Source organism: Ciconia boyciana, chromosome 7, assembly GCF_034638445.1.
Source record: "Ciconia boyciana chromosome 7, ASM3463844v1, whole genome shotgun sequence".
NCBI classification, from domain to species: domain Eukaryota; kingdom Metazoa; phylum Chordata; class Aves; order Ciconiiformes; family Ciconiidae; genus Ciconia; species Ciconia boyciana.
The window spans coordinates 51,700,201-51,771,096 of NC_132940.1; the positions used below are offsets into that span (position 1 = coordinate 51,700,201).

The window sequence follows — 70,896 nt, forward strand, 5'->3', positions numbered from 1 at the left end:
GCTGGGGGAGCCCCGGTCTTTGTTCCCGGGAAGATGGCGCCAGGGTCTGGCCGGCGGGATTCGGCGTGCGCCTCTCCAGGCAAAGGTGGAGGGGGACGAGCGCCGACCTTTCCGGGGGCAACTTGATTTCCGCAGCCTAATCGCGCTGGGGAGGCACGTACCATCCACCAGAGCGAGCTCCCCGCACGGCGCCGAGCGGGGACGGGCGTCGCCGCGCCCGGCCCAGCGCTGCGGAGCACCAGACCCGCTGGGTCAAAAAGAGCACAAGAACGAACCGTGTAACAAAAGCTCCCGCGTGTCCTTGCCACGCTCAGGCGTGGCTCAGGAGCGCGCCCGGGGGCGCCTCGAGCGCCCGGGGCCGCCGGGGAGGGTGGGTCCGCCCGCCTGCCCGGGCTCGGGCCCCGGCGTAGTGGAGGGCACATGGCTGGCTTGGCCGGGGAGGCCTTCGACGAGCCCCAGCCGCAGGGGCTGGCTGGGAGCGGGCTGCCAGCCCCGGCCGGGCGGCGACAGCCTGCGGGCGCCGGGCGAGGCCAGCTCCGCGCGGCCTGCGCGGCCCCCGGCGCCCCGCTCCGCGCCCCTCCGCGCCTCTCCGCGCCAGCCCCGCGCCCCTCCGCGCCCGCCCCGCGCCCAGGCGTGGTGGCGCTGCCGCTTCGGAGCCTTCCTGGAAGAAGGCTACGCGTTCTTGTACCTGAAGCAGGTGATGTTTATGCAGAGACATCTGAATGACAGCAGGAGTGAAGGACAAATCTAATAAAGCCTAATAAACCGTGAGAGTCTAAATGTCATTAAACTTACAAAGATGAGACTCCAAATCACCAAAAAGGTAAATGTCTTCATTAGTCTGATCTCTGAAGACTGTCGAACATTTCATTAATTTATAATTTATGATTGTTTGACAAATATTGAAAAGTATGTAAATATGAGGGGGATAATGTCTTTTCTGCGGGAGATAAGGAAATGACCCAAACTGTACGTGCCTGCTAGATTACACACGAGGTTCCATCTATCTGTTATCAAACTGTGCTTTCCCTTTATACAACATATTGTGCAACTGACAAGTGAAATAGTGCAGATAAACCAATGGTTTAAAACGTAATAAAGACAACAGCCATTTGCATTTTTTACATTTTATTACAAAGGTAATTTACTATGACACATTTCTGAATGTAATTTATGAAAACATTTTAAAGCAATTATATAATGTATACAGCACTCGGAGACACAGAAAGTCAGATAAATAATAATCTTATGGATCTTCAGAGACTTTCTATAACGCTGAAAATACAGACTTTCGCAGGAACAGCAGTAAAACATAAAATCATAGAAATAAAATGCAGAATGATGTAATAAAGAGGAAATGGGTATACTTCGAACTGCAATTGCAACATTAGATATTCAAGGAAACAATCTCATCTATTCCAAAGAACTAGATCATCTCAGAATGTTGGGGGTTTTTTTTCCTTCCTCTGCGATGTGAAAAGGGCTTCTTAAAGAAAAGAGGATTTCTGAGGAAAACCTCTTGCACCCCAGTCCTCTTTGGCGGACCAAGAAGCGGACCTTCCGGTGGGGATCCCGGGGAGGCAAGGAGCAGCGTCACCCTCCCTTCGCTCTCCTGTGACAAAGGGCAATTAGGAGTTTATTGCCACTCTTCCTCTCGGGGGCAGAGGGGGCAGGAGGCGCTGCTTTGCGCGTCCCCTGCAGAAGTGGCTGCGCGGGGCCGGGGCCCGGGGGTGCGGGCAGGCCCGGGCAGCTGCCAGCCCGCCTGCCTGCCCTCCCCGCACCCCACCCGGCAGCACCTGGCGAAGGTTTCCACAGCCTCCCCGCTTCTCAGCACAGCGCGCACTTGCTCAGGCCCCAGTGGGGTCCACGGCCAGGTTGCCACTGGTTTGGTGGGCGAGGGGAGCGGTGCGGCCCCCGGCGTGGGGTCCTGCGCCCTCTCCGCCCGCCCCCTCCGCTCGCCGCTCCGCGGCTCTCCGCGGCTTTCCGCGGCTGGCGCAGGAGCGCTTCGCTGCTTACCGTGGAGAGCAGGGAGACGCCCAGAAACCGAGAGGGGACAGCATCGCCTGATAAATGTCTCCAGGTGCCTCCAACAAGGTATTTGCACCCGGAGGGTCAGCAAACGCATCGCGTGCAACTGCCTGGCTTCCCCCCCCCGCCCCCCCAAGCCACCCAGTAGACAATAAGCCACGGAGCAGAGTTTTGTAAAAGCCCCGCATTCCCCAGAACGGGCTCTGTGTCTTTGTCTTTACATAAAACAGTGCCCTTTGGCCAAATGTGCTTGTAACGAGCTTGTAAAACAAACCAGAAATCTCAGCTCTTCCTCGAGTCTACAAGCAAGTCGCTTTATTCCCAAATCTTGCAAATATGTTAGGAGTGTTAGAAGTGGGACTAAAAAGCCCCCTAGCAAAGCTGGTTACCTGCTGTGAGCCTCACTGCCACAGACCCTTTCACCAGACATATTAAATCTCTTACCCTAAGAAAACAGGCACTTGTCACAATTGAAACCCGACGTATCGGGGCAGCGGGATGTAACAGTTTAGGGAACTTTATATGTTCCCCGGAGGCCCTTCCGAGCGGAGGTCCCTAGCACGCCTCCCCCGAGAGGCCTGGAGGGTCTGCCTTGGCTTCAACGTCTCTGCGGGCCACGTCCAGCGAGGTGCCCCTCACCGGTCCTCCCCGCCCGCCGCCAGCCCCTTGCCTCTGGCCTGGCGCTCAGTCACTTATGGGGCGAAAGAGATTTCCACGAGATAGCAGGTGATTGCCCCCCAGAACCCGGGTTTTATGTGTGTGCCCCCCCTCGTCGGTTGTCCCGGCTGTCTCCCCCGACGGAAGGTCCCCGGTGCCAGTCCCAAGCCCGGGGCCGGCAGGGCGGGTGCGGCGGCAGCGCTGCCCGGCGCTGGGAATGGCCACCCCGGCCCCCAGCAGCCGGGGACGGGTGCCGCCGGCGATCTGCCCCCCGCCCTTCGACAACACGCTGTCATTCTTTCCCAGCTCTGAAGTATGTGTTTTATTATAGATTATTTAATTTGATGAGCAACATTCCCACCGCCCTGAGCACAGTCTAAGTGGAAAAAGGTTTACTTGGCGTTGCGAAGCAATTTCAATAGTAATAATTAAAAATAAAAAGAAGCCAACGACGCGCACACAAGCAAAAAAGCTCTCCAAACATCGCCAGAGGGGCTGAGCCGGCTTCCACCGACCTGAGTTCCAAGGTTTTCCACCCAAACGAGCCCTCAGCTCTTTTCTCTAATGGAGACAAGAAACAAGAGGTGTCCTGTCCTACCATCCCACAACTGCTGCCAGGGCAGGTCGTCCCCGTCCAGTCCTTACACGGCTGTTTGTGAGCATCTTGGCTCACAACTGGCAGTTGTCGAAAACTGGCAAAATGTCCCCTGTAATTTAAGTTCAATATACGTCAGGCGACGGAAAGACACTGGCAACTCATTGCTAGGGCGTAAACGATTTCTTACACACTCGCCGGTCTCTAACTTGCCACGAAAGATGGAAAACAGGCAGAAGCGGCCGGAGGCTGGGCTGGGAGAAGCCCACCGATCCCTTAGTCATAAAAGTGTACAATGGAGGGGTTTTATTGTCTCTCGTTAAGCAGTTCATAAGTGACCCCGTTTATTTCTGAATAGCCATGTTTTGATGACTTATAGTATATGCAAAAACAAACTTTCCCGCGGTGTTTTTTTCCTCCGTCATGCTTTTCTTTTCAAACAGCCAGATGATTTTAAAAAGAAAAACACCCAGAAATGATAAATCGCGTCGCATAGCTAATGGCTGGAGGGCGCGTTTACCAATTCATAATCATTTATTCTTGGTGATGTATGACCCTTACTCTTAAATCTCAAAAGCTTCTATTTGAAGGTGTAAATAGCTTTTTCCCCCCTTGCAGTAAACCTTACTGCATTAGCAGTGATTGATCTCCTGTACAATTCGTCCCAGAGTGCTATTTTAGAGGGGGAACACTGGCTTTTGGAGATTAACTGGGGAGTCTGTTACATATTAATGAACCTAGGAGATATACTAACGTTTTGGTAATTTAGTTATTTGTGTCTATAGCTTTCGCCGTTATTTTCTCTTAGACCCCCGCGGTTGTTATACATCGAATTAAAAAGTGGTCCTTCAGCATCATTTTTTCAGTGGCAACTAAACGCCATTTAATGTGAAAAACAAATGTTGACTTGTCTCTTGAAGGAAGTGTGTTTCTTGGCAAGACATCAAAGTGGTTTAAACTGTATCAGAAGGGTTTGTTAGTTTTCTTACCCGGAGCCTACGGTAACGTAAGAAAATAGCCCCCGGGCGGAGGCAGCCCGTCGGGGGAGCGGGCGCTGCGGGAGCCGCACATAGGTGCAGGCTCGGAGGCGGCTGTGGCTGCAGCGGGAACGCACGGGCACCTCGTCGCTGGGATTACAGCCTTGATTAACGTGCTAATGAATAGGGGTGTTAAAGAGCCGTCCGGAAAGCCGCCTGTGAGAAGGAGGAGTGAGAAACTCCTAGGTCGGGCTCAGCCTGCAGAGCGACCAACTTCACTAGAATGCCATTAACCTACTGCTCCTTCGCAGACACTCGGGCAAAACACCTCGGAAATGTCTGAGACGGGGCCGAGGCGGAGGCAGGAGGAGGAATCCCTGCTGGGCTCTAGCCTCGGCCCCTGCAGCTGATGCGGGGCTGAGGAGCGGGCAGGGCAGCCCGCAGCAGCCGGGCCGGGCACCGCGCTCTCGGCGGCGGGGCAGCCGCGGTCCGGCGCCTCGGCGGGAAAACAGGGTCGGGGGGCTGGGGCAGGGAAAGGACCCAAGGAGCCCGGCGTTTTTTTGCAGCGGTCCCGCTCCCTGTTGACTTCGACCTCTTGCGCGGATTTATAAATTAGAGTTAATTACCCTCGAAGGTCGTTAAAGCAGGCAGCTCAGCTAAGAATCAATGCCTGCAAACCCCCTTCGCCCTGACCTGTCTGGTGGGCTCAGAAAGCAGGCGGAGGCTGCAGTCACTCCAGTGGGCAAGGGGAGATACCGGCCCCTCCTGCCCTCCTCCACGCCACTTATCGCCGGTACCCAAAAGGTCGAAGCGCAGCTGGCCACCAGCCTGGAGGGAGCAGCGAGCGGGTCCCCAAGTCAAATGGATCTGCCCTCATTTTTGAAGGAAGCAAACATGTTTCTCCCCCCGCGTCCCGTCCCAAAGTTAAACGTTTGTTTAGGACCAACTCGAGAAGCAACAGTCTTTGCGAGAACCTTGTTTTCCCCTTCTTCTCCTTGTGAATAACAAAGTGATCATAGGCTACTCGGCCAGTTGGCGAGGAGAGAACTTTTGTTTTCTGGGGCGATTTATGTTCTTTATAAATATGTGGTTTGGAAAATAAAAAGAGACTTGAAAACGTTGTTACAATGAAAAAGGACAAATTAGAAGACATTTTCTGTGATCAAAGGAGGAAGAGAAAGCGAGTAGGGGTATTCAAAAAGCTTGACTTATTCACACAACTCCTTTGGAGCCCAGGGGCAACAAGCGTGTCTTACATTGAAAAGGCGGCTCTATTCAGAGTGCAGGTGCGAAGTGGTGTGGCACATTCTGCCACATTATGTAAAGGTTGTTGGAGATTAGTGTTCAGACTTAATAACTAAAGCGCTTGATTTACATTGGAAAAAAGCCCCCTCATCCGTGAAAGCAAAATAATTTAACGCGTGATCATTTCGAGTGCTGCTGATATCCTAATACTTGCATTGTTCTCGGCCAAGTACTAGAGGAGCGCGGATTGCGGCTTTTGGGAACCTATCATTTACAGCCACTGAACTCCGCTCGGAACTGGAGGTCTGGAGGGGAGATAAAAGAGGGGCAGAAGAGAAAATTTCGCATTAGGGGGAAGAAAAAAAAGAAAAAAGAAAACAATATAAACGTGACAGTTCCTCTCCTCCCCGCAGACGGCTCCGCTCCCCCTGGCCGGTGCCAGGGCGAAGCAGCGCCCGGGTCCGGGGAGCCGAAAATTGGGCGCAGGTCTCAGCACTTCTCTGCGCCGCCTTCCCCCGCCGGAGCAGAATTACTTACCTTACTAATTATTCACGTTTATGTAAATGTCATTAGTTAATGTAACTTTCTATAAAAAGACAATCAGGCGAGAAGGGAGCATAGGTATTACCTTAAGTGCATTGGCTCTGGTCGTTTCATTCATATGTTAATACACGTGGTGCAGTAGTGCCAGGCGTGGGGAGGGGGGAGAGGAGGGGAGAGGAGGAAGGCAAGGGAAAGAAATTAAATAATAATAACAAAGCCCCACAAAGGCTTTAAGTTTGCATCGCGGGATCGAGGAGTACGATGCCTTCTGATGCGCTGAACAAAGGGGACTCGGCGCCGTCCCAGCCGCTCCGGCGGCCCGGGCATTCCGGCAACTTTGGGTGGCTTTTTTGTTTGTTTGGGTCCCCTCCTCTCCTGGAGGAGAATTTTATGCTTCAAACCCTTTCGATCGACCCAAATCCTCCTGCCGGGCTGAGACCCTCCATTCCCGAACGACCCGAATGAAAGTATCTTTGTACGGGACACGCACCAATTAAAATTGCAATACCTTTTTGCATCCCTCTTTAGTGTAAGCATTTTAGGGCCATTTCCATAAATTCTCCGCGAGAATAAAGGCTATAATGGGAACAAGGTGAGAAAGCTGTTAACCATTGTTTCAGCAAGAAAAGGTCGTAAGTCAGGCAATTGGTGTCTGACCTGTCAGGATAAGGTATAAAGGCTTTATTCATGCAGTCGCTCACGATTTTCTCAGCTCTCACAAAAGTGTTTTTATGATTCTGTTTTCTTACCTCGTTCCTTAATTAAAAAGCTGAATGATTAGAATAGCACCTGCATAATGTCTGGACGACGCCTGCATACTAATTCGCGAGTCTTTACATCTAGTAATTATAACATAAAATCAGAGATTGAATAAAACAGAAGGATTTTGCCCCTAAAGCCCTGCTAATCCCCTTTTAAAAGACCCTGCTGAAATAATTCAGAACAGTTTCCGGAAGTTGGATTACCGACTCTTTTTTTACTATTTACAATGAAATGATATTTCACACTTAAAGGAGTCTCTGTATTTCTACAACAGGTTTTTAAAGGTGGCCTGTTTTCTAGACAATAACAATCCAGTGACTCCTTCTTTCTTTTCCTACCCGTTTCCCGCCCCCCCCCCCCTTTCCTCCCAGCAAGATCTTCATCTTTATCAAGTATATGCCAGGATTAATCTGTCCTCAGGTAGGGGGAACAAAACCTCCCCCCCTCGAAGCCTCCCTTTGACTCCCCTCTCCGGACTCCCAGCCTGGCCGCCCCCGGCCCCGAGGGAACGAGGGGAGAGGGCTGCCCTCACTTTTGCCCAAGTTCAGATGCACCCTGTTTCCCAGCCGCTGGCGGGAGCAGGCGGTGGAGCCAGGAGCTCCCATTGCTTCACTATTGCCCCCCCAGGGCAGAAGATAATTTAAGCCAGCAGCGGCTAGTCAAAAGTTGGAGAATAAATTTCTTCGTGTGTCTTCCCAAAACAGCTGGCTGGGGGGGGGAAGGGAAGGGGATCCGCGCTTTTGTCTGGCTTTCAGGGCGGGCTGGAGCAGGTATCCTCAGAGGCAGGAGCGAGGCAGGGCGAGGGCAGGAAGGAGCCGCTGGCCGCGGGCAGCGCCGGCCCGGGGGGTCCCCCGGCCCGGGCGGGCGGCGCAGCCCCGCACGGCTCAGCCCCGCTCCCGCTCCCCGGGTGCTCAGCCCGGCACCCCGGGGTGGCTTCCCCAGCCCGCGCACTCCAGCACCGGGACCCGGAGACAGGTTTTGCAGCAGTAATGAGCCGATCCTCTGGGCAACATTGACTTGGGGGAAAAGAAAAAAATAAAACCAGCCGGTTTGTTAGGGCGTCCTGTTTATTTTAGGAAAAAGGTTTCCTCGTAGCCCGGCGTGCTCCAGCCCGGCCATGGGTTGCCTGCCGCGGTTGAAGAAGAGGAAACGAAGGTGATGCGCGGATTTCCAAGCGCGGGAGCTGGTGCCCGAAGCCGCGGGGTCTCGTTGCCTGGTCCAGGCGAGCTAGCGCGGTCCTCGCCTGGGAGCGGGGTAGCTCCAAATGCAGAAGTTGAGAACAAATTCAGCTTCGCGGGAAAGCTGCAGAGGTTTCTCTGAGCTGTTGCCATCATTAGGAACACCTTAATCTGTTGTGCCTTTTTTTTTTTTTTCTTTACTGTTTAAAGAGTTGTTTTTGCGGTGACTTTTGTCTTCCCCCCTCCTTCTCCTCCCCTAGTGCAATCCTGCAAAAACTCTAAATCATCAACGGGAAAATGGAGTCAATGTGTCATTCAGCATTAAAAATCTGGGGGTTTTAACTAAAAGCTTTAATTGCTGTTCTGGCCCCATTATAACCATGGGAACAACGTGCTCTGTTGGGATCTCAGAAACGTTACATATCCCTTAAGCAGGCGCTTGTTTGTTTACTCTAGCTTACTTTCATTTCTAGCCCAGGAATATTCTTTCACCAGACGACACACGAAAACACAAAGGGTGTAAATAAACTAACATATGGCCCGGAGGTTTTAGAGAAGCTGGAGCCGCTTAGCGAGTCATGTGGGTGATACTGGGAATCCGACTTCTCTCCTTCCCCCACTCCCGCATAACCTCCGTTTCCCCGCGCTCTCCTTCTACCTTTTCACGATAAGTCACGCTCGTGTCGCGACCGGCTTTGGGGGACCAGCTGTTTTTTCCTTCGGACTGGAAAAATCTAGGCAGCGAAGGGATGGGGAGGGCTGGGCGTACGTCTGTGTGTCTGTGCCTCTACGTGCGGCTGGAAAACCCCCCTTGACATAACAAACGTGCGTGGGGATGTGTGTACACATGCACACCAGCCTTGGACGCGGTCGCTCCCCCGGCGGGGGGGCCCGCCCCGGGAGCGCTGCGGGCCGGGCCATGCCGGGCCGGGCCGGCCCCTCGGAGCGGGCGGGCTGGCGGGGGCGCAGGGGAGGGCTGAGCCATCCCGAGCACCCAGAGACACTTGACAACAACCTTTTTTTTTTTTCCAATCCCCAGTTGCAATCTGTTTCAGGGTTTCTGTCCCAAAGAGCCTAAATGGTGGCTTAGCCCCCGCTCAGGCCGGGAGGCGCAGCGTGTTGAACCGCACGCCGCACCTCCTTCCCCTCCGCTTCTGCCGGTAAGGCGGCGGAAACGGGTCTCGGTTACTGATTCATATTTCTAATCTTCCTTTCCTGAACATACAATGTTCTTTTGTTAAATGAATGGTCTTTAATTAATGCACTTGCACAATGCAGGGGCTTGCATGGGGATCGATGATAGGAAGCAACAGGGGATGGTTCCCTCCAAAATGGTTTGTCAGCATTGAGAAAGAAAAGGCAATGTCTATAAAAGGACCACTAATAATGCCCACACGTCTCTCACCATGTTGTCTGAGGGGACATTCCTTCCCTTGTTGACAGTCAAGTGTAATAAGTACATGTCTTCGCTCAATCATTATAGACCATAGAATTGTATTCTTTAATTAGCATGTACTGTTAGCCCTCCTTTCCTTTATGGGCCGTTTTTTTGTCTTTTACAGACCAGCAAAAATGTTTTCCTTCGGTTCTTTTTCTTGCATTCTTTTCTTTCTTTAATTATTTTCTTTCTTTCTCTCTCTCTCTCTTTCTGTAGTCAAATGGATTCTTTATTGACAATATTCCTACCAGCCAAAGCCAACTTTTTGTCATCTCTCTGTGTTAGGCAACTTCTTTCAAGTTGTCCTTTTTTAAAGGGAGTCATGGCAGCGCGCATGCGCACGACGCCTGCCGGGCTTAGGGCCGCTCTGTGCCCAAGGCTGCTGCATCCCTCTAAATTGCAAAGCTGAGGTTTAAAAGTCATGCGAAGAGAAGTCTGAGCATGTTGGGGAGCCGCGAAACCCTGCAACGTATTAAAATCGGTTAGGGGAATATTCACGGCGAAGAAGGCTTACCTTCAGGTGGCTTTAGCTGGCGAATGAGTTTCCTCTCTTAAAAAGAAATAAAACGCTCTAAATCCTCCTAGGAACCTCATAAAAAAGTGTCACTGTGACCGGGACTCATTGGGGGGAATGCTTCAGACAAACAGCTTCGTCCTCACCCGCCCTGCCAAAACAACAGCCTCGGGGGCGGGGGGGAGCAGCAGCCCCTCGGGGCGGCTGCGGCTGGAAGCCCTCGCCCACACCGAGTGTCGGTGACCCCGAGCCGCAGTCAGGGTGCCACTGCAGAGGTAACCGCGGGGGACAACAAAGGGACAGGGCTCCGCGGGGTGACACCGGGCTCTGCTGTCGCTCTCTGCACCTCGGTCACTGTTTAAAGACCTGATTCACTTGAAGTCTTCGCTCTGAAAAATGTTATCTCAGAAATGAAGCCAAAGAAGTGTGTCGGTTTGTTTTGTTCTTTTAATGCAAATGCCAACCTAAAACGATTAACATTAAGAGAGGTTAAAGACCAACAGAAAACACGCATCAGTACTTGATTGTACACCACGTTAATAGTACACCGGTCTGAGGAATTTTTTTTTCAGCTGATGTAAAAACCAACAGAAAGACAAGGCTGACTACACGGTGTTTTAGGAATGGCTCGGTATAATCAGGACAAACACATATTTTAAAAGTGCACATTTGTAAAAATAACCATAGAATTGAAACGTTTATAAATATTTATTGTAAAAAAATCCAAATATTAAAAATAAATAGTATGTTCAAACACACAACAGAACATTCCTTCGTTACCAAACATGTGCTGAAGGAAAATACGGAATATAAGAAAGTCTGGAAAGAGATACAGCATATCAACATTACAAATGTTTTTTTGCGAGCTACATTTTCCAGAGGCGTTTCTTCTCTGCACAGTTCACAAGGAATGGGGTAGGTTTTCCCATAAATATGACAAGATCCAGGATTAATAATAATAACAACAATAATAATAATAATACCCACCCCACTGTAGTTTGACTCGGTCTTTACTGAGGAAAAGTCCCATTAAATTAATGGGGTTGCTTAGAATGGCAGGATTGGGCTCAGATAATTCGGTAGCAACTAAAACAGAAGTACACTGATGAGTTACAACTTCAAGGAACTCGTGTTACAAACAGAGCGTTTCATGACCTCCAATGAGAAACTACTAAATAAACCTTGACCAGGGAATCATTTCAGTATACACCGTGATGTTTATAAAACGAAGATACAAAAGGGATGCAGTTTGACTATCGTTACACTTACGGACAATAAAACATGAGAGCATATGGAAGCCATCGTTTTGAATGCGTTAACAACTTCGATACATTGCAGTATATACATGCTTAATAGGTATTCGGACTGTTAAAATGATCAAAGCCTTTACTCTTATGTCTACGCTCTTGCTTTCACTCTACTGGAAAGAAAACCTTTGTTGGTTGCATACTGGTGTTAATGAAACCCAACATTTCTGCCTTCTCCCAAGAATGGCATTCTGTGCAGCATATGTGTAGGAATAATTTATTAGACGGAAAAGTTCAGAGGATAAAATGCAAAAAAATGGACATCATTTCAACTTTCGAACAGCAAGGTCATACAGACATCTATGGAGATCTGTACACAGACAGAGTTTCACACAGGCACAGCCACACATATCCAGATGTGTGTCTATACACAGGATTCGATAGTTTGGTATTTTCTGCACCCTCTGGGCCCCTAAAGTTATCTTTAAAAGTTTGATTTTATCTCTTTAGAAACGGTTTAAAGCTAACGGGCAGGGTGAGTTTGACAGAGAGGAGAACAAATCGCTGACAAAGAACCTTTTACGTTTCATCAGCGTTGTTAGGACGACGAGCAGGAATTTCTCAGATAATAACTCCCACTTCAAAGATTTCTCAGCTCAATAGAAATTGGACCATCCTTTTTATTCAACCACAAGGGCTGGCACTAAAGACGACTCAACTGTTTGAATTTTTTTTCATCGTGTTTATTTTTCCCCTATTCACTAGGGTACTTGGATAAAATAAACAACAAGACAATTACTGGAACATGGACTTCTAACTTTCCCGGGCCCGCGGACCAGCGCCCATGGCCCCGGCCGTGCGGGTGTCAAGGTCCCCGCACCGCGGAGCCTCCGCTGCCGCCGCGCAGCGCCGGGCGGGCCGGGCGGGCTGGCGGGGGGCACGGGCGGCTCCCCGGCCCTCGCCCCGCTTTCCCGGGTGCTGGGGGACTGCCATCGGCACACCTACTCCCTGGGGCCCAGGCAGCCCGGGGGGGTCTTTCGGTCCCCGTCCTACCTTCCCCTGAGGGCGTGGGGGGGGGGGGAAGCACGCCTCGGGCTTTGCGGCCGGGTTTTGCTGCGAGAAGCTGGCCAGAAATGCTGGGGAGAGGGGACGAGAGCTCGCCCCGAGCCCGGCTGGCAGCCCCTGACTTTGGGGAGAAGGAGCGCGGGGCTGCAAGGCCGGAGCGGAGCCCGGCGCGGGGGGAGGGCGAAGCCCAGCAAACCCCAACTCCGCCGAAGTGCATTAGGTGGAGGAAGTATATCTATAGCGGGGAGCAGATTGAGTGTATTAAGCTAGCATGAAACGAAAGGTCAGTGCAAATGTATCTTAATAGACTGTCTCAAATGGAGTGTGCCTCCTTTGAAGGCCGCTTGCTATTGCTCTCCTCATTACCATAGCGATCCTAACGTGGCATGCTGATGCACCATAAAACTCACACTTTCAACCCCAAAATCAGGCCCTTTGAACAACCCGAGCTTGATTAGACCTTTCTCCTTTTCTTTTCCCCCTTAAAAACCATTTCCTTGCCTTTAGAAACTCTCCCTCAAATCCCAAACGCATTCTCTGATCCCGGCAGAAAGCAGAAACAAAAGTGAGCTGAGGCGACGGTTCAAGCGGGCCTTTTCTTCCTGACAGTCTTAGCCATTTTTATTATGGTCTGGAACAAGTGCCCTGTTCGCGTGGGTTTTGTTTACCGGAAATTAAATGAAAATGATTTAGTTCGCGTCAAACAAAAATATATACTTGTATACACAAGAAAAAGGGCCTGTTAGACGTAAATATTATGTCCTTAATGAAAAGACTGGACGGGCTCCAGACTTCGCCTTTCACTATTTAAGTATGACTTGCCTATTGCCATAGAAATCCTAACTTACCATGAAGATTCACCGTTGTGAAGAAATACTTCTTTGTGCGAGCTTGCTTTGATGTCTAAGGCATAAGATTCAGGCTTTCAGCTGCGTCTGTCTAGATTACCTTGAGAGCAACGGGGTAGACATCTGTAACAAGCAAATGAAAAATTAAAGGTGATTAGCCTGCACATCCAAACAGTTCTGTAAATAGAGAAATAAAGAAATAAACAGATCTCAGGACAGGATGGAAGCATCTTCCCTGCCCGCAGCTGGCTTCTGTGCCTCCCGATTTCCACGACACAAGTTTCAGGGGCTGCAGAGGAACACAATTCTCCCCTAGTTTAGGCTCCTCTCACACATTTCTCTCGCCTAGGTAATTCCCTACGTGTATCTCCCGGTAGCGACACTCTGTTGTCACTATTCGAGGCGTTTAAATGCAAAAGTTGTCGAGTTTGGGCGAGCGAAGAAGGGAACCCCGACTTGGTGCCTTGGGAGGAAAATAGAGCTGCATCAGAGCTGCGTGGGGGTCTTTTTAGCCACCGACCAGCTGTTTATTTTCCCGCAGCTTTTATACTTGTACGTACATACACGTGTGTACAGTTGCACACACACACTAACCCCAGGCGCCTGGGTGCAGAGGTGAGGCATCAGACAGGAGAAGATGGGGTCACCACAGCCCTCTGTCTGCACTCAGCAAGCCATGGAAACCTCTTCCGGCAGCCCATGCTATTTATTTGCCTACACTATCTGGTATTCTTAAACATCATTAAAGTAATTAAAACGGCACCATTCGGCAGTTTCAAGCTACCCCAGTGGAGGGGTTTGTTTATTTATTTTGGTTTTCTTCCCCTTCTTTCTTTCCCTGAGCCAGAGGAGTGAACCCTGGGGGTTGCGCAGGGTTTGAAGCTCTGGGGCAGGATGAAGAGGCTAAAGCCGCCTTGCCGGGCCGGCACAAGAATTTCCCACCGGGACCCTTGGCAGGGCAGACGCCGTGGCCCAGCGGCCGCGGGTCCCGCGCTGCCGGGGGCTGCCCGGCCCCGGCCCTTGCCGTGACGTCACCGAGCGGGCTCTGCTCCCCCCCCCCCCCCGGGAGCCCCGGCGCCCGCGGTTCGACAGGAGCCGCACTCTGCGTGGGGACGGGCATGTTTGGGTATCAGAAGTCATTACCGGTGGGAGCTAAACTGGACAGTCAATCATCGCACCCCCCGGGCCTTTCTTTATTAGCGACTGCTGGGGGCGGAAATATATATATATATGTGTGTATTTATATGCAGCAACAGGGAAAAGTAAGGAGATTCTTTACAGAAACGTCCATCGAACGGGTTAATTAATCAAAGAATTTAATGGATCCATGTTTTACAATTCGGTAACAAATAATAGTTTATATATATATATTTCTTAAAAAAACACACTCTCACAGAAAATAGTGGGCGAACAGAACGCTGCAGCACACGGCACTGTTGACAAGAGAGAATCTGTACAGCCAAAATCTGTATGAAACCACTTTGGTCCTTCTCGAGGAGGGAAGGGAAGGGAAGGGAAGGGAAGGGAAGGGAAGGGAAGGGAAGGGAAGGGAAGGGAAGGGAAGGGAAGGAAGGGAGGGAGGGAAGGAAGGGAAGGGAAGGGAAGGGAAGGGAAGGGAAGGGAAGGGAAGCGAAGGGAAGGGAAGGGAAGGGAAGGGAAGGGAAGGGAAGGCAAGGGAAGGGAAGGGAAGGAGGAAGGGAAGGGAAGGGAAGGGAAGGGAGGGAAGGGAGGGAGGGAAGGGAGGAAGGGAAGGAAGGGAAGGAAGGAAGGGAAGGGAAGGGAAGGGAAGGGAAGGGAAGGGAAGGGAAGGGAAGGAAGGGAAGGAAGGGAAGGGAAGGGAAGGGAAGGGAAGGGAAGGGAAGGGAAGGGAAGGAAGGAAGGAGGAAGGAAGGAAGGGAAGGGAAGGAAGGGAAGGGAAGGGAAGGAAGGGAAGGGAGGGAGGGAGGGGAGGGGAAGGCAAAGGGAAGGGAAAGGGAAAGGGAAAGGGAAGGGAAGGGAAGGGAAGGGAAGGGAAGGGAAGGGAAGGGAAGGGAAGGGAAGGGAAGGGAAGGGAAGGGAAGGAAGGGAGGGAGGGGAGGAAAGGGAAAGGAAAGGGAAAGGAAAGGAAAGGGAAAGGGAAAAGGAAAGGAAAATGGGAAGGGGAAGGGGAAAGGAAGGGAAAGGAAAGGAAGGGAAAGGAAAGGAAAGGAAAGGAAAGGAAAGGAAAGGAAAGGAAAGGAAAGGAAAGGAAAGGAAAGGAAAGGAAAGGAAAGGAAAGGAAAGGAAAGGAAAGGAAAGGAAAGGAAAGGAAAGGAAAGGAAAAGGAAAGGAAAGGAAAGGAAAGGAAAGGAAAGGAAAGGAAAGGAAAGGAAAGGAAAGGAAAGGAAAGGAAAGGAAAGGAAAGGAAAGGAAAGGAAAGGAAAGGAAAGGAAAGGAAAGGAAAGGAAAGGAAAGGAAAGGAAAGGAAAGGAAAGGAAAGGAAAGGAAAGGAACGGAACGGAACGGGGGTGCAGATCAGTGGGCTTGTAAACAGGCTGGGGCGAGACGGTCGGAGGCGGCGTGTGTGTGGCGGGAAGGGAGGAGGCGGCAGCGCCCCGGCCGAGGCGGGAGCAGCCCTCCGGTGTGCGGGGTGCCGGGAGCGCAGGCCGGGGCCCGCCGCCGGCCCCCCCGGGCACTCCGCAGCGCGTCGCCTCTCCCTCTGCCGAGCGCCTCTCGCCGCCTCTCCCGCTCGGCCTCCCCGTGCCCCGCCGCCGCGCTCCCCGTCCCCGGCGGGGCGAGGGCCGCCCGCCGCCGCTCCGCCGCCCGCCGCGGCCCTAGCAGCGGGGCCGGGGCTCGCCGCGGGGGTGCGGCGGCGGGGGGGCGGCAGGGGGCGCGGGGGGGCCGCGGAGCCCCGCGCCCTGACACACGTACCATTCGCTCAGGTTGGCGGCGGGCTGCGCGGGCGCGGAGGGCTCGGCGTGGGAACAGGAGGCGGGGGGCTCCCGGCCGGAGTCCGAGGAGGGGGACACCAGGGAGGGCGTGGAGGACTCGTAGCCGGAGCTGGGAGGAGGGGACTTGCAGTGCACTTTCATGTGTTTTCTCAGGGAGCTGGGGTGGGTGTAGGACTTGTCGCAGCCTCTCACTTTGCAGTTGTAGGGCTTGTCGCTGGTGTGGACGTGCGAGTGCTTCTTCCTGTCGCTGCTGTTGGCGAAGCGTCTGTCACAGCCCTCGAATTCACATTTGAACGGCTTCTCCCCTGCAGGAGGCAACGGGCGAGCACAGCCGTTAGCGACGGCGGCCGCGGTGCAGAGAGCGGCGCACCCCGGAACCCCCAAGCCCGCAGCCTCCCCGGGCCCCGCTCTCCGGCCCTGGCAGTGTTCTCCGCGGGGCAGCTCCCCTCCGGCTCCGCCTGCCCCCTCGCCACCGGCCCTGCCCTTCCCCGCCCGCCCCGCCGAGCGCCCCCGCCGCCGCCGCCCCGTGCCCGCCCGGCTGCGCAGCCGGCTCCGCACCGGGAGCGCCCTGCCCGGCCAGCTTCTCCTCCCCCTTCCCTGCCCTATGTGTCAGCATGGGGTTTTGTGCAGAAGACAAAGCCCCGAGATAAGGAAAACTTAGAGGCCAAGTGCTCGTTCCGAGCAAACAACGTGTGTTGTCCCCGCAGACTCCGACGTCCTGCAGAAAGAGCGGTCAGTGATTTATCCCTGGGAAGGTTCTTACGTTAAATACATTTCTCACACTCCCCCAGGTGCACGTGGAAATATTATTCATAACCTGGCTAGATCACATCTCATCCGCTCCATTCTTGCCCTGATTACAATCCCGTGGAAGAGCCTCATCCCCCCTCCTTTCCCCTCTCCCCGGCTTGCTGATACCGCGTATTAAGGCATAGAATCTTTCAAAAAGACATTGATTGTGGGAGGCAAAACGACAGAGATTCAGCAGGAGGATGACTAGGCCCGTGCACGGCACTGTCGTGAGGGTAGGATTCCCTTTCCATTTGAACCTACTCAGTCATGGAAGGAATTGCAATCGGGATTAATTTGTCTGGTAATATGATAAGTGACGTTAAGCATAATAGAAATATAATCGTGTTGCTGGAGTCGTGTGAAAGTTTAACCTCGGATCGCGTGGACCGGGCATGGTGTACGATATATAGGAAGCTTTCAAGGAAACATGCCACAGACAGCTTCGGGACGAAATGATGACTACGTTATTGTCACTGATAATAGCAAACTGCAAAGCCCTGCTCGCCAAGCAGTACTCAGGTCTCGCACCCACCGAGTATGAAAATAACCTCCTCAACCGTCAAAAGCCAAAAAGTATCAGGGCGCAGAGGACACCACAAAAATATACGTCCGAACCTTAAACGTGAAGTGCAAACAAAGCCACTGTGTTCACCATCATGGCGTATGTGATCGAAAGGACTTCCAATATTTGTAAAAGCTTCCAGGTTTTGGTTTTTTTTCGAATTTGTTGGGGGTTTTTTTCCCCCTCTCAGTTCATCACGATTAAATTTCGGAGGGACGCAGCCCACCTCGTGCTCGGCGGCGAGCAGAGGCACATAAAGGAAGGCATTCCAAATATTTCACATGAATGCACTTTATGCAAGGTGGGTGGGAAAAAGCTCATGGCTCCGCGTTTAAAGCATGTCCTTTCTGCACTGTAATAATCAGTGCGGAGCGCTCACATCCTGCACCGCTAACATTTGCACAGAGGATGGGTAAAGACCTGGCGTTAGAAGGAAGGGAGGAAGAGGTTAAAAATGAGGTCTCGTAGAAAACGATACGGGCCCTGTAACCAAATACTGTCGACATACAGCGGTGCATATGCATAGACACACGCACGCATATAATCTAATTACAGTTTCACGTAAGGAAACAATTTGACCTTCAGCATCCAAGTTGAGACAACAAATCAAGGATATTAGTGTAGTACAAGCAAGCAGTAAGTTAGGAGACCCCAGGGAAAGCCATCTTCATAAGCACTCTGCTTGTGCAAAGTGAGTTACATTCAGGTAAAAACGGGCTGTGGCGCATTCCGCTTCCCCGAGAGCTGAAAAATGTTCAACTTCGCTTAACCCCCTGAAAGAGCCGCTGAAAAGTCCCTCCGCACAGTCAGGTTTCAAGTGGGAAGAGGGCAGCATTTTCTCAGCTGCCCGGTTTGCATTCTCTGAACGCCTCAATACAGAGGAGCCATCCGAGCCACTTGCAAGTAGTCCTTTCGCGAAAGCAGGTTTTCTTACGTGGAAATCCCTACCCGGCAGGGAGAGGACATTTTACAGGTCCTGGCTGCCGCAGCCCGGGCACGGAGGTGCAGCCACGCAGAAAGTTCCCGGGGCGATGGAGAAGCGCAGGATCTCAACCGCCATTTTACCCCCACACTTGTAGCTGGGCAAAAGTGTTCAGTGAAATTCAGCTTGGAAATTGTGGCATAATCCCCCGTCTCCGGGAGTGGATTAAGGTATTTACCAATTTCTCCGGGGGGGGGGCGGGGGGGCGGAGGTGGCGGCGGTGGCGGCCCCCGGGGCTGCGGGCGAGGCGCGGGGGCGGCGGGGGCCGCCCGGGAGGGAGCGGGGCTCCGTCCCACGCCTCGCACTATTGTTCCTGGCCCGCTGGGAAGGCGGCGAAGTGATCCCTGCCCGTCCTGCTCGTCCCGCCGCCGCCGCCTTGACGGCCTTACCCTCCAACCTGGAAAAACCGCACATGGCCAGAAATCTCTCTGCCTGCTCCCCAGCCTCGGAGAAATCAGAAGTCATTAATATTTGAGGAGACAATAATTTTCCTGTTGAATCTAGAACTGTCTTCATGAATAATTCGTAGCGAGTTCTATTAGGGTTTCAGAAACATTGCGTTTTTGACAACTTCTGGGTGTTTAATAGAAACGGTGGAACCATAAAGGCCCTGCAGGAGTTTGCACAATACAGCAATTAATCACCGGGAAAGTTAAAGCGAAAAGTGCAGACGCGCGGAATGATGTTTAATAAACGCAAACCTCCGATCTCGGGTTTGCCCTGAACCTGCCTCTCCGATGTAGGTCAGTTTTCCCAAGAATTTAACCATTTTCTGCTTCAGAGACTTCAAACAGTAAGGCCGTTAAAGAGCAGTAAAAGTTTGTTTACTTAAGAAAAACACTGTCATTAAGGGATGAGCTCTCCCGGTTAATGGCTGTACCTGTGCTGATCCGACAAGGAGCTGGCTCGAATACAAGTTCTGTGACCCGGGGATCCTCCTTTCTCCTCGAAAAAGGGGGCCGAGAAGGCAGCAGAGGAACACAACTTTGCTATCGCCCCCCCCTGCACACAGACGAGCTATTCATAGAGCGATGGAAAAATAATTAGGTGACGAGTGACGGTCGCTGTAAAACCTCTGTGCTATGTTTAGACGGTACGAAATTAGTATACGTTCTGCATATTATATCACGTCGAGTTATATCATAAAAATGCGATTCCTGGAAGGTCAAGCCCTGTACCGAGCATGGGGGAAGGGGAGTTTTATGAACTGCAAGGCGAAAAAAATCGTTTGGCTGTAAGCAGATCTTACAATAGGATTATGTAGTTTCCCTCGCAGCGCGTAAGGCTGTACAGGAGGGGATGGGAGGTGGAAAACCCTACACTGGAACAGATGAAATTTTCCAAAAGAGCTTATTTCTTATCTTCTTCTTCAGAGAAAGAAAAAAAAAAGGGGGGAAAAAAAAAAAAAAAAGCCAGCGCTATAGCCTACAAACGCCGGCTGCTAAACTAATTAATACAACTTCACAAGCTGCTCCTGAAGTGTGAAACTTTCTACGTGCAATTTCATTAATTATAAATGCTTTCCTGGCCGGAAGAGTTCAAACATAGTTTTGCAAGATCGTCCACCGAGTTACTTTATTTTCTGTTAACTAGAACTAACAGATGTTTCTGACACATGTCCCAATTTCGCTTAACAGATCTGCAAATGACATTTCAAAATGTACAGGCCGAAACAATACCGGGTTTTCTTCTCCTTTCCCCCCCCTCCCGAGAATCAGAACTTGCAGCTCCCCATATTTGCGAATGCAGAGAGTCGTTGGAAGGCAATGCTCATTAAAAATGTCAGTGTTATTCAGATCAAACATTTGAAACTCGCTCTGCCCAAAACAAAACTGTTGAACGAAAAGGTCGCAGCTGTGTTATTCTCACAATGTTCAAGCAGCAGCATCTCAGCGACATCAGTCAAAACTGACTAGACAAGTTGTAACTTCTATTGTTCACTTTTAATTTGTGAGCTTGCACAATGATTTCATTTTTTTCCCCAACTACTTTAAACTGCCAAAAAAAAAAAATTTCCTCGCCTGTGTGAATAAGCAGAAATTAGTAGCTATATCACTTGATATCTACACAACCCTACCCGCATACACATTACAGCAGCCTCTCCGCACAACCAGAAAAAAATAGGGACGAGAATTCTGAGATTTGTTCTCGCTCTCCTTTCCCCCCCCCCCCCTTTTCTCCCCCCTCCCTCCAAACGGTAAAGAAGCAAACAAATCTGAGAATTTATTTTCCTGGAGTACTTGGCGTGCATTCAATAACAACGCAAAGGATACATTAAAAACAAAATAAAGCAAAACAGTATGCTGAATAAAACAGAGAGAGAGTAAAGAGAGCTTTACATACTGACCTGTATGAGTTCTTTTGTGTATTTTGAGGTTCTCTGATCTGGCAAACACTTTGCCACAGCCTGGGAAAGGGCAGGGGAAAGGTTTTTCACCTGTGTGGACTCTGATGTGATTTACAAGTTTGTATTTGGCCTTGAAAGGTTTCCCTTCTCTCGGACACTCTTCCCAGAAACATATGTGATTGGACTGCTCGGGTCCTCCAACGTGCTCCACCGTGACATGAGTCACCAGCTCGTGCATCGTGCTGAAAGTTTTCGAGCATAATTTTTTGGGAGTCTGGTCCAACTCAATCCACTTACAGATGAGTTCCTGTTTGATGGGCTGCCTCATGTAACGAAAGAAGGCCCCCGGGCCGTGGTGTGGAGCCAGATTCACGTTCAGATTCATGCCACCGTAGCTATGAAGCGAAGAAGCAGCAAAAGGATCTGTCCTGGAGGCTGGTACTTGAGTGAAATGTTCAGACCTGGCGTACATTTCTCCAGGTAACCCCAGTCTTATCTGTCCGTTTAGATGGCCACCTGGAGCTGCATGGGGAGGCTGCTCATGGAGTCCAGTGAACAGAGAGGGATTCCCAGCTTCTGAGTGGTGGTGGTGGTGACCATGGTGTCCGGGGTAGCTACCTGTTGTTGAGACAAACAGTCCGTGGTGAGAACTTGCAGCGGGGTGCTGCTCGGTCAGCCCTGGCATGAGTGGGGCCGGCAGGTCTCTGCGTATGAAGAAGTCCCTACCTGCTGCCAGAGCCTGGGCTGGGTGAGAGACGGGGTAAGGGGCTGCTGGTGACTGCGCCGGGCCAAACGCTCCCGTTTGACTAGAAACCACCTCGGCTTGGCCTGCCATATGATGATGATGATGATGATGATGATGGTGGTGGTGGTGGTGGTGGAGCTGGTGGTGGGGATGAGGGGCAGGGCTGAGCTTAAGGGCCGCGGGGTGATGCTGAGGAGGAGGATGAGGAGGAGGATGGTGGCGGTGCCCCATGTGTTCTGGCCGGAGCGGGTGCGGCCCGAGGCGGGACTCGGCGGCGTGCTCCCCCGGCTGCGTGGGCGCCGTGGCGTGGGGGTGCCCGGCGAAGCCCGGGAAGCCTGTCATGCTCTGAGGGGGGTGGTGGTGGTGGTGGCGAGGAGCCCCCGCCAAGTCTACTAATCTCAGCGCCGTGTTCCGCCTGGAGAGAGCAGCAGGGTCCATCACTGGGATCCCCAGAGCATCCACGCTCATTAGCTTCTAACGCTAAAAAGCCACCTGACAGCGGGAGGAGAGAGACACAGAGAGGGGGAAAAAAACCCAAACTTTTTTTTTCCTTCCCCCCCCGAAAAAGTTTCCCGGTTCCGCTGCCCCGGCGGCGGGGCGCACGGGCGGCGCTGCCAGCGGGTGGGCTCGGCGGGGGCTCGCTTTTTGGATGCGGCGGGCCGGGGAGGTCCCCCCGCGCGGCCCGTCCTCCCGCGGGGCTGGCGGGGAGCCCCAGGCGGCGCGGCCGCGCGACGGGACGGGACGGGACGGGACGGGACGGGACGGGGCGCGGGCGGCCGCGCGCCGCCTCCGGGCCGCAGCGCCGGCCCCGCCGGCCAAACAATCGCCGCGCCCTCCCATTGGCTGCCGCCGGGGTGACGTCGCCGATGACAGGTCCGGCTGCTGACTGAAAGGGTTATCTCTCGGTGCGCCGGGGAGGGGGTGGTGAGCGCGCGGGGGGAGGGACTGCGCATGCGCCGCCGCCGGGCGTCCCCTTCCCCCGGCCCCCGCCGCCCCGCAGAGCCCCTCGGCTCGGCTCGGCTCGGCTCGGCTCGGCTCGGCTCGGCTCGGCCCGACCCGAGGGCACGGCGGAGCCCGCGGCCGCAGCCTGGCCCGGGGCGGGAGGCCCTGGCCGGGGTCTTCCCCCGGGCCGCCCTGCGCCCCGCCGTCGGGCCGTTGCCGAGCCTCCGCCGCCGGCCTGCAGCCGTGGGGGAACAAAGCCGAGGCGGGCGGCGGGAGCCCGGGGGGGAGCGCCCCGGCTGCCCGCCCCGGCCCTTTGTCCGTTCCCGCCGCCCTGCCCCGGGACGGGAGCGCGGCCCGCGGGGTTCCCCCCCGGGAGAGCCCCGTCAGCCCCGCCGGTCCCCGCCGCCCGGCCGGAGCAGCGGGAGGCGAGGCAGCCCCGCGCCCCACGGAAGCGGGCCCGGGCCCGCGCCAGCCTGCGGGTCCCTGACACTTGTTGGCAGCGCGGGGAGCGGGTCCTTCCCGGCGAAAACGGCAGCTGGAGCCGCGCCGCCAGCCCGCTCGCTAGGCTTCCGCGTTCGGCCTGGTGCTCGGGCTACTGCACCGTTGCCTGAACCCTGACAAAGGACTGCTGGAAGAGTCCCCGGCCCCTTCCCCTCCTTTGACAAGTTTCAGCAGTTATCTGGTTATTGGCTGCCGGAGCAATGCGAGAAATCGTGATGTTTGGACTGAATCTGAGTGTGTAACCCAGAAGAGGGAGTCTCTCTCCCTTTCCCTCTCTCTCTCTCATGCACACTTACAGGGTAGTTCCACATAAAATCCCCATCCTTGGCTTAAAGGAAGAACATTGCAAAGCATTCATAACCGACTCAGTTCTGATGCTTCTCACCTGAAGAAAAGAACATGGTCTGCAGGGTTTGTGTGGCTAGTGCAGGTTAGGGTTTCAGCTGTATACACTGAGGCCTTACAGGTTTGGAAAAGCTTAGGGCTTCAGCACGGAAGGAAGGCATCTACCTCTTGCTCTGAAGCATCTACTTAAGTTTTTAAGAAGGGGATTGTGAACTTAAAAAAAGTAAATGCAACATGGGAGAAGAGGGAAGAAACAGGGCTTCTGCTTCAAGAAAGAAAAACACAGCTGTAAGTATCTGCCCACATTATTACCACAGAACTCGGATCCTGACATAAAACCGCCTCCACCAATAAATGCGCAGTCTTATGAAATAAAGCAACAATTAATTCTCTACCCATCGTGTCAAACTCTCAGCATTTTAATACATTGACTTGCTGTTAACTTGCCAGTGGATACTTTACTGCATGCACTCCAGGTAAAGCTCCCAGCATGGAATTTTGCATCTCCATAAAAATTTAACAGTATCAGCGATCGATAGGTTTTATGTTAAGTAGTAAAACAAGAAACTGTTTGGCAATGTCAGCCCAGCTACTCTCACAACAGAAGCTACCAGCCAATGATCAGAAACCGTAAGATGAAAGTGTCGGACATACACAACCACGGACGGGACATTTTTATCCCAGCTTCGCGTACTCTGGGCTGGCTGCAGTTACATATTTTGGCTCTGCTTGGCTTTCACCATATTTCCCCTGTAACACAAGGCTGATATTTAGGTAGCTAGCTATAGATACATCCTTGTGTACATCTTTCTGAGTGGAGATGATGAAGTGACAAATGATGCAATTAGCTCTCCATCCTTACATAACATGTTTACGCAGGCATTTTAAACCACACACCATCCTCACAATATCTCAACTTTCAAGTCTACTTGCTCTACGAAATGGATTTGACAGTCCTGTTCATGACCATCTCAACAGGAGTGCACAGAAGAGACAAACGTTAGGAAGTACGAATCTGTTACTTACAAATGTACTGAGAGTGTGAATTCCAAATAAAGCTGCTTTCCTCATACCTCCTTAAAACACTGCATCTCTACACACTTGTTATCCATCAATTCTGACACTTCTCAGTCAAGGGAGAAAACATCTGGAACAGTTTACCAATTAAAAAAATGTCATGACCGGTCTGCCCTAAGCTCATTTAAAATATTGTGATGCTTTCTCGTCAGACACTCTTGGCTGCCAGCTCGCCCCTCACTCGGGGCTCTCTCTCCCTCCCTTTTCCAGGCAGTGCAGAACCTGGCCCTCGGTGTCCCTCACTGTTAGGTGAAGTTGGTGTGAGCCCCGGTTGCGTGCGTGGGGGAGCGGGGCGGGGGGCGGGCGGGGGCCGCCACATGACTGCGGGAAGGCGGAGAAACGGGGAAGAGGAGGGGAGCGGGGCCAGACCCGGCCGAGCTCCGCGCGTCTCCCAGAACGTTTTGAAAACTGGAGCGCCTGTCTGTGCAGCCCTTTGGCAGCCCGAGCTCGTACGGCTGCCGCTCGAGGGGTGACCCGGGCCTCCTGCTTCTTGGCAGCGACCCGAGCCGTGTGTGACCAGATAAGCCAGGCTCTCGGCATACTCTTAAATGTGTCAACATCAGCTTGAGCGGGGCCAGGGTTTTTTTGTTAATTATTATTATTTCCTTTCCAACCCACCTGGCTGCGGTAAGGGCATCCCCTTCTAGATACCCTCGGGACTCATGAGCTGGATGAACCGGAGCCTTTCCAAGGAGAAAGCAAGACTGCTCGAGCAGCGAAACAGAAACTTCCTGAGCTGAAGCTGAAACTCAGACGGCAGGGCAGGTCCATAGGACAACGTTTTTATAAGCTCTATAGGACAGATCTTATCTTAAGGGAAGTGAAGTTTAGAGGGGCCACGCTGCTCCCCTGGGTGCCAGATCAACGCGAACAGACGGGCAGCTTGATCTTGAGTACAAGTTTTCTACTGGCTGCTGTGTTTCTGCGACCCCGTCCGCAGCCCCCGGCGCCAAAGCCCGCCCGTGCTGCTCTACAGAGGTGACATGTTGCAAAGACCAGTCACAAGCACTTTTTCTCCCCGCTCCCCCCGCCCGACCCTGCCCACGACCCGGCTCTCTCGGGGAAGAGGCGAGTCGGCCGAGGCAGCGCCAGGAGGAGGCAGGAGCCCCGCACGTCGGGGCTGTGCCCTGGGAGGGGGGCAGAGCTGCTTTCCGCCCCGCTGTGTGGGACCCCGAGCTCCTCCTGCCCACGCCTCGGGGGTGCGGGGCCGAGCCGGGCAGTCCCAACCCTCCGGCCCCTGCCCTCACCCCCGCCCCGCGCCGGGCGGCTGCCGGGGCCTACGGGAGGGAAACCCCCGGGGCGGGGGGTACACCCCTTTGGGTAACCCCCGGGGCGGGGGACAGCCCCAGCTGCTGAAGGGCTCTACAGATCCGCCACCCTTCGCCTTGTTTTGGGTAGGAATCTGCCTATACGGCAAGGCGCTTACCCGTATTTCTACCTTTGCCGGAGAAAGGGCTTGCTGTGAAGGTGAGGTGCAAAGCCCCAGAAAGTCAGGGGCTGCTTGTCTTGTGCTCTTTGACTTGGGGCCAAATCCTGCTCACCCTTAGAGTCGTGCTCAGCGCAAGGAATAGATCCTGCCTTGGGAGGCATCGGGGAGAGCAAAATCTGACCTTCACCCACCCCCGTGCTCCCCGGCTCCTGCCTCTGCGGGAACTTTTCTTCCCGACGAGCCAGCCAGAAACTTCCCAGCCGGTGCCCGAGCGCTGGGACGGGACGGGACGCCCTGAACTCTCCAGACAGCAGGTTCCAGGGGTTACCTTTAGGCTCCAACTCCCGGACGAGAGGAGGGAAACGGTTTCATCTGAAAATCCTAATATTTACCGTGAGAAGGGGAAAAAAGCGAGGCATAGAAAGAGAGAGGACCGAGAAGTCATCCTGTGCGATTCCTTATCCCCCAGACTCGCACTGGGCCGGGAGGGATGCGGGAGGCAGCGAGTGACAGAGGGGCAGGCGCAGGACCTGAGCCCAGCCCCTGCCGGCCCCGGCAGAAGGCACCGCTGTTGCGAAGAGGTGGTTCAAGGAAGCCTTCCAGTAATCCCGGCATCTCCTCGGAGAGAAGAGGAGAGGGTACCGGGTGGCTCGGGAGCACACTCTGCCTTTGTTTCTATTCCTCGCCCCATTCCCACTTACGGGGACTTCTTTATTTCAGGGTTCCCTGATAACGGGAGCTCAGCTGCTAGACAAGCAAGGGCTTGTGCCTAGGTTCGCCTCTCACTTTTTGTGACCTAGAGCTACCCCAGGACAAGCAAATCATATGCTTATTTTAAATAGAATATTTCATTCAGTACCTCAAGATTAAGGTATTCCTGTCAGATAAGCTGTCAGTCACTAACTACTTAGACACCACATTGTGGAAGCCTGGTATCCCTGGTAAAGATGATACATATCATGTAAACCCCATCAACAAGATCAAAGTCTTCTTCTTTAATAGGATCCAATACATGTCAAACCTCATTCCAATCAAATCGTCCGTAAATGAATTCAAGATGAATATGTCATAGAATAATGTGACAGTGCAATCACATGGGGTCAGGGGTTGTTGTTTCAATGAGAGAGTCGTCAAATATTAATTCTAGAACCTCCAAATGAATAGGCATTGAGCAGGATTAGGCAGCTGCTGGTGGGGAGTTGTGTCGCTGACTTGTGTTTATGCAAGTACGTTAAACACTAAGCTGAAAAAAATATTGTCTCCTTTGAGCTGAAAAAAAGACATATTTTGACTTACTTGACTTTTCCAGGATGTTTCTGTAAAGTCGTTTTCTTTTCCTCATTACAAGGGGAGTCTTGTGCCTCATTTCCTGACTTTGTTCCTGTTTGGGAAGAGGGGTGGGAAGTTAAGAGCAAAAGCATTCGTGGGTGATATGAAATGAGTAAGGCGCTCTACGACTCGGGCATCATGGATTCAAAAAGAAAAGAAAAACCAAACCAAAACACTAGCGTTCAGCAGCGAGGGTGGGGGGAAGAGAAGCTTTCTCCGAGAGGAAACTGAAGTCTGTCTCCCCAGCAAAGCAGCACATGTTTTATGGAGTCATGAAGTTTCCATGGCTGATTTAGGGGGAAAAAAAATATGAAAGGACATCTTTTCAGTTCTCCTTTGATCTGACATTCACCTTCTGGCAGGCTATTGTAAGGCAGGTTTTTACCAACTCGACTATATTGTTTACAGATCCTTCCCTCCCGAAATTAAATTTCGGACTCTCTGCGAGCCTCCAACGCAAGTTGTTGTCTCAGCAAGGATTAGTATAGTACCACCCTGGCACTTCTCCCTGCCTATAATTTTCAGCTTGCTCTTTGCACTCTGCAAGGCAGAGCACTGCCACTACTGCAGGCAGAACTTTGCACAGCTTGCTTTGAGCGGCAGCAATAACCCTGAGAGCAGATCTGGGGTTTGATGCAGTGTCCGAGTCTGAATTTTTGCAGATATCTTTGAAATTCTCAGGGTTGTTGTTTGCTTTGGGTTTTTTTTTGGTTTTTCCCCCCCCCCCCAATACAGAAAAGCACACTAGAATCTGGAAGCAGTTACTTCAAAGGAGATTATTACTATTATTGCTCTTGCTACTATTATTATAGGGACTCCAGGGCTGGTAAATAAAAATCTATACTAACACAAATAATTGATGATGTTAATTATGAAACTTCATCAGCGTATCACAGTCATACTCTATCACAAATAATTTGATGTCCTCAATATTTTCACCGCTGTGATGAAAATTACTGCCGAAATAAAAAGAACTAGAAGAACCCCTTAGGAATTATGTTTTCTAGTGAACTTCCACCCATCCTCACACTTTTATCAAGTCAGGGCAGCAAACACTGCCCCGCTAGCGAGAGGTTTGCCGGAGCTGTGCTGTATTGGTCAGGGTGGGAGGCTGGAGGAGTGCTCAGTTCCCAAGCGTTCGCCAAAACTTGTTGAAACTGGACAAAAAAAAAAAAAAAAAAAAAAAAAAATCGCTGCATTTAATATTTCGAATGGTTACCAGATGACAAAAAACGACGGCAAAACAGTTGTGGATTTCAGAGTAAATATTGGCTAAAGCTCTGGCTCGACCTCGCACGCCGTGCTCATCTCCGCAGTGCCACTGGCGGAGTGGGAGGCTGAGGATGCCCCATTGCCCGAGCTGCTCGGACCTCGGCCGGGCCGAGCCCCTTGGCTCCGGTGCGGGGTGCCAGTGTCCCCCCGGGTCCCGTGCTGGGGCTGGGGGTGCGAGGGGCTGCAGCCCGCGCGGGCGGGACCCGCCCCCCTTCCCCGAATTCTCACTCCTGCACCCCGCCAAAGGTGCGCCGGCGGAGCGGGTTCGGCGGCGCTGCCCCGGGACGTGTGAGCCGGGCCGAGCGTGCGGCAGCGGGGACGGCGTGTGCCCCGCCGCCACCGCCTTGTCACGCAACCCGTGCTTTCCGCGGCCGCGCAGGGTGAAGGGAGCGCTCGCCGGGAAGGTCTCGGTGCGGAAATAAAGTTCCTCGGCTCTGGGTGGAGCGAACCCCGAGCCCAGCCCGGCGAACGGCCGGGCTCCCCGGGGCTGAGGGACCGTGCGTGACAAAGGAGCAGCAGGGCGGGGGGCCGGGGGGTCTCGGCGACGAGCCCGCGCCGGTCCCCGTCCGGCCCGGCGCTGTGCCGGTGCCCGGGGCTGGCACATGGAGCCGGGCTCGGGTCAGAGGTCACCCTCGAGGGCATCACCGTCGGCGGGGATTTGGGACCATGTCCCCTTCCCCGGCCGGCGCCGGGCGCGGGGCGGCCCCTCGGGGCCGGGGCCGGGGCCGGGGTCTCAGCGCCTCCGCGGGCTCTGCGCGAAGTTGGCGGCGGCACCCAGCTCCTTTGGCAGCTCCCCCGGCCCTGCCCGCGGGGGGGTGGGGGTGGGTGGGGGTGGAGGGGGCCGGCCGGGCTCCCGGGCTCCGTCCCTCCTGCACCCGCCTATAAAGAAGGGCGTGCGGTGCCGGAGCGCCGGCTCCCCCGGCGCGCCCCCGTGGCACCGGGCGCGGCGGTGGGCGAGGCGCTGGGCGGGGAGCACGTCCCCCGGGACGCCCCCCCAGGGGCTCGCCATTGTCAGCGCTCCTCGCCCTCTGCCCGCCGCCCCGGGCCCCCGGCCCGACCTGGGCGGCCGCAGGACCCGGCCGGACACGCCGCCTGCCCGTCCCCACCGAGCCCGGCCGCTGTCGAGGCTGGGAGCGCCTCCGCCCCGCTCCGCGCACCCCCGCCGCCCGCCTTGCGCGGACCGCCGGGCCGGGCCCCCCCGCGGACTCGGGGGGGGTGAGCGCGGCGCCCGGCGTCCGGAGGGTGCCGGAGCCCCCCTCGACGGCGCCCGGGCGCTTCTCCCTCCCCCCGCCCTCGCACGCCGAGGTGCCGCCGGCGGCCGGCCCCACGTGGGCGTGGGGCAGCCGAGGCGCTGCCCCCCCGCACCGCGGGGCTCCAGCCCTTCTCCCCCGGGGTGGCGAAGCCTCCTCCCGCCGGGGCCCCCCGAGGGCAGGGAGCTCTCCTCCAGCCCTCGGGACAGGCGGTGGGGGCTAGCCAGCTGCCCGGGCTGCCCAGGCACACCCTGCTCCCAGGCACTTACCCCTGCGACCTGTTGAAGGCTTCCCCTCATTTCTGAACTGGCAAAAATAAAAGTGGCGGTGGGGGGGAAGGGAAAAGAAAGAAAGAATGAAAGAAGAAAACAATACCCCCCCCACCCCCCCCCCCCAAGAACCCACCACCTCTTTGGCGCTTCCATCGAGGCGGTCATCCTTCATTTCTTCTTTTCTTGCTTTCTGGAAGCAGTTAGGGAATGTATGATGAAGCAGAAATGAGCCGTCAGGATGATATTTTAATGGCTTATATGTCACGTTGGTGCATGTGGCTTTGAACTGGAGCAGCTTTCGTTTCCTGCAGAGAGCGCGCCGCAAATCCCACTTGATAACTTCTACAACCCACAACATTTTTTTTTTTTTTTACATTCACTCTTACACTGTATATTTAGATACGCTTCCTAAAAATACCCTCTCGTCTGCCTTCTCGTATATTTTGCACCGACCTGGCATGATGGCTGGGTTCCCCCTGCACTGGGAGGCAGGCAGGCACTGGACTACCTCACTTTCTGGACCTCCTAATGCCATCGCCCTGAAGACTTCACAATAACGCTGACAACTCTGTCCTTTGCTTAATTTTAGCACCCAGTACAGACAGTAATGTAACACCCGCCTAAAGACCACGTCCACACCCAGGCGCGCTCCTAGAGCGGGTGTACCTGTTGCTATAAGCTATCGCAATTCTTTCGAATGGATTTGGCAGAACAAATGCAGACGTGTAGATTCAGCCCAGCATTATTCTGAAAAACCTGTAAAGCCTCCCAAGATGCAAGGGAAATTACATAATCCGTCTGCTTTGAAAGCCATCTCCACGCACCGAGCACAGGCACGCTGCCTCTGCAGATAAACTGCCGCGAAGCGTTCCTCCAAGGCGTATCAAAGTTTGTTTGCTGTTGTGTGTGTGTGTGTTTGTTTGTTTGTTTTCTAGGCGCAATGGCCATTTTGGTACCTCTCGAAAGGAGGCAGCGCTCACCCGAGAAGGGGTCGCGCAGCAGCGCTGCTGCTCTGCCTCCCCCGTACCTGCGCTGCGGCTGCCTTACCGGCGCCTTTCATTAGAGAGGATGAGTTTAAAGTTTCTTTGTTTGGCACTAGGAATTGGAGGGGCTCGGACCGAGCTGCGAAGGAGGCAAGTGAAGGGCTGAACAAAGGCGAAATGGAAGGAGCCCGACTCTCAGCCAGCTTTTGGTGTTTTCGTTACTAGAAAATAATTAGAGCTAATGAATATGCAGGCGACTGAGTAAATAAATAATTTGCCCGGTTTATATATGTACACACACACACGGGCACATATGTAAATGTATATAGACACACGCACACAAAGACATCTACATTTTAAAGTTTCAACAGCTCCTTTTTTTTTTTTAGTGCCGAAGCATCGTTGAAAAGATTGTACAAATGTTGCTTAGCTTAATTGATTAAGCCACAAAGGTTTTCTGCTTTTAAATACCATACTTATACCTTTCCACAATCATTTTAATATATAGTCAATGGCTCTTTGTAGCCAGAACAAAAAAGAACTATCCGCAGTTTTTCAATAGACTTTGAGCTGGGGAAAGACAGGTTAATCGAGGGTTGCATCTAGAAAACAACCAAGTGTTGTATGTTTGCACTGAATCCAAATGTCTGCATTTTTCTAACTAAATCAAAGGGAGTGTTATTTCTTTTTCTGCTCACTCATCTGAAGGTAAGTAAATTTTCTCTGGCGATCAAAAGCCTGGTCAGCAACAAAGACACCGCCTGCTTTTTCCACCGTCCTGGTGTGGCAAGTTGAGGAATTTCAATAACTGTGACAAGGGTGACTGATTTGTGAACCAGAAAAGGTTTGAATGTCAGAAAATTTACATTGCTCCTATCCAGGACTTTAAATACATTTTTACCGGGGGGGGGGAGGGGGGGGGGAAGAGAAAGAGAGAAGAAGTATCCGGGAGTTTCATGCAGCAGGAGGAGAAACAATGTAGGTTTGGGAAATTTACAGTTTTACCTGAATGAAAGAGACTCCGTAAAAAGAGAGAGCGAGAGAAAGGGAGACCGAGAGAGAAAGGAGAAAGAAAATTACAAAAAAGAGGCAAAACAACAACAACAAAAGTAGAAAGTTAAGAGTTCTCACCCACCTGCGTTTTGATGGGTGCAGAAAACAAGATTTATTTCAGAAACCTGATGGAGGGATAGAGTCAGCTACCCAGAGAAATCACGCCTGGTGTTTAAAAATAAAATCAAATGCACCCAGCACCTACTCTCGGAGAGCTTCAGTTTTAAACAAGCGGAAAACAACCACTTCAAAAGAAGCGAGTCCCTACAGGACTTCTCTTTTCAAAGCCTAAAAAGTTGCTCAGTGATCTCAAAAATCCTAGATCACCAAGAAATCATCATTACCATCATTACCAGAGCGCTGGGGAGAGAGGGACAGAGAGAGGGAGAGCGGGGGAGCAAATAGCCTAATAAGAACCAGGGAATTTTTCTTTCCTTAGCACACATACACACAAAAAGATGCGCTGGAAATATTTCCGTGGAGTGGGAAAAAAAAAAAAAAGGCTTTATATGTTAAAAAAAAAAAAAGTTGCTGCTCGGCAGCCCTGCTCGTCAGGCGGGATGTCAGGGCGCTCACAATACCTGCGATTGATGAGGCGGAGGGGCCAATCAGCGGCGGGAGGCGGCCGTGCGCGCCCCTCGTTGGCGGGGCCGGGGGGAGTTACGCGGGGAAGGGGGAGCCGCCGCCGACCAATGAGCGCCCACGTCCGCCCGCACGTCGCTCCGCCCCCGGCTCCCATTCATCAAGGGGGGGGACGGTGTCGTCTTTTCAATTCATTTATCTGCAGGAATGATTGCCGCTATCAGTCTCGCGTTCACCGCCCGGCTGAGGAGGTGAAAGTTTCTCCCCAGGAAGATAAACCGCAAAAGACAATATTGTGCATGATTTGCGCCTTTTTTTGCAAAGCGGGAAAAAAAAAAAAAAGGCCCCCCAAAAAAAAAAAATCGGGGAGAGTGTGGGGAAGCTCGAAGAGGAGAGAGAAACAAGCTCTCGGCCACTTTGCAACATTCCTATAGCCAAAAAAATCACTGAAGGAAGTTTCTTTTTTGTTTTGTTTTTTTGCTGCCCGTGTTGATCTCTCTCCGTTATTGTTATTTGCAGCCAGTTTATTTTTGAGCCCACCCAACCCCCCCTCCCCACTTAAACCTCCCTGAAAAGTCAAAGCAGAGAGACAGTGAATATTTTTGGGGCACGTTTTTATTATTATTATTTGCAACTGCGAAGATCTCTTTCCCCCCTTCCGCACCAGCCTCTTTTTTTTTTTTTTTTCTCTTCTTCCCCCTTTTTTTTTTCTTCCCCCTGCGCTGATGCCGAAGGGGGTGTTTTTGATGTGGTTGCTTTGGTGGTGATCGTCGCTGACTTTCCAAAGAGGGTGTTTTCGCCGCTGCTGCTGCTGCTGCTGCTGCTGCTGCTGCTGCTTCTCTCCGCGTTGTGTGTGTGCGCGCGTGCTTTTTTTTTGGTTGCTGCATCGACGCTGGGAAGATGCTTCTGGATGCTGGACCGCAGTATCCCGCCATAGGAGTCACTACCTTCGGATCCTCTCGCCACCACTCCACGGCCGATGTCACGGACAGAGAAGTGGGGCTGGGGATCAACCCCTTCGCCGACGGCATGGGCGCCTTCAAAATCAACCCCAGCACCCACGAGCTGGCCTCGGCCGGCCAGACCGCCTTCACCTCGCAGGCGCCCGGCTACGCGGCGGCGGCCCTGGGGCACCACCACCACCCGACCCATGTCAGCTCCTACTCCAGCGCCGCCTTCAACTCCACCCGGGACTTTCTGTTCCGCAATCGCGGCTTCGGGGAGGCGGCGGCCGCCAGCGCCCAGCACAGCCTCTTCGCCTCCGCCGCCGGCAGCTTCGCCGGACCCCACGGACACACCGATGCCGCGGGACATATACTCTTCCCGGGGCTGCACGAACAAGCCACCAGCCACGCTTCGCCCAACGTGGTGAACGGGCAGATGCGCCTGGGCTTCTCCGGAGACATGTACGGCAGACCCGACCAGTACGGCCAGGTCACCAGCCCCCGCTCCGAGCACTACGCCTCGACCCAGCTGCACGGCTACGGCCACATGAACATGAACATGGCAGCCCACCACGGGGCAGGGGCCTTCTTTCGTTACATGCGGCAGCCCATCAAACAGGAACTCATCTGTAAGTGGATTGAGCCCGAGCAATTGTCAAACCCCAAAAAGTCCTGCAACAAAACTTTCAGCACGATGCACGAGCTGGTGACTCATGTCACGGTGGAGCACGTTGGAGGACCCGAGCAGTCCAATCACATATGTTTCTGGGAAGAGTGTCCGAGAGAAGGGAAACCTTTCAAGGCCAAATACAAACTTGTAAATCACATCAGAGTCCACACAGGTGAAAAACCTTTCCCCTGCCCTTTCCCAGGCTGTGGCAAAGTGTTTGCCAGATCAGAGAATCTCAAAATACACAAAAGAACTCATACAGGTACGGTAACCTTCTCCGTGGCTTTTCTCTCTGCGAGTGGAAGCGCCGAGCGCCGGGGCCGGAGCGGGGCGCGGGGCCGGGCCGGGGGGCCGGGGGGGCCGGGGCGCTGCTCGGCCGGGGGTCGGGCTGGGGGGCTATGGGCCAGGGCCACTCGAGGCGGGCTCGGAGCTCCGTTGCAAAACGAGCTCGGTCGCAGCCACGCCAGCAGCGGCAACAAAAAGAAAATTATCCCTGCCGAGGCAGAGGGGGAGAAAGGCAGGGTTTGCTGCTGAGGTTGTTCGGGCGGGTTGGGGGGGGAGAACGGCAGCAACCTGTCCTGTTTAAATTTATAGGTTTTAATTAATTGTTGTTCGGTCGGCAGTTTTGACCGTGGCACGATGAGAAATTGTGCTAAATATTGCAGGCAGCTCATCCGTCTCCCCTCTGCAATTCAGGGCTTGGTAAATATTTAATTCCGAGGAGCGATTTTAAATAAACCGAGCCCGGCGCGGCAGTGTGTTATTGTTGTGCGGAGGGCGGGCGCCGGGATCCCTGAGAACTTTTCCCCATCGCGGGAGGTGGAAAGGCAGCAGCCCTGGCTGGGAGAGCTCTCCCCCCGCTCCCGCTCCCACCCCCGAGCGCCGAACGCCAGCGCCGCTTTCCCGAGCGCTTTTGCAGAGGGTTTGCGGGGCTGCCCTCGCATTGTATTCCCCGGCCGGATAATTTTCAATATTGCAAGAAAATACGAGGGAGGGGGCTGGGGTGGGTGGGAGCGTAAAATAGCACGAGAATGAGCTATAAAAACGGAAACTAGACACCGAGGATCGTGTGTAAATACCACCACGCCTGCTCTCTCGCTTGGAGCGTTGCGAGGAGGGAGAGGTGCCCAGGGCTGGGGCTGCAAATGAAACTCGCCCTTCCAAAGGAAAAAAAAAAAAAAAAAAAGTTCCTTAGCTCCCCCCCCTTCCGAGATGGGCGCTGAGCAGGGGTCGGAGGTGCGGAAAGGACAGAGAAGAGAAGCAAGGTTTTGGGATTCAAGCTTCGTTGAAGTTAGAAAGTTGCAAGTGTTTGAAATGGAGCCCCGGGCTTCCGTCCGGCAGTGCGGTGGGGACAATGAGCGATCCAGCCGGCCCTGCTTAATCAGATCCGTTTTTCCCCCCCTGCAATAGGTGAAAAACCATTTAAGTGTGAATTCGAGGGCTGTGACAGGCGCTTTGCAAACAGCAGCGACCGCAAAAAGCACATGCATGTGCACACTTCCGACAAGCCCTATCTCTGCAAAATGTGTGACAAGTCCTACACGCACCCCAGCTCCCTCAGAAAGCACATGAAGGTAAATGGAGGGCGCCTGATGTGCGGGGCTCGGACGCCGCCTCGGGCCTGGCCGGGGGAGAGGGCTGCGGGGACGGCGGGCCGGAGCTCCCGGGCCGTGGGGCGGCGGCGCGGCGCTGCCCGCGGGCGGAGCGCGGAGCGCGGCCCGGGGCCCGGGGCCGGCCGGTTGCGGGGCTCCGCGCTGCTGCGGCCCGGCCCCGGCCCCAGAGTCCGCCCCGGGCCCGCCGGGCCGCGCCGCCCCCCGCCCGGCCGCGCTCGGCCCCGGCCCCTCGGGCAGGGCCTTTTGTCGGTGCGTTTTATCGGGGGCGCGGGTGGGGGGGAGCAGTGCGAGGAGGCAGCCGGTGGGCCCTGCCGGGCCTTCCCCGCCGGGCAGGGGCCGGGGCCGGGGCCGGGCCCGGGGGTGCGGCCCCGGGGCCGGGGCCGGCGGGGAGCCCCGCGGGGATGCCCGAGCCCGGGGCTCGGCGCTGGGTCCCGGTGTCTGGCGCATCCCCAGCCGAAGGCGACCGCCGCAAGGCCTCCGTCCTCCGCCGCTCTCTATTTCTGCACGGGTTTTCTCTTGCAGGTCCATGAATCGTCCTCGCAGGGGTCCCAGCCTTCTCCCGCCGCCAGCTCAGGCTACGAGTCCTCCACCCCTCCAACCATCGTGTCTCCATCCACAGAAAACCAGACCGCCAGCTCCTTATCCCCTTCCTCCTCCGCAGTCCACCACACGTCCAGCCACAGCACGCTTACATCAAATTTTAACGAATGGTACGTCTAAAACGCTAAAACAAAACAACAAAAAACACAAACCGAAACAAAACAAAAAAGCCCCAAGCGAGCAAACAAATACCCTATTTAAAGACTCCAAAAATAATGAACACTTTGAAATCAGAATTTGAAAGAGCAAACAAAAATAAAATGCTGCCAGTAGACCCAGGACTGAGTAAAATGAAGACTTTATTTTTTTAAATTGTTTCTTTTCTGCCTTTCTTTTTTTTTTCTCTTTTATTACTCTTTTTTTTTTTTTTCCTTTTTCTTTCCTTCCTTTTTTTTTTTCTCCCCCCCCTTTTTTTTTTTTCACTGTTCTGCTCTGCTCTGTTCCAAGGCTTGGTAGGCGAAGGGGTGAGTAGAATGCATAAGAAGACAAGGTTACCAGGGCAAATGCCAACTGTGTAGGGCTTTACTGGAAACCACTGATTAGAGATCTCCAACTGCATGTCTGCTCGGGCAGCGGCCTTCCCCCCGTCCCCTCTTGTAAATACAGAATTATTAGCTTCAAAAACAAAACAACAAAAAAATGTACTGTTTGATTTTGTAAATAGTTATATCGCAAGTTGAATAAGGGGATATGTGGAATTGTGGTCTTTGCATATATGTGGGGGGAGGGGCGGGCGGGCGGGAGCGGCGGCGGGGGGGCGGAGGTGGTGGGGGGGCAGAGGGAAGAGGTAGAAATTCAACTATTTGTACTGAATGGCAAGAATGTTCTAGTAAATGTGTACCAAAATGTGAATTACTTTGTATTATTACAGTCTAAACGTCGATCTAACAGAATATTATTGGTATTAATGTGCTTTTTTGTATAAAGTGCAACATTTCGTCCCAAAGTCCAGTCTAAGTAGTGCAGTAAAATGTTGTTACACGTCCTGTCAAGAAATTCGTATAGTGAAAGCCTGGATCTGCGTGTCAAACTGTTACATTTGTTTATGTAAAGTGATATTAAAAAAAAAAAAAAGATATAAACTATATCTGTCCGTTGCTTTTGGCAAATACAAGAACATAATGTATATAAATCCTAATTTCCATATTTATCCGCATGTAAAGGTCCGGTTATACATGTTACAAGATATTCAATATTTATGGCTAGAAGAATTGGTATGTAAAATTTAGTTTACAGAACTGTTTGGTAACATTTCGTACCTTATTAAAGATTCTTAAATCCCACGAATTGTGGTAGGAATTCTTATTCACTAAGTCAACCTGCTGCAACTCCAACTAGCTTTAGGATATTAGAATAAAACTGTCCCAGTTTTTCACTGCTTTCCATTATGTCATCACTAAAGCAGCGAAGGTGATATAAATGTGATAAATGAAAGGATCCCTGCTGGCATTACTATAGTGTGTAATTAGTATTTATATCAAAATTTATGAAACAAATTTTCGGCCGCAGTATAATTTAAATGACCTTTGCAGACATAGAATAACAACCATAAAAATAACAGAAATAGATTGCATATGCTACATAAATATTAATGTGGGGAATTGTTACACGAGAAGTGCTGCACTCCACTCCAACACTGCCCATGAATCTGCATAGACTGGGTCCCTAAATTAAATTAATTCGGATAACATATATTAGGAGATTTAAAACAGAGGAGATTTTGGTTGCTATTTTAATTTAAGGCATTTATGACCATAACTAATTCTCAGGCAGTGGATTCATGACTTTCCTTGGGCCTTTTACTCCAAGAAGCACGGCACTGTTTCACTAAGGCCGTTGTTGTTGTTGTTGTTGTTGGGTATATTTTTTGGTTTAGTTTTTGGGTTTTTTCTTTTTATTTTTTTTTCCTTCCTTCTTTTTCCCCCCCTGATATTCCTTAAAACGTGACGTTAATTTAAATCAATTACTTCTTATGTTATGTTATTATTATTACTATAATTTTGCCAGTGCTAATAGCTTTCTAAAAAAATAAATCTAGGGGATAAGAATTATTTTATGTAATTTGATTATCTTTCTATCTCTTTTATTTATTTCTCATTTACTTAAGAAATTCGTTCCATTGGCTGGCGTTGATACAGTAAATTTGTAAATGAGAAGACAATATAAAAAATCTAAATTACTTGTGCTTAATGACTGTAGCAGAACGCCTTTTCTCTAAATCAGATTGTCTTCCTTGCAGTTTAGTTTGATAGATTTGCAAGCTGTACTGCTTCCACTAACTTAGCTACGGTTGTTGGAACTGTTGGGCTTTGTTCCTGGTTGTAGCTTGCATGATCGCCCCATTAAGCAGACAACATATCAACAGACAACACAAATCATGAGGTTGGCTAAAGCTGCGAGGGCTTGTGATATGTCATAGAGTGAATTGCACAAACTGACCTTCCAGTAGACCAAGATGACACTTTAACAGCTTCTTTAAAGAAATATTATGTGTACAGCGAGTCAATAGCCACATTAACCGCTCGGGAGGGGGGGGGTGCGGGGGGAAGCCGCTCCCTGCCCATACCCACGCGGGCACTCCGTGGCTGGGGCTGTAACCCACCCGGAGCACAGCCCGCCTCTCTCACAACAAACCCCCGCGAGTATTTTTCTTTGTCCGTAACATTTGGGGGATCTCCCTCGGAGATTTTTCACCGCCCCAAAGCATTCCCCCCCCCCTCCAAAAAAAAAAAAAAGTTTGCCTTGCTGAGATGAAGCCCCACTCCTGCCAGCTCGGCATGGCCGTCTGCTCCCTGCAGCACCCGTGGGAAGGCTTCGCTTTAACTTTACTTTCTACAAAATGTTGTTATTATGAGGCTAATACCAGTTCCAATGAAAAGAGCGCCACCTTGCCGGGTTTAGAGAGAGAGAGAGAAGAAGTTGGAGCCCGGTGGGACCTAGGCAGAAAGTGTTGGGACTTGAGGAAATGTAACCCACCGGGCAAGAGAGCCAGGGGAAAAAAATGTTTCATGCGCCGAAAATGCTACTTTCCGCCAACCTCGCAGGTTAACTGTCCCGCCGGCTTGACCAGGCAGAGGTTTTAAAAAAATAATCTGAGCGTAGCTAAAGAAAATTAAAATCGTAGAGATAACCTGAGCCATCCCAGTGTAAAATAACTCCGGAGAAACGTGGTGGGGGTGATACATTTTAAAGATGCGTATTGCAAGTTTCTTTGAACTTGTGTAAAGTCCCTAGTGGTCGCTTAGCACAGGTCTGTTACTTGTGTGTGTTGGAGCACTTGGTTAATGAGTATGCTTTTAAACTTTTGGTCGGAGGTTGGTTTGAGCAGAAAGAATTATTTTAGTGGTGGTGTTGCTGCTGCTGCTGTTGGTTTTTTATCTGGGGTGGAGGGGAACGGTGCAATGCTGGTTGATCGCCGTCCCGTATATGTCCTGAATTAGCGACGATCACTGGGGCTGGAATTGCTAATGCTGAATTCGAGTCCACGCCATGCTTGTGCTGTTCGCTTGGCTCTGGAGAGGGGAGCAGTGGTTTGAAATCCCCGGCTGCGAGAGGGGTATTTTTGCAGGCAGAGAGGTCCTGAGGCGTCTGCCGGCCGTTCCTGCGCTGTTGCAGCCGCTGCAGACCACTTCCCCCCAGCCAGGCGCCCTGTGCGGATTTGCTCACGAAGGCTTGCGGGGAGAAGCACGAACCCCAGCTCTCCAGCCTCGGCGGGGGCCGGGGTTTTCTTTCTCATGTCTGGCTCTCGAGGTGCTGTCGGGGTACTTTTCCCGCGTGGGTTATCAGGTTTCCAAGTAGGCGGGGGCTGTCTGCGCGGGGTCGCGCCGAGCCCACGGCAGGCCGTGCCGGCAGCCCCCGCGCCGCTCCGCGCTGCCTGTTTCGCGGCAGCCAAAACGCTGGGGCCCGACGTCCGCCGTCCGCAGGCTCCCGCGCCCGCGGAGGCTCCCGCCGCCGAGGGGGAGCGTGTGGGGATTCCCACGGCAGTGCTCGCGGGAGGGTGCAGGAGGCTGTTTGGGGAGGTGTGGGGGGCTGTGTGTGCTGTCCCCTCTGGGGCGATGTGCCCGCGGGGCGCACACAGGAACCCCTGGCCGTGCTTGTGCTGCTTGCAGGCAGAAAGTTAAACGCAAAACAATAATCGGGCGCTTCCATTTTCCCCCCGAAAGACTCGCCTTTCAGGTCGCTTTAATGGTTTGTGAGTGATCCCTTGAATTTTTTAAAAGGCGAGTCCGGCATTCGTAAGTCAAAGTTAGCTTCTTTAAAGCAGACCCTGTTTGAAATGGGGACACACGCTCCGCGCTGGCCTCGACTGCTTATCGCCCTCATTTTAGCCGTAAGAAAGCGGCAGTCCCTGCACTGATGCACGTAACATCGGGACTTATATTTACTGCTTTTCTGGCCACGCTGGTAAACGGCTCCCACGTTGTAAGTTTTCCCACGTCCAGAGCGCTTGCTCCTTTCGGAGCAACTTTTAAACGGAGCGAGCGGCGAGCCCGGCGGCGGGCCGGTGCCGGCGGGCGCGCAGGGACAGCCCCGGAGCGCGGCCGGGTCGGCGGGAGCCCCGGCGCGGCCGGCGCAGAGCCGGAGCCCCGCTGCAAAGCCCACTTCCAGCAGGCAGGACGGGGAAAGAGATCCCCCCTGGAAGAGGCTGCTGACACGGGGCAGGGTATTTCAAGTGACCTGGTGCTGAAAGAGCCGGTGTGCGTTTTACCGCTAGAGCTCAGAGGGAAAAGAATTTGTGAGCGGTGCCCCGGTGAAGAAGGAGGCTCTGCGTTCACCGGGCACGTCATGCATCACCCTTATAGAATGCACATCTGCGTATGCCCACATACGCACCCCGTTCACACTCGCACCACGTCTGCGTACCCCCACACGGGTGTGCCTGCCCGTGTCCGCGGGTGGGAAGCGCCCGCCGCGACCGCGCACACGTGCGCGCTGTGCACCTCGAAATACGGGATAGAGCCCCGCGGCGCAGCGCGGCGTTTCCGCGGGAAATCGGCGCGTTCTCCTCAAAACGTGGCGATCCTCTCTCGGGCGGGGGTTTGCTGCCGGGGAGAGGCCGGGGAGCGCCGGGAGGCCCGGCCGGGGCCCGGCGCGGCCGCGCAGCCCGGCCCGCGGAGCGGCTCCGCCGCGCCCGTCCTTCGCGCCTGGCCGCGGGCCGCCGCCGCAGGCGCGGGGGATGGGGTGGTGGGGAGGTGCGGGGTCCGTTGGGTGGGTATAATCCACAGGACACGCGAGCACCGCTGCAGATGCACACGCGCTCGCCGGAGTCCCCGTTCGCGTTACCGGTTTTATGACAAACACACATACGTGTCCGTCTGTACGTGTATGTAAAGAAAGGGTGGTGTTTCTAGAAAGCCACATATTCGCGTGTTTGCACAGAGGTGTATTTTTGAAGGCTCGCGTAACCTCTGTTATTTAATGCAGACGCCTACGTACAATGGATGGCGTTTGTGACAAAATGGGTGTATTTTCCAAATTCACCCGGAGAGATTAGTAACTGAGATTCCTATTTTCAGCTAGGCGCGGGACGGATTTCTTCAACTCGCTGAACGTACTAAGGTGGGTTCCGCTTCAGCGCCAAGAGGCTGTGTTTTAGGGTGCCTCGCATATTACAAGTGGCCAAGGTTTTTATTTTACATCCAATTACTTTTTTCACTGCTAGACCCTGTGGGTCAGATTTGGTTCATCTTCGATAACAAGAAACACGATCCTGTGAAGCGAAGGGGCTATTTTTATCATGCAGCTGGAAGCTGTCATCAATTCGTAACATTTATTTCGGCTTTAGAACGATAGTATAAAATAGCATGAAGTTTCCAGATGACGCCCGCACTGCAGACAGGATTTTTCAAGTGCAATAAATCAAATTAATTACCTTTTAGATACATACGATCATACTATCTCTCTATGAAACTGCTATTAAAAAAACGCTCCGTGCGTGCATCTGTGGCGGTGCATGTGTTTACATCCCGGACCCGAACACAGCACTAGCTGTCGGGGGGTAGCTGCAGCGAGGCAGAGCACGCGACCGCTCAAGCCCACGTCCACACCTGCCCGTCGGCGAGACGCGGGCAAGGCTGCGCTCAGCCCAAACCGGAAAGCCGCGTACCGGCACGGGTCGGGACTTTCAGACTCGCAAAACCCCGCGCAGAACCCGGCCGAAGGCTGAAGCGAAAACAAGGGAGGGAAGCCCCGCACCGGCACGTCCCCGCCCCCCGCGGGGTCCGTGTCGTGTGCTCGGTATTGCCTCTCCGGGGGAGGCCGGGGGCCGCGGGTAGGTGCGGAGCTGCCCGCCTGGGGACGGTTCCTAGAAATCGCGGCCGTGCGCGGGGGCGGTGTGCCTGCGCGCGCCCGCCGCCCACCCCGGCGGCAGCCCCGGCGGCGCATGCGCGCCCGCGGCCCGGCTCCACGTGCTGTTGAATATTTATGACCCTCGCCGCCTCCCCGCCGCCCGCGGAAGGTAACCGCGCCCGCCTCCGCGCCCGCGCAGGGGAGCGCCGCCGCCGCCGCCGCACGTGCTGCCCGCCCGCCCCGCGCCCGCCGCACCCCGGCCCTGCCCGGCCCGGCCCGTCCGGGGCCGCTCCCGCCGCGCCGGCCCCCTGCGCGCCTCGGTGCGCCCGGGAAGGCGCTTTCCCCGGCATGTTGGGCGAACGCGACCTCCTTAATTTAACGGGTCCTTTAGCAAATCGCCGGCTGCCTCCACGCAGCGATTCTCGGCTCCGACGTCCGCCAGCCGAGGGGCTTTTCGCGGGCTCGTGTGCCAAAACGCAACTGGCGCGGTCGCCAGAAAAGTACAGTCTCGGGGGAAGGGAGAAAGGTTCCTGTAATGGATTCCTTTCTGCCTCGCTCCTCTTAGTAAAATCGCATTAGACTCTATGGCCCATCATACTTTCTTGCTGACATATCGACATCGCGTGAGAGACCCGAGGAACAAACGCACGGTCGGGGCGTTTATTCCGTTTGTAGGCTGCAGGGTTTTTTTAAACAAATAGTAATAATTCCCAGCACTCATTGTTCAGCGGCACAAAGTGATTTTAAAGCCTTTTGTACGGTGGCAAAATGACATCCCGTGTTATCAGAAACGTGCTTCTCAATCCTGCTAATGAGGTGGGTTTTTCTTTCCCTCCGGAGCCCGGTAGGGAGTGGGCAGGACGGAGGCAGGAGCCCTCGGACCCCGCGCGGGGCTCCCGGCCACACCTGGGCGCGTTGCCCCGGCGCGGGCCCGGCCGCGGCCGCGCAGCCCGGCCCGGCCCCTCCGAAGTTCCCGGAAGGGCCCTTCCGGCTGGAGCGAGGCTGGCTGGAAATCGCCCAGCCACAATTGCCTCTCCGCAGCCCCTCTCCCCTTCTCCCCCTCCGCCGCAGCCCACCCCCCTCCATCGCCTCCTCTCTCCTCCTCGCCCGGCGCTACAGATGAACGCGCGCCCATCGGTGTGTGCGCAGGGGCTGGGTTGTGAAAGCCTCTGCGACCAACACCTGGAGTGCCTGTGCCCCCCTCCCCGCCCGGCTGAGGCTCCCTGCGCGCCCCAGCCAACTACAAGAGGCGACAATAAAGCCGATGTCCATCATGTCGCCTGTTCATTTCAGAAAGGGCAGATCCTGACCTCAGTTTCCCAAGTGGAAGCTTGTTTCGGGCTCGCGCTGTGGGCACCATTTACTCCAACCTTTACACAGACGTGTATGAACGCATGTTTCCCCCCCGCCCCCTTCCAGCCAGGCTTTTTTCCTTCTTCCATTTCCCCCCTTAGCCGAAGGGGAAGCTCCCCGGTATTTGCGGGGGGTGCGGAGGCCGTTCGGGGGGACAGTGGCACCCGGGCACACACCTGAGCCGCATGCCCCCGCCTCCGCATGGGAACCCGCTCGCCTCATTTAACTCCCAGGAAAACTGTTGATCTCCTCCAAGTGTGAGGCTGAACCTTTGCGTTTAGTGCTCATGGCTGCGTCGCTTCCTCCCTCCCCCCAAGCCTTTTTTTTTCCCGGGTTCGTCCCTATTGTGTATCTCCAGAGACCCCCAGGTCCCCCCGGCGGGCTGGGGCAGGCGCGGGGTCTGCGCCGGGACGGGACCGCGGGGCGGCTGCTGGGGGGGCAGGGGAGGGGGACGTGCCCTCGCTTTTTAGCCAGCTGGACCAGGATGGGCTCTATTATTATTCCTATTATTGTTGTTAATATTATTGTTATATTCGATTTAAAATTATCCCTTCTTAACTTGCAAAGCGGCTGTAAATTTACCTTAAACCTGATTTCTTTCCTAGCCAATGGTGTCAGGGGCCGGCTAGCCTGTCCCTCCGGAGCATTAACCCTTGTCGCTAGCTGGAGTGAGTGAGAAGCTGAGGTTTGGCCCTGAGGAGCTGTGTGTGTAGATCTGGCACAGCTTTGCTCCCTTAACTCCTGGATCTTTGTTTTGGTGGCGACCAGGGAGAGCAGGGAGCGCTGTGCTCGCATTTCCCTCTGGCTTTTACACACACACACACGCACACACACAAATCCCCCTTTCCAACTTTCTGCCTTTTGCGCTTCCCTTCCAGTTTTTTTTACTTCTCAGACCTACTGGCAGCATTTGCCGAGATCTAGATCCCCGCCGTGGTAAGTGATGCTTTTCTCCATTGCAAAACTCGCTCAGCTCTCGGCTCGCTGTCCCAGGGATGGGTGTAGAAGTTGTATTTGTTTGGAACAGAATTGCCCAACCCCAGTGGTTTCACGTCAAGCAGCACAGAGTAAAACTATTGTCGTGTATTAACTCTGAATGGGAGCAAACAGACCAAATAATCATTGCTGGCTCAGACAGTAGCATGGCACTAATGTCATTCTTTTTAAGTTTGCAAAGCAACTTTTTTTTTTTTTTTTTTTTTGGTTGTTATGGGGAGAGCGAGCCTGTGTTTTGGGTCTGATCTTTATATTTACATTACACACCAGACCATAACAAACTATACAAAGAATGCAGCTGCCATATGTGCTTTGTGAACATACAATTATGATTGGGGGGTTCATGCATTCAGCCTAAGTGTTGCAGACACACTGATACCACTCCGCAAGGTTCGTGCAATACCTGAAAACTCACTCCATGTTTGGGGGGAGGGGTTGGAGAGACGTTGCATTTTCAAAAACCTCTCTATTTAAAAAAAAAATCAACTACAGTAAATGCCTCCTGGACATTTATTTTTAATGTACAGTCTGCAGCTCTGACTGGATCAAATTCACGATTATTCAGATGAGGTGGAATTTGAATAACTTGCTGGTTTCTCTCCCCCGCCCTCCCCCATCACCCTCCCCCTCCTTTTTTTTTTTTTTTGTTTTAAAAATTACGAAAATGAAGAGAACCGCTGAGTCCGGCTGACCTTTGGCTGACATAATTTAGCAGGAGACAGTTCGCAAATGAGGACTGGATAAATTAGACACTCGAGTTAGTTCTCCGGGTGAAGAGATACTCAGCGCCCGGCTCCCACCGAAAGGAGCCGGGGCAGGGGCTACCCCGCGGCCCGGGAGCCCTCCGGGCGGCGGCGGGAGGACGGTCCCGGCGGAGGGGCGCGGGGAGCCGCCGGGCACCGCCAAGTTCAGGGCACGTCCCCTTTGCCGAAAGCCGCCCCGCGCGCCGCCGAGAAACGAGCCGATAACGGCATGCTAATGATTCCCCTCCCGCGGGTCCCCGCTCCGCAGCCGCGCAGAGGCCGCGGGCGCGCACGAGCGGCGGGGCCGGGCCCGGCGGCTCCAGCTCCGCGCTGCCGCCGCGCCGCTCCGCGCCGGCGGGCTCTGCCCGGCCGCGCCGCTGCCCTCGGGGCCGGCCCGGCCGCGGGGAGACGGGGACGCTCCGCGGCCTCCCCGCCGGCGCGGTGATCGATCTGCGGCGGGGCTGGGCTCGGCGGGCGGCAGCGAGGGTGCGGAGCCGGCCGCCGGCCCCGGGGACGCGGTGCCAGGGTGCCGGCAAGCACGGCCCCCCGCCCTGCCTTATTAGCTTGCCAGAGTTTATCTCGTTAAGTTGTGCAGGACGTTACTCGCATGACAAGGCACGGGCAAACTCTGGGGAGGGCTTGATCCCCAGAATTTGCTGTCACAAGAACCAACAACAAACAGGAAAAAAAAAGACAGAGGAAGAAAAAAAAGAGGAGGAAACCGCGGTTCGGGTTGTAACCGATCATTTGTTGAGCATCTGCGGACACTGCTGCTCTGCTCAGGCAGGCTTGCCAGGGGACTGCTGTTTTAGAGACAACGGAGCGTTTCCCGGGCGCAGGCTAATGTCCTTTTTCCCCGCTGGAAGAGGTGAGAGAGAGCCGCTCCCTCCCCGCGGCGGGGCCGGCGGGGGAAGGGGCTCGGCGGAGGGGCCGATCCTGAGCTCCTTAGGCAAAACTTCCCGCTGAAGCAGGACCGCGTTCCCAGCCGACAGCAATTTCCCCCTCTCTAATGAGTCGCCTCTGCTAATAAATGATGCCTCTGCTCAGGTTCCTCAGCGGTCTGCAGCTGAGTCCGAGAGAATTTGATCCTTTATTTGAAGATGTGTTTTAATAAAACTGCGGTCACGTTGGCATTTTATTAGGAGGTTATTGTTTCCCAAATTAATACTTAATCTATGAAAAATGTCTATCCTACCAAACTAGATTCACCTCCATGCACTCCTTTCTTCATTTACATGCATTTTACAACTAAGAACCTAGCTCTACATTTCCCTGAATCATCAGACCATTAATTTGCTGGGGAGCTAGCTGTTTCACCCAGATGGATATCATTCTGAATAAACTCAGAAGAAATGCAAAAACATATGCTTTTCTGTCATTTTCTCCCTCCCCCCCGCTTTTTTTTTCTTTCCTCAGTCGGTCTGTGTTGAGCAATGCCTTCAGAAACTTCATTATCTAAAAGGCAGACCTAGAGGGCAGGGGCTTTGGGAATAGTTGCCTTTTATTCAGAAACTTTCTAAACTTAGAGCAGGGTTGAACATGTCCTCAAATCCGCACCTTCCAGGAGGAAATGAATGATGTGCCAGACACTTCACTTCTAGGCAAAAAATATAAACCAAATGCTGTATGGTTCGGAATTCTTTCTCAGGCCCATTTTCTGTGCACATTTTACAGTCAGAATGTAAAATGGTCACCTCAGAAGTTGATAAAACCCCTACGCAGATGTTACTGTGTATCTCTTTCTCCATTTTATTTCGAGCAGATTTTGCTAACAGTTCATAGCAAAAAAAGGGACAGCCACCCCGACAGGATACCTTTGCAGGTTGCAGGCCAAGCAAGCTCAAACAGCTCACGTGTTAGAAATAAACTTGGACTAGGTGTAATATTTCTGAAAGAAGAACATTTTTTTTTCTGCAAATAGGTATTATTTTGCACTTAAAATTTCACCTTTCTTTGACTTTCTTGAATGGTGAAAATTTACACCCACGTCAGCATGAAGCATTGCAATGGAGGGTGGTCGCAGTAGATTTTAGGTTTTAAGGTATTTTACATAAAAAAAAAAATCCTAACAGAGCAAGCGTAGTTTCTGCTTGATAACTGAAAGAACTATCATCTAGGAAACACCCCAAAAATATTAATCTGCTAGATAATGTGAGTGCTGAATAGAAATGTATTTCTACCAGCTCTGCAACACAAATCAAGAAACATTGTAAATATCATATGATTGATAAATCAAGAATTTGTAAATGCAATGCCAGCATCACAGCACTCAAGACATTTTTTTCCTATTTATAAATATACATGTTTAATTATTCAAGTCTGGGTTTTCCTTGTCTTAACTTGATGCTTTATTGAAAGCTTTTGAACCCTTAGACTTTTGATTACTGGCATGTTCGGTTTAGGAAGTGGGGTTATAATACAGGCAGCTACATACCTAACACAAGTGTCTGCGTTTACATCAAAATCATTATCTTTCACGCAGCTGAGTGAAGCAGGTTATTTGCTTACGGTAATTTTCGTGTCAGTCATATTTTTTGATCTGTTTAGATTTAGTTATTTATTTTTATTTACCATTACTGCTTGCAGCAGGACTTTCACTGAGGTGAATATCCCCAGTGCAAGCATTTAGAGTTGTCTGGCTAGTTTGTTTCAAATACTTGGGATATTTTTTAAAAACTAAAATAAAAATATTTTTTTAATGCTGGATTAGTTTTCTGCTGTGATATTTGTAGGAGTTGTTTAGTCTGTATGTTTGATCAATATACAATGTGGTTCGTGCTTCCACAAACATTTTTAATCATATAGCAAATTGTTGAATGTTCCTATAAGGAGCAATGGACAAAGGCTACCAGGAAGTGGAACTACATTAAACTGGCGAAACCCATGAGGGCTGAAACAGGGGACTGAACCAAACCACACTGAAATCAATGGGAGACTCCTGTTGAGTTGGAACAGGCTTCAGGCACAGTATAAATGACTCTACAGGTACAGCACTTTTCATCTCTTTCCGGTTTTGCTTTGGTTTACAGCACATTATTTACAGGTAACATTCTTGAGCTAGATTAAAATTTATTGATTTGTATCTGACATAAAAAGATCTGTGTTTGGATGTAAGCGCCGATAGGAAGGCTGGACTGGTATGGCAGAGCTGATTCACCTTATCTGAGCAACGATTGCTTTTAGGGTATTTCTTAAACTACTGTTCTTTTAGATAAAGGTGTATTTTTCTATGAATGCAGCAACTATCTAAAAGATTTGGTCAGGTCCTTTCCGGTAAACCATTTTTTTCAGTGACATGACTAAAAGTTGAAAATTGACCGGATTACCAAACTGATGTTCTTCTTTGCCAAGAAGTAACAGCAATGAGGACCCCCCCCTCCCCCCCTTAGCACTGTTCTACAAATATCACTTAACAATTAATTCCCTGCTAATACTGAAACTTGACTGTGAAAATGCTGTTTTCTGCTAGGAGAATTCAGATGGAGTAAACACTGCTACAGCAAATGGAGTGTTTCTGTTGGGATATGCTATAAATGGGTTTTAGTCTGTTCCCACTGGAGCCATAAGTTTAAGATCAGATCCTGCTTAATATCATATTTCTCCTTCTCATGATACTTAGTGACTGTAGCAAAAAGCACAGCTATTAAAAAAACCCCACCTCTTAAAAATATATGGACTTGCTTACCTAGAAAATCTCAGTATCGCTGGAATTTTTAATTTTCTCTCTTCATTTGCAAAGGACTTAGAGACTCCTTTACAAACTTAGCTTCATATTTAGATACTCTCTCCTTTTAAGTTCTATTGTGTACTGAAGAATAGCACATTTAATTAAAAAGTCCTAACAACATAAAATTGTGCAGTGTTGTCAGTAGTTGCAGAGAAAGGGCCAAATTCTTCCTTTCTTAATCTGGCAAAATTCCCATTGACATCAGTGCCATGTTCTTTACGAAGCTGGGACATGTATTTTAAGACCCCCCCAATTACAAGGAAATCGTTTTACTCTTGCTGCAGTGTTTGTCTGCTGGCTGACAGTAGCAATCAGAAAGCTGCGTGCTCCTAGTTTTTCTGGTCATAAATTAGGAAACGTTAAGATGAAATCCTAAATGTTTCAAAAAGCTGTAAACAACTTACTTCTGATATGAAAGCTATGCAAGAACGATCTGGCCGTCCTCTTCCAAGCAGGACTGAGTTAAAGTATAGGAAAAGTTCTGAAGCCTTTTAACTTTTCCCCAGCCAAAGCTGTCATTAGTTAAAATATTATTTTTACCTGTAGAAGTACGATGAAAGGGCTTTACAATCCGGATCTGTTTATACTCTGTAGGTCTAGTAAAGAAACAAAATTTCCCCTCTGACATGCCCAAATAAACAATGAGCCTATTTCAAGTTCCGCTCAATAAGTGTGTTAAATGCATAAAGTATTTTGAGTAAATGCCATGCAGCTGTTTGGTAGCTTGCAATTACTGCGGTATTGTGTCTGCCTGCGTTTTGTGTACTGCTATAAATCCTGCAAGTGGACACTGCTATTTCTGACATATCGTGTCGGATTTTCTGTAAGTCTATAGGTTTTGTTCCAAGTAGATGAAAATAATGAAACTTTATAAATATTAGATAGTCTTGCTCCAGTGTGTGGTGCTGTAAATCTCTGGAGATTTACAAAGAGACAGTGACAACATGAATGCAATTACACATGATACTATTTTATGAGCTGATTCTATAAAGCAGCATCTCAGCTCTGCACTGACAATAATTTTTCACGGCAACTTTCGAATGTCCCATGGAACCTTTTAATAGATTAATTATTTGCTCATCCCAAAAGAAATTTGCACGTGGCTGGAATTAAACAAAAGGCCCACCACTGCTTCAGGAGGAGTTTTGCCTGAGAAGGAACTCAGGATAGAACCAGTTATTTCAGGGCTCAGATTAAAATGCTGAAACATAGTGCTATCTGCCAGGAGGCTCTGCTCTGGCTGTGCACCGCAACCGTACGTGCCCTGCAAAGCCTTTGTACTGCCCTCTGGTCTGTAGAGGTTCTAGGCTGGTGAAGGAGAAATATTTCTTCTCTGAACCTTAGTTCAACAGGTGACTTTGAAATGACCTATGAATTCTTCCACTTTTGTCGAGCTGAGATCAATAGCTAGCATGGTTCTAGGAAAATACACATAGGTATTTTCTCAAGGCATGCTAATTTAAAAAATAAGACCTGGAAAAACACTTGTAGTGTTAGAGGATTCAAAGAGTTCTCAGAAAAAAACAACTTTGGAATTGTTATAGCAGCTGTTATAATCTATTATGTAAATCATCAGGGAATTAAAACAAAATATTTTGTAAGATAGTTTTTGTCAAATAATAAATATGCTATCATTTAGACTTAATGTTTTTCCAGAGGTGTTATTGTTATCTGATGAAAGTGAAACCTTAGACTACTCCTTATTTTGGCTGATGAGGATTTAATATTTATTTATAGCCGTGCCAATGATAATACCCATATATCTGTTCAAGAGAACATATGTTTCTCAAAATTGGGTGTTGGAACTTATGCTGTTGATCCATACTGAGTTATATTTGTCTTCTAGGTGTCACCTAGATATTCTCACCAAATTTAATCAGAGATACTAAAAGACAAAATATGTGAATCCCCCCCCCAAAAAAGCTGCAAGTGTCTTTGGTCAGATTATTATCTACTTTAATGTTCATTTATATCACCATAAGACTCTCTGCAGAAACTCGGGCATTACTCTTCGTTGCCTGAGTGTTGTAAACTGGCTTTTACAAAAATGAGAATCAGGCCCTTTAATTCATTTTTGCCCTTCTATACAGGGTATTGGTCGCTGCTAGTGCAACATGTCAGTTCATCAGCCTGTTGACTAAAGTACAGTATGATTTCACTAATGACTGGGATGCATACTGCAGATTACCACATTTTGCAAATTAGTGAGTAATCAAACAAACACCATAAAAATCAAGGATACTGCATAATGAAATATACTTTATTCATTTATTTTTACAACCATGTATTAGTTTTAATTATTTGTGTTAATAATTCATTGGGTGCTAGCACATGGAGCTATGGAATATGTTTTTTTAAAAAATTATGTTTTAGTAACCAAAGCCCCCGTTGTAGCACTCTGATATTCAATCCTTTGTGAGAAGATGGGTGAGCTCTTCTTTCTTGAGTGCGGGACCTCGTTTCAGAGATAATCCCTAAGAAAGTCCTAGAGTCTCGGGGCCAGCCTGATCCACCCTGGTGGAGATGCTGGGGAGGAGTGGCTGTCACCTTGGGAAGGTCACCGCAGCTGGGCTGGCTGCTTGCCTGTGTTGGCTTCCAAAGAGCTGATGAAGAGAGGGAAACTCATCCTGGGCAAGTTAGAGCAGGAGCCTGACTTGGGTGCTCTTGGCCACTCACTGGAGGAAATCTCTGCCTCCTGCTCCTTCAGTCCCCTCCTTCCTCCTCCTGTCCATAGAGCAAGCCTAGAGCATGAATAACACCAAAGTGCATCTTTTACCCATCTGGTTTCTGGTGTAATGCCTAGTAATGAATCAGGGAGTGAAAGCTTCTCTACTAGGCGGCTGTTGCCTGCAAGGAGGGCAGCGTTCACTGCCTAATGTATCCCTGGGTTCCCCTCCGAGACGTCCACTTCCAGCACCAGTTACTGCCTGCTGCCCAGCTGGGCAGAAATCATTCATTTAATGTCTGTGGGATGAAATTCTATCTCTCCTGAGCTCAGTTTGGACCTTTGACATGGAGGAGAACATCCCCTCAGGGTCTTCATTTCTTGCCATTCCTTTAAGAAATGTACTGGTTTTTAAAAGTGTCAAGGTAAATATTGTGTGTATGTGTAAAACCTATATGCAATGTGGATGTTCTTTTTTTTTTCTCACTGTACATTTGCTTTTCTCTTCCATATGCTAGCTTGTCATCTGGCAGTTCCATAAACTTTCAGTTGTTAAAACAATTTCTCTTTTTTCCTTATATTTTAAGTTTGATCCATGAATGGCCTGTCAAGAGTTTTATATTATTGCAAGCTGAAATTTGGATGGTAGCAGCGACAGGCCACTAACCATAATTGTGTTGCTGTTACCACTGTAACAAATTTGTGTCATTTAGCTATTTTGAAGCTTGGGAAGTGCATAAAGGCAAATGCAGTACTGATGAATATTTATTACACTGCTGTGGGATCTTAGGTTTAACCATGTTTGCATCAATTCTGCAAAACTGTCCTTAAAATTTAGCAGAGTGGATTATATCTGAAAATGGGAGACAACAGTGAAAAATCTTACTGGAAAAAATATTTATGAGTGTGGAAGATACTCATTTATGTCATTTTAATAGTAACAGTGTTAGGGATAGTCTTCTTGCAAAGACCGGAGTAGGAGACAGACGCTTGGTCTGACCTTAAGTCAGTGCACCAGTGTTTGACAAGATGCTAAGCACCATGTGAGGTACACAGATTTTCCTCATTTGACAGTATTCAACTGATTGCAGGTTTATGCCCCAAATATCTGTGTTTCTTGGTGACCTTATTAAAGAAAGGAAAGTTTTAGCCCCCGCATAGTCTCAGCGGGAGCAAGCCTGCTCCTGTGTCGCACCGTCAGGGCAAATGAAGGCTGTGTCCTTCACTGCTTATGAAGCTGGTGGGGTATTATTAACCTACTTGAAACATGATTTTAATGTGTATAAAACATGCTAACAATTTCAATTTATTGGCAGGTTATTGAATTTTTTCATGATTTTTTTTTTCAGATAGAGTTGAATATAGGCAATAGAAAATTGATAGGCATGAGTCATAACTCCTTTACATGATGATTGTCTTTTTGAAATAGTCTAGAAACTAATAGTCTAATAGTGAAACAGTCTAATCTAGAAACTAATTTTTTTTTAGTCATGTTGATAATATAGTGTGCATTGGAAACTTGAGATAATGAATTATATTTTAGATAATTATATTCTTCTTAGAGGCATAGTAGCCAGAATTTATCACATATGGAGGACCTGTGGGAGAATGGATCTTTATTTTTTTTATTTTCAGGTTAGTGAGAACTGCAGTTACCTAACAACCAGCAAGTCACTACTAATGGCTGAGTATGAAACATAAAGAAATTGTGAACCGTTGCAATAAAAAGAGCACTCTCTTAATGTGCTGAGTCTGTCCATCAGGGCAGCTGGGGACAAACTGGTCTGGTCAGACTTAACCCTTTGGCATCAATGCACTTATGTCAAGAATGGCTAAAGTTGAAGGTTTTGGAGGTTTAAGTGGGGGCTAAATAGAGCCCCGATCATCTCATGACTCCTGCAAACAAATAGCTGACTTTCCCCAATTCAAACCTAGCTAATGGTTATGCTTTTTTCCTTGGCCGGTGACTGCGCGTGAAATATGACTATTTCTAAATAAGAAAACCTCAGACGTTTACATGAGAACATCTCTCAAGGTCATAAAGTCTGTGTACTGAAGACAAAAGGATATTAATTTGGCCATAATTTGTGTGAGGGATTTCAACAAGGCAGTGGAATGCATATTTTTAAGTTTTTTTTTTCTCTCTAGTAATTTAATTTCTCAGGAAATGCTGCCATTAATATTTTATTTTGAGCACTGGGGCGCAAATGGTATTACCCATGTTTCTCTTTACTCCTGACAGTACACGCAACACCAAACACTTGTTCCGGGAGCATATTTGTCCCCTGGTAAACACAAAGTCTTTTTTTTACCTTTCTCTCTTTTTTTTTTTTCCCTCCCCAGTCCCTCACTTATAAAAAGCACCAATGTTTAGAAAGGCTGGAAAAATAACGAGATGGGGGGACATATGAAAAACTGTGATTTTTCCAAGTGAAATTAGAAACAAGGTCTCTTTAACATGGAAATTTCATTTCTCTACAATTTGAGGATTCATTTCTGCAACTGTCACATATGTAAAATTTCCAGTGAAGTCAAAGAGGCCTTTGAATACAAAGAAACAGCACAATCAAGCTCTGAATATATATATATTCCATATGCCTTTCTCTCTCTCCCAGTGATGTACATGTTATAGTAATTTCCTCCAGATAAAACTGTCATCATTTTAATTTTTACAGTCCTTAAACTGTTTAAAAAAATAAAATTAATAAAAACAATTTCTGAGAAGAACAACTTATCTTTGTGAGAGCATTTAATTAGCATCTCCATTTTTTATTTTAAACCGAAATGTGAAATATTGCATTGTCAGGACATCCTTGAATGATATCCTAGATGTATTGTTTGTTTGGAATGGCTTGAAATCACACAACTTTACTGAATTATAACCAGATAAATATATCTAAGCCTGAGGGCAGGAAGTCCTGGCAGCTGAGACGTGGGGAACATGCAGTTTGTCCATACCAGATTCTTCTGTTCCCTTTTACTAATAAATCCATTAGAAAGCTTTGTTTTCACTCTCTGCATGATAAATAAAGTCTCTGTCTATGGTACCATGTTAGTGCTTGGTACTGATGCTTGTAACTCCACCTATTCTCATGGAGAGATGAGACCTCTGTGAACCAAACCTCATCAGGTCAGGTTTTGTTTGGGTTGGTGCCTATTCTGAAGCAGGGAAAATATCGCATATCACAAGTATTATGGGACTGATGAATCACACCTCGGCTTCATAGGGTCATCTGCAACAGTTATTTGAGCTGCCAGACCACCCACCTCAATTTTTGATTTTCCAGAGTGTCTAGTTTTATTTTCTATTTACCCATTTGAAAATCTTTTTTTTCCCCCCACCACATCTCCCTTGTATAAATCAGTTGAGAGGAGACTGTAAAAAGTCAGGGTAGCACCCTCTGCATGTTCATACAACTCTGTTCGGTTGAACCCTTTGGTAAACAATCTTTCTTGCATGACAGAGCATGTGCTGTGTGGCAGACATTTTTATGAGGTAGCCTAGGACAGGGCTAATCACATCATCGTGTCTCAGGTTTTGACCTTATCACTGCTGTGCACTGAGCCTAAAAATTGGACACTGGCAACCACATCGCAGGAAAATAGATGGGAAATGACATTTTAGTTAAAAAGAATAAGTGGATTTTATTTTATTGAAACATGAGGTCATATGACTTTTATTTATTGTTCTTGTATGAGTGTAATTAAATAGCTGCCATGTTGCCATGTCAAGCGATAAAAAAAAACCAGCGATTTCACTTGCCAGGACCCAATTCATGGTTCTGCAGCTGTTTTACATTCAGGTCTTTTAATGAAGCCAGTGGAAACTCTACCTGGAAAGCAATGAGAGAATAATATTCTTATGTGAAACATCATTTATAACATCTGTAATAAAGCAGGCTAAATCATACCTCTGCCATTTAAAATCATAAATAGTATGTTAGCTTTTAAAAGCAGCATTTGTCCTTTTGAAATCTTTTGATGTCAGGCTGCTTTAAGAAAAGCCTAAGCAGACCTCCTCTGTACAGTGGTTTGATTAAGAAAAAAATCATTACAAAGTCTTCAATACATATATAGTGAAAAGCAGTATATAAATGTGAGCCTAGTAATTTATTATCGGTATCAGAAATGGAAGAATTTGTTGATACAACCATCATTGCTTCCAAAGGAAGAAATAACATAAGTTATTCTTATTCGATTACCTGCATATATATATATTTTTATATATATGTATATGTATATGCACGCATGCAGATTGGTGACATAATCTTTAACAACCTGTGTTTAAGAAGATAATTTTTCACTGATGCACCAAACCTCTTATTTCATAGATATATTGGCACCTTTTACAGTGATAGCCCGACTGTACAAAATGAGAGACAAACTCTGACAGTACTAGTAAGGTTCTTTCTTAACACAAAGTAGAAATAGTTCCTAAACATTCAGAAACAACAACGTGTATTACTGCAAATTGAAAAATAACAGCTACTTGCAAAATGCCAGGCTGCAGAGAGGGATGTGGTTTGGAGGGCAAATTGGCCGCAGCTTTCAGTGTAAAAACATTTAAACCCAACATAATGCCAGGCAGCCAAATCTGATCCATATGTGTGTGACCTGCAGCGCCCTGGGAAACCTGCAAACTGCGGCCAGTGCTCAGGCAGCTCTTCCTGGGGTGCTTATGGTGAAATGTTGAGGCAGGACCTAGAAAAGAAAGAAACTCACGTTCAGGAGAAATGGCTGCACCGTAGCGTGTTTCCTGATTAAACTCTGACTCCAATGAAAAATTCTCAGCCCTTTCGTCCCCTTGTATTGTTTTCACACCACTCACCTCTGTCACGGAGCTCCCCACAGCCCAGGCAGCTGGCACCCACCATGCCCTTCCACCGGGTCCCTGCTTCAGCCCTGGGGCAGGCTGCTCCCCAGGGCTGCCCAGGTGTGTTCTGCCCATCCCTGGTCCAGCAGCTGCCTGGAGACCCACTGCTGAGAGGGGGCTTGTGAGGGGATAAAGCTCTGGATAAAGACGGAGGCTGTTTCTGGTTGGGAGAAATGAGCGGACAAGGCTTCCCCCAGCACCTGCCAATCAATCAAATTGAATACGCAGGCCAGTGGCCAGCCCTGGAAGCCCTCGGCCGTCATTTACACTAACACAGTTATCTTTCCCCGATGTTGTTTGAGAGAAGCAGGTCCCAGATGTTACCTGCTTAATAATTATCCCATTTCCCAAGGACAAAGCTCCCCGCAGCTCCTGCACTGAGGGCCGGGCGGACACCTATGGCAGCTTCTCGGAGCTGCGCTTTGCCACCGGCAGCTGACAGAGCACCTTGAAATGGCTGCGCCTCGTGTCCCCACCTCCAGGAAGGACAATTGTATTAAGGGGTGATTTTATTTTTTTCCAGTTTTTTATTAGATGAAATAGGAGAGCCACAGTGCTCTAAAACAAATATAAACATAATTTTGCTGCCATTCCTTTTTGTTGTGTTGATGCCACCTGTCATAAAGCAGAGATAAATGATTTGGTTTGAATTTGTATCCCACGATATATATGAAGGTTCCAGACGTTTGGGACAGAGCCTGCTATGTATGATGCACGGGGCAGAGGATCGCTCATCAGGGTGATTAGTTGCAATGATACAAGGGTGCACATAACAACGTGGGGGCAATACTAATGTTTCCTCTTAGCTTTCAGTTTATTGTGTCCAATGTAACAAAGGGATTGATGATCTCTAGAGCCTAATTCTCATCTCACATAGTTGACATGGATATTAAACACACTGTAATTGATGTCTCCTGGTATAACAGAGTAAGTGGACTCAGATTCATTCTGAATTGGACAAGCTTATCCACGATTTCCAGATGTTGACAATGCAATTGGTCCCTATGTGGAAAGAAAGAGAGGTGTTTCTTCAAGCCCATATTCAACTTCCATGCTCCAATCCTTCTTTGTTTTAACTTTGCCCACATGCTGGTATGTCATGGTGATAACTGGGCATTTTGGTTTTTGAGTCATATGTAGAATCTGGACCCAACTCATTGACATATGGATGAATAAGGTGCTGGAAAAAGAGGGTGAATACCTCCATTACAAGTGTTGTAAATAATTGGTCTTAAATAAAAATATATGGAGAAAACAAAAAAACTGCTATTAAATACACCTTTGCTGTCTGCAGTAGAACACAAGACAGATTTACAACATTAATTATTTCCACCAGCTTTGAGCCTGAAATATGAATATGTCAGGTATTTAAATACTAATTTACTTAAAAAAATCCCTACTTTATTAAATATCATTATGCATATTGGAAAGTTAAAAGTCAAAGCTATATAGCTGCTGAGGTAAAATTCACATTTATTGTCCACTGAATGTGATGGAAATTGAATTTGTCAGGAAGCTGATTGATATCTAGAAGTGTTTTGTTTTCAGTGACTGGCACTGCCGAGTTACAACCATCTATCATCTAACAGGTAATTAGTCAGATTTCTCATCATGAGCCTTCAATCCTGCTGTTTTATTATTGAAATACCACAAACCAGTAGGCATCTGAATGCAGATAAAGTTCTCTGTCATGGTCTTAAGGACAAAGACAACATTTTGCAACTCAGCTGTAGTAAGTTTGAATAAAAGTCACTGAAATGTGAGGCATGATGTTAATATATACGGGAAAAAGAGATCCTGGAAAACATCAGTGTCGACTTTTTTCTGCAAAACAACATTTAACATTAAAATCTTTAGTCTTGCAATCTACATGTAGAGAAATATCTCCCTGTACAGAAGGAGGCTGGCTGAGGCAGAAGACTGTTGGGGCCTTAGGAGGGTAAGGTGGAAATCAGGGTCTATCTCTCAGAAGCGGCATGCCTCTGTCCCTCCTTGTTGGTGGCAGACCTCAGCTCCTCCCATGCAGGAGCCCCACGTTCTTCCTGGTGGTTCCCAGAGAAGCCTGTTCTGCTCCTGCATGCATCCGTGGTAGCTCTCAGTTGTCTCCAAAGAAAGCAAGGCACAACTCAGTGTGCTTGTCCCCATTCAAAAGTGGTCGGGAGTGGAGTTTGGGACTCAGGCCACAGCTGGCCCCCAAAGCCTATTTTTAAACAAAAATAGTTTTGTTGGGAGGTTGTTGTAAACTCTTCACATATGGTTGAGTGCACATTTGAACCATTAGCATGCTTTAATAAAAAAGGATGAAATAAAATATTTGACAACACAGTTGTTACCTACATGACTGTGATAAAACTGCTTTTTTTTTACACACCACTCCTCTTCTCCCCTTGTCTCTTTGAAGTGTTCACTGTAGATGATATAACAGCACTTGAACAACCATTACTAGGTAAGGATATAAAAAAGTAACAATAAACTGTTACTAGAGCTTCAGGAAAATAAGCGAGATGAACTGATTACACCTACTAAATGTGTTACACTCCAGATTCTGACTCTGTACTCAATGTCTACATGGAAATTGAAGATGTGTTGCTGTTCACCCTTAAAATATTGCTTTTGTAACAGAATGCAACTACATGAACTAATATTAGTAAAAGCTTATTTAATGTTCGGTTTTGGGACTAATTGATCTAATCCAGCTGCACAACTCACTCATAGCACTGGGATGCCAGCAAACTTGGTGGCTTCAGGAAGTCAGATCTAATTTTTACTAAGCTTAATTCTGATGTTAAAAAAAAATGGTTTTTTGGTGGAAGTTTGGGTTTATAATATCCCAGCTCTCCATGTCGACACAACAGCCTTTAGTTCTTAATGAGTCGTAAATGTTGTTCTTTTCTAGAGAACTTCCACTGTTGAATATGTGAATTTTTATAAACTTCTGTAATCCTGAGTTAGAAATGATAATTAATCATAACTGATAAAGTGTTCTTAGTTTATGCAGCACACCGGAAAACAATTGCTAAGCAAGTTAGCTAACCATACTAAAAATTGTTTTGATCCAAAACGTCAAAACATTTCTAGAATGAATAAACTGTCCATTGGGTATCATGTGTTTAATGATTCAAAGAATTTGACAGTAGTAGGATTTAAATCACAGTGTACATTATCGGATAACATATATGTGAATATTGTATTACGGTATTTAATTTGCAGTTGTTCCTTAAGATTATCTTGTGTTGCAGAGCCAAGTAATTTTGAATTATGAGTTTGTTGCATATGCTTGAGCTGACATTGTCACATGTGAGCAGGAGGCTGAGACATGATTAACAGTGAAAGGGAGGCGTGTATATTAAAGAGACAGCTGAAATGTGAAGGAAGGTAGCTCTTGTTCCACGGACTAAGTTTGGCATGGAGGAGGATCAAAACTTGGGAGTTCTGAATAACCCCAAACTTTTGGGGACAGTGAAATGGAATTTACACTTTGTGGCAGAGACCCATCTTTCAAGTAAATGCTCCCTGCAGAGAGGATCAAATAACCCCTTGATGGAAAATGCAAATATAAACCCAACCATGAGCCACAGCTTTTCTTTACTCTCCTTCAGTGCAAGAGGTCTGTTTTACGTGAAATTTGGATAGCTTGTGTGCTTGGGCAAACTTACCCTGTCAAGCTGTTTGTAAACAGCTCCCTTATTTCTTGTGCAGTTATTCTACAGTCCAGCCCTTACAATCCATCCGGCAACCAGGACAAAATCCTGTCTTGAGAGGATGCAATGAAAAGAATGTGTAGATAAAGATCAGGAGTCATACATGAAATCAGGGTAATTGACAAAAAAACCCGAAACTGGCAGAACATAAGGTGACTGTCAAAGCAGGGCGTAACATATTAGCAGTAATAAATAACCCAGAAATCTCACTTCATGGAAACAAACCAATGGAAACACTGAAGACAGCCAACGCTAAACACTAATTAGATGTAATTGCATTTTCAAAATGATTTAATGGATCGGAGAACCATTCTCTGGCACTGCCCTCCTGGACACCTGGGCAGAGGCAGGCAGCTCACCCCCAGGCTTTGCAAAACACCAGTGAGGAACCAGGGGCCAGATCAGGGAAACAAGAAGAAAGAAAATCTCTTCTCAGGCACGGCAGACCTTGGAGGCTCACATCTGACTCCAAAGGTGGCTTTCCTGTAGCTTCGCCCAGGGTCCCCTTTCTTGCACAGAGCCAACATACCTCATGGTCCCTCCAAGTGCTGTATCTGGAGAGCCTGGCTGCCCCAGGAACATGGCTGGGGCACTGGCAGGGGATGCTGGGCCATGAAGCAATAGCAGAAGTTGGGATTTCTCTAGGTTATTACAGATTAACAGGGTTTTTGCAGGGACATTTCTAAGCAATAGGTCACAGGCTATGTCAGGGTTGCTGAATATTTGTCTGCAAATGTGAGTTATAGTCACTGTCAATGCAGTCAGCTAGTCGCCTGGGATGAGACACTTGTGCTTCAACATGTACCTCTGCTACTTTCAAGCAGCTCGGATAAGTTGCTGATGTGTTTGCTGACTCTGGCATTGCATGTTATAATTTAAACTAATTGGTACTACTTCTGGCTGTGCCTGTCCCCTCCTTGAGCAGCTAGCAGTTTAAAGTTTAAGAGATCCAATGTGTCAGCATTTTGATTCTTGGTTCGCTTTTCTGTCTCCCATCAAGTAAGCACCTGGCTGAGGGCAGGACACCAGGGCTGGCCCCTAGTGAAATGTCAAAATGTTCTATTCTTAAGCAATCACCTTGGACAGTTGTTACATGAACACAACATGGTCTCTCCCTAAATGGCTGTTAACCATAATTTGCATCAATAGCAGCTCCCTCCATTATTGTCTTGTTGGTCTCTAAATGGAGCAGCCTCGTGCAGTCCAAATCCCCTTCTCTCTCCTCTCATCTCCGGGGGTCTATGGTCTGTCTCCAGGCACCAGTAGCGTTCATTATTCACACAGTGCCATCTTCTGCTTGGCACTTCACAACCAAGAGGTGTGTTAGCCCTATAGCTCAGAGGACTTTGGCCAGCCACCGCTCAATGTCTAAGACAGGCAGCTGGGTGTAGTTGGCACAGCATGGGCCACGGTGCAATGAAAAAAGGGGGCTATCCTGGCTTTCTGGCCTCTCTTCATAGGCTGCTGCCAGGACCTGCCACCGCTATGGCTTTACGACAAACCCCCATATAGCCATAATCTAACAGAACAGGCCTGTAACAGTCAATATCCTTAAATCCCCTTACTTTTGGGGTTTTGTGGCTTGGCACTCACTGTGTGGATGACTAACATACTTACAGCCTTATTTAGACACCAGTACAGAATAAATGGCAGTGATCAAATGGGAAGTGACACATTACAGAGGTCTGGTGGAACAAAAGTGACAGTGGTGGAGGGTCACAGGACAGGATTCTTCTTGTCTCTGAGCTTTACATTCATTTTGATAGAGGCGAGATCAATTTTGAAATGAAGTTTCAAAGCACCAAGTCTTTAGAATGAATGCTTGGAACAGATTATTTTCTTTTTGACGTTAGTAGATTAATTAAGCCGCTGAAATCTAAAGTGAAGGGTAAAGTCAAGCCTACCATCAGTAGTAAGCGTGAGCCGGCAAGTATCTAATGTATACTTTTCTCTCACCTTCCAATTACAATTTCAGCTTCCTGTTCAGAGAGACAATGTGCAGGTTGTTGTTTCAGAAGATCCGGCAGACACCTGCCGGTGTCAGAGCGGGGCACGTCTCCCAGTGCTTTGCCGGGTAAAAGCCCCGTGTGTTCACCCTGCGCCTGTCGGAGGTGCGTAGGGGTGGCCAGCCAGCCAGCGTCACCTGCTGACACAGCGCTCCTTCCCCTCGCATGGAGAAAAGAGTTTGCCCATCGTGAGGGGACGTGAGGGGAGACGAGGGGCCTATTTTCTCTTCTGTGGGTGTGAGGAGCCCCCACTTCCACCCACACGCATCCTCCCACCTCCAGGCACCTGAACCAAATGCTGTCGAAGGTGCTGGTGCTAAATACCTGGGGCTTAACTAATACCCTCGGGGATAATGATAACTGACACATTCGCAGAAGGAAATTCTTTAAAGTTCAGTGGATGTAAAATGGATAATATATTAATGTTTCAGTATGTTTATTAAATACTTAACAATGTAATTTTTTAGAAGACTATCCTAGCATTGCTATCTTTTTGCATGTGCTTAGTTACCATTTTAAACAACTACAAAACAGTGACATGTGGTACTGAAGATTTTCTAAGCATCCCAAAGCAATATATGTGTGTGATATATGACATCCTTCCATAAATCCTAAATTTACACAGTATGCTAATGCTTGATTCCATAATTTCTTTTAAAAATGATTATACCCTGCTGCTAAGAGCAAAGGCATACTAAAATCAGTTTTCTATGCTTTTCCAACAATGAAATGCAAGCCAGCACACCACATAACCAATACTTACCATATGTTAGAAGATAATCCAGTAGGCTTCAGACACTGACATGATTTGCTTAAATAAAAATCCCTTTTTTAAGGCAGTAACAACAGCCTACCATTTTTATTATTCCTTTAGTGACCTACTATAGAAACACTAATATTAAATATAAATATTTTTATTGTAAATCAGTCTAGTCTATTTTCATTGCCTTTAATGTGGGATGGCTCTGGCTTAGTTGCTGGGCTAGAGGAAAAAGAGCTGCAATTAAATCATTGGGTTGTTTGAAGAAATTCTCAAAAACAGAAAATATTCACCAGATCAAAAGAAGACTAAAGAGCAGCTTCAAGATTTCTCTGGTATATTGGAGATGAGATGAAACAGTTCAATTTGGTATTAAAATAATTAAATGTAGTCTAGAAAAACAGCTATAAAATATTTTTGTAGAGCACTGATGTCTCTTAAGTACAGTTCATTGCTTTCCCATTCTGTACCAAATGAGACTTAATATTAAGCACATGCTTAAGTGTTTGCAAATTTGGGGTCTAAGGAAAGAAAATGTGAAATGCAATTTTTTATAGTGAAAGGAATGAATGCATCTGACAGGTTAAGATTAAAGCTTTATGCACTAATGTGGCATCTTTCATTGTTACAGAATGATAAGAAAATAGAAAAATTGCATGTAGAAAGTAGAAGGTAGCAAATACACAAATTCCCTTCTTTTCAGATTCACCAGGGAAAACACACTTGATCTCAAGTACTGCTTATAAGTGGAAAATAAAAATTTTTAAAGCTGAGATACTTTCAATTTTTCCCAAATCGTTAGGACATCAGGGTTGAACTCGTGGCCCCACTGAAGTCAGTGATAGATGAACGAGTGGAAAATACAGGTCTAAAAGAAATTTATAGCTATTATCACTAGACCATTTTTCTCACATCATACTTTTAAATACTGTTATAATGTCAAGTCATGTCATTACATGATCCTTAGTAAAATATATTTGCACCTGTGAGACAGTGCTTTATATTTTTTTTCAATGCAAAAATTATGTAATAAATCTCAGCATGCTGGATTTATTAACAGCCCAGTTTCTTCAGTTAGATGTGTCTGAATTTCTGGTGCCCTGTTTCTCTGACCAGACTATTCCAGCTGGACTACTGGCTAGTTTTATTGAGTAACGGACTGAGCAAAACCAGTAGTTATGAGGATACAAGGAGTATTCCCAATGGGAGCATTTGCAGTATGTAGAAATATTTGTAATAGGAGGATTTGGCACGTTTCCAGCATCTGCAAAAAATGTAGACTCCTCCTTTACTCCCAAAATATGCAAAGGGTTTACAGCCGAGAACAGAGAAATGTGGGAACTCCACAACTTGACACATTGATCCGCTCCCAAATTGCCCACAACTGCCTACGTGCTTTGGAACACCCTCTGCAAACCCCAACATTTGGATTAAGTGTTTGTTAGCTCTTTTTCTAATTAATAACAGAGTGGATCATTTTGCTTATTATGTAGTTAGCTATTTATTGGGCCAGATCCTCAGCTGGCGTTAATCAGAATAACTATTGATCTTGATGGAACTACCCAAATTATATCAGTCATAGTTTGGATATTTGACTTTATGTCATTTTATAATAATACACTGGAAATTACAAATGGAAACCTATATTTAAATATTTATAGCTATATATTTTGATGCATACAATAAATTTTGATGCATACAATAAATTATGCACAGGAATTAATTTTGGACTAGATTTTGTAGGAACAAAATATGACTCATTCTTTCAGCTGCTGGGGTCATTTTGTACAAACGTATTTAAAATTACTGAGAGGATTCTATTGTGGCATAATCCCATTGAAATTAATAGCTACATTATACAACACTAACTAGCCAACCAATATTTTTTTTTGACATTTGGAAAATATCACAGGTTATCTCAACCTTCTGTTCAGTCAAATCTCACATGTTCATTTCGTTACAACCTACTTTATTAAAGATACAGCAAGCATATCCTTTTCCGTAGTATTGAAAATTAAATTGTATTAATTATTTATAATCTCAGGTTATAAATGTACACCCTGGCAAAAAGGGCCAACAGAGGACACAGAAAATGATATGAATGTCCAATGGTAGGATTATTACATTTGAGTAAATATAATGGTACAGTAATCTCAGCAAAACTTATGACATGAAGACTTGGATGCCAATTTCAGAACATTCAAACATGTAATCCCTTTTGCAGTCAATCCCAAATCCTGCCCTGTTAGAAATGCAGGCTGTGCGCACATTTCAAATGAATGAATGAACCCACACGCGGTGGTGTGCTAGAATTCAGGGAGGATTTTTAAGCGTACTTAGATTCCTAATTCCCTTACTAAATCAAAAGACCTAAATACCTTCAAAAATTGACCATTTGTACTATTTACTGAAGGACTCATGCAATTGCAGTGTAAACTTCCACTTAGTTATGCAAAGGCGTATGGCATATGTACTTGTCAAATTTTGAAAGTGTTAGGAAATTCTAGCTGGAATAGTAATTTTCGATAATTGTTGTACTGCTTTTTCCTGTTGTTCATTCTCTGAGTGTAGGAAGAGCCTTGGGACGGTTAAGGCTATCTATAAACCTGAGGAGAGGGAATAACCTCCATGTGCACTGTGTGAAATAGGGCTGCAGTGTGTCTCCTTGGGGGCATCTGAGGTAGCATAATTATATGCCAATGTGATAGTGTCACTTTCCAAAAAGGTGGTTGATTTACAGCTTAATGAACCATAGTAAAATGAAAGCGTGTCCCTCATAGTTACCTGTATCATGCTATTACAGATGAGACTGATTAGTCACATAGACTGAGAGGCATATTACTAGCAAACTTGTATCCCTGCATTTTAGTCACACGAGGATTTACTCTCCCAGCTGCTTTTAATGAGAGTTGCATGGCTAAAGCCTAGTCTGCTCTTGAAGATCTTTGTGTGGAACCAACAATTATGCTAGCAACAAGAGCATTGGCTCAGAAAGTTGTAAGTTAGAGGTGATGGGATAAACATTGTGTCTTTCCCAATGCATAAGCAAGATGTAGTCCTCTAACACGGAAGCTATAAAATTGGTTTTAAAGTATGGTGCAAGCCAATGGTCAAGAATGTATAATTATACCAATAAAATAAACTCAGATTGTAGGAGGTTTGAATAATCTTTCAATACGGTGTATATCAAATGTTTCTTATGCCACTTTCCCCTTATTTTCCTGTCTGTGCCATGATATTTATACTCGTTTTACAAACAGGTTATCACTGAATTACCTAGTAGCAGCTATAAACCACATTGTATAAATACAGATTCCTCCTGGTATTTGTGGGCTGTGATCCTGCAGTTCATTTGGTCAACTGCTGGAAAAGTGGCTCCTGGAGAATTTCAGTGGGCCTCTCTATGTGCCAAAATGGCAGCTTCTGAGGCTTAGTATATACTTGGGAATAGACTGTGGTTTGTACAGGGGCAACACCCAACTCAGGGTACTTTAGTGTCAATATGGAAACACCTTGCAATCACCTGTGTCACATGAGGCTTTTTTTCTGCTTCTTGAGTCCTGACTATACTATAGAAACTTTGAAATCCACTCATTCGTTAGGTCTTTTGTCATCAGTCCAAATGCAGAGTTCAGTTACACTAATTTTAATCTCTGGGATGAAAGTTGTATCCACAGTGACTTCTGAAGAGCAACAGAAGGATCTACTAGCAGAAGAAACTCATCTCTGCAGAAGGCAGAAATTTCTTGAGAGTCAGCTCAAGGCTTTATCTACCTGTACAATGTTTGTTGGAGTAGCTTTATCAGCAGACCTTCTTCACGTAGATTCACTTGTATACCAGCAAAAATGTCCTTTTGTCAGCATTGTTTCTGCTAGTTCCCCAAGTAGAAAACTATGCTGACAAAAGGATATTTTTTGACAGTAGGAATGTTTGCCTTTATAATACCACCAAAATTACAACTCTTGTCTGCCAGAGATACAGCAACTAAAAAGTGAACTTTCCTGTGAGCTTCTACTGGAAGTAAGAAGCATCTCAAAACTTATCTCCCCTTCCAAGAACAAGATGCATCTCTTACGTAGTCTTTGTTGCCATAAACAATTAACACTCCATATTTGCCATTTTAAAACCAGAGGAAAGCAAAAGCCCTCAACCCCAAATCCTGCACTTCAGACAGCTCTTTCCCTGTGGAGGAGGAGGGACATGGAGCACAGGAGACAGCTGCCATGAATCATCCTCCAGTCTGCACCACTCAAAGCTCCTCGAATGGTGTAAGAAGGGTTGCAGCAAGATTTATACAGAGGACCTAAGATAATGCCACAAACGTCCAAGAAAACCCCTTTTCTCTTTGAGGTATCTGTGGTCAAACTGATACAGAAGTGTTCACATTTTAAACACACAGTCATTTAATTTCATCAACTTATATTTTGTTAACTCATCTGTGAAAAAATGTCTGACCCTTCTAGGCTAAAGCTGATATGCAACGACCCTGGAACAGTCTAGTTTAACTGATCCTTGTTCAATAACAAACTTTCTTATAGAAGCAATCAGCTTGCTTTTTTTCCACCGCAAAACCTTGTCCTCTCACATTTCTTAGCTTACCTGTCGTTATATTAAAGATCCATCTTCACTGTAAGTTCTGACACAGCTTTCTCATTAAGCACCATATAAGACTGCGCAGCCATAGAAAGGTTCTTTGCTGTATTTCATACTACTGTCACATAAGAAACCGAACTGCTAAGTATGGTAGCCACACTTCAGCTGGCATGCTTTGAACATGTGATTGCCATCATTTCACATAAAGCCAGGCAATCAGCAGGAGTTCTAATCATTACTAGATAGTTTATTTTCACACTATTTTTCATATAGTACTTTATTTTGGAATTCATATCGCTGAATGGGTTAGTAAAGATTAAATTAGACAATGTAATGATAATCAAGACATTGTGCTGACTGTAGAAGAAGTAATTTGATTCTCTGAGAATTTGGTGAGGGGGAGGGGACAAGAACTAAAAGTTTAAAGTAACTCCGAGATTTGAGGAGGAGGAAGGGATGGAATTAAACAGTAAAAGCAGAAGACTGAAAAAGGTATAACTAGCTGAGAAGGGATTAATTGAAAGAATGAAAGAAAGGTTTGAAAATGAAAAGTGAAAATAGCTAGTTTATTTTTTTTTAATTAAAAAAGCAAAGGTTACATCAGACAGTTTTAATTATATATGAAAACAGAAGCAGCCTAGGCTGATTAAAAATATAGGTAGAGGGAAAAATGAAAGTAGTAAAAAGTAAGAAACCCCCAAACAGAATTAATAAAACAGAGGGGGAAAAAGCTTTAGAGGAGGAATTAATACACCCCTGTTTCGGCATTAGCGCTTTCAAGGAAGCTCTAGCTGCCTGTCGGAGCCCCACTGGAATCCATGGGTTACTGCATGGGTGTGGATATCAACCAGTTCTGTGCAGTTTGCCGACTCTTGGTTAAGACGTGAAGCTATCATCACCTTAACCACTGTGCTTGTATATTATGTCACATTTCTCCATCTGCATTCTGTTTTTTTGTCTTTTAAACTAGCAGCCTCCTTGGAGCAGGGACTGCCTCTTCTGAATATTCAGCACTTAGCACAATGAGACCTTGATCCTGACTGCAACTTAGAAGAGTAATAATTATTTCTAATGATATCAGGTGTAAAGATTTTCAAAGCAAAGCAGAATTCAATTGCAAATAATGCTGAACTGGCCCAGTATAATTTGGGAGTTATTTTAATCATTCTGCTTCAATATTTACAGGTTCTGCAAATATCTGTGAACACTTATGTGAAATCCAAATGTTTCAAAAATGGTATTGGTGGTGGTTGAAAATACATATGAAAATTTTCATATAATTACTCACTATGTATAGATCAACTGATCTCCACCTCTTCAAAAAGATTTTAGTCAGTCAGTTGTGGGGCAGAGATGATGATGTGTGAATTAGGTCTCTTCTCACAGGAAGCTGACAATGAATATGACCAGTGTAAAACCTCTGTGTGCAGTCCATATCCTACATGCAAAACTCCTAGCACTGGTGCTTATGGTGCTAAGAGTGAATATGTTTCAAAAAGTCAGAACTGGCTTGCAATCATGTCACTTTTCCCAAGATGGCAAAGAGGGGTTAGTTTCAGGATGCTGAAGCTCTGGGGTGACCAAGATAAGATCCAAGTAAAGAATTTGGGAACAGGCATTTTTTGAGCCCTCTCAGTTGGTACAAAACCACTCATAAGCACTAGCCACTTTTGAAAACATTGGCCTAAATTTACTATGAATGTTGACAGAATATGGCATACATCTGGATCATTATATGAATTTAGATACCTCTGTAGAAACTTTTTTCTTATTGTGTAAGCAATAGTAATATTTACATCACTTTTTCATCCCTGGACAATGGCATTGTTCTTTGACATTGAACATTACCTATGAATGTACATCACAGAACTAAGGTCCTTTTGGAAATGAATGGAGATATTTAGTTAAGAGCCATAATGGATAAAAGAGAGAGCATCCTTCTGACTTCTAAATATGTATCGTGGTTCAGCCTCAGTCGGCAACTAAGCCCCACACAGCTGCTTGCTCACTCCCCCCTCACTGGGGTAGGGAAGAGAATCAGAAGAGTAAAAGTGAGAAAACTTGTGGGTTGAGATAAAGACAGTTTAATAGGGAAAGCAAAAGCCGCGCACGCAAGCAAAGCAAAACAAGGAATTCATTCACTCCTTCCCATGGGCAGGCAGGTGTTCAGCCATCTCCAGGAAAGCAGGGCTCCAGCACGCCTAACAGTTAGTTGGGAAGACAAACACCATCACTCCAAACGTCCCCCCTTCCTTCTTCTTCCCCAGCTTTATATACTGAGCATGACGTCATATGGTATGGAATAGCCCTTTGGTCAGTTGGGGTCAGCTGTCCCAGCTGTGCCCCCTCCCAGCTTCTTCTGCACTTGGCAGAGCATGGGAAGCTGAAAAGTCCTTGACTAATGCAGCAACAACTAAAACATCTCTGTATTATCAACACTGTTTCCAGCACAAATCCAAAACATAGCCCCATACTAGCTACTATAAAGAAATTTAACTCTATCTCAGCTGAAACCAGAACAATATGGAGCAGTGTGCTTACATGAGTCCTGAAATGCATATTAATTTCACATTTATGACTACATCTTTTTCACTTTGAAGTCAACAAGAAAAGGTTGACTGAATTAACAGGAAAAAAGGTAAATGTTATCTCAACACTATCTGTGCTGCTTTTATGGTTTTACTGAATCTGTAAATTTAAGTGCTGTTATAAGAACCAGCAGTACCTGAGAAAAAGGCCACAGAAAGTCCATTCTGAATGGTTACAGCACCAATGTGCTTGGAGGCAAGCAGAGTAACCTGGCAGTGAGCTGTGCCTAAGAGGTACAATTGTGACTTTCTCTGCCCAGCAGCCTTGCTGTTTTGCCATATAGCTGTACTAATACTGCCATCTCC

General features: G+C 48.8%; 2 protein-coding genes across 2 annotated transcripts; one reads left to right on the forward strand and one right to left on the reverse strand.

The window, feature by feature from the left end:
• Positions 1 to 15,889: 15,889 nt before the first annotated feature.
• ZIC4 (Zic family member 4) lies at positions 15,890 to 21,902 on the reverse strand. Its single transcript, XM_072867570.1, has 2 exons — positions 20,690 to 21,902; positions 15,890 to 16,311 (listed from the first exon to the last, which is right to left on the reverse strand). Exons 1-2 carry the CDS (start codon positions 21,900 to 21,902, stop codon positions 15,890 to 15,892), a joined length of 1,635 nt encoding a protein of 544 aa, XP_072723671.1.
• Positions 21,903 to 33,369: 11,467 nt separating this feature from the next.
• Positions 33,370 to 36,416, forward strand: LOC140654354 (zinc finger protein ZIC 1). Its single transcript, XM_072867568.1, has 3 exons — positions 33,370 to 34,345; positions 35,494 to 35,657; positions 36,219 to 36,416. The coding sequence occupies exons 1-3, from the start codon at positions 33,370 to 33,372 to the stop codon at positions 36,414 to 36,416; spliced, it is 1,338 nt and encodes a 445-aa protein (XP_072723669.1).
• The last annotated feature ends 34,480 nt before the right edge of the window (positions 36,417 to 70,896 follow it).

What these genes read in the sequence shown, in the direction of transcription:
- ZIC4 (XM_072867570.1), bottom strand. Translation starts at nt 21,902, where the DNA reads ATGAGCGTGGATGCTCTGGGGATCCCAGTGATGGACCCTGCTGCTCTC. An exon ending in ACACAAAAGAACTCATACAG is followed by an intron (nt 16,312 to 20,689) that starts GTCAGTATGTAA and finishes TGCCTCCTGCAG; the next exon opens with GGGAGAAGCCGTTCAAATGT.
- LOC140654354 (XM_072867568.1), top strand. Translation starts at nt 33,370, where the DNA reads ATGCTTCTGGATGCTGGACCGCAGTATCCCGCCATAGGAGTCACTACC. An exon ending in ACACAAAAGAACTCATACAG is followed by an intron (nt 34,346 to 35,493) that starts GTACGGTAACCT and finishes CCCCTGCAATAG; the next exon opens with GTGAAAAACCATTTAAGTGT. An exon ending in CCCTCAGAAAGCACATGAAG is followed by an intron (nt 35,658 to 36,218) that starts GTAAATGGAGGG and finishes TTTCTCTTGCAG; the next exon opens with GTCCATGAATCGTCCTCGCA.